Consider the following 63,980-nt stretch of genomic DNA (forward strand, 5'->3'; position numbering starts at 1 on the left):
TTAAAGAGGTAATTTTAGAGAACATTTGCACTTAATGGGCCAATGAAAAATTCTATTTTTCAGAACATTTAAAGAGGTAATCCTAGAGAACTTTAAAACTTTAAAACAAAATAACCATCAGGAAATAACAATTAGTACTGTTGTTAAGTTGGCCAGTATGCCCTCGGTGGTTAGACTTTAATTCGCGTAATTAGCCAAACATCAATATGTCCTTTAATTTTTGTCGACTAAAGCTACAATTATAGAAGTTAACCACATTACTTTACTATAAATAATTCTATAATATATCTGGTTTGAGCTTGAATTACTCACTCTTATCAAATTTAAATTTAAAAAAAAAATCATCATTGTGTCTTTTCGCTCTGCCATTAACTCTAGTATTACACAAACCCAAACACATGTATCCACTAAAACGATCTACATTTGTACATAACCTACTCAGTGTTTCTTCCAGACTTTTTTCTCCGGGGGGGGGGGGGGCACTTGAAATTTTCGGGGGGGGGGGGGGGGGGCGGTAGACTTTCTTCGGGGGGGGGGGGGGGGGGGACACTGTTAAAAGTATATATTTTCTACATAAATTATACAAATTTCATTTCGTTCGGGAGGGGGGGGGGGGGTGGGGCGGTAAAAAATTTCTGGGGGTCTAAGCCCCCCCGAAGAGATGCCTGAAAGAAACTCTGAACCTACTCCTCTGATCTAAAACGCGTCCTAACTTTTCGATGCTCCCTTCATCAGACCGGATCTACCAATCTCCGCAACCATTCATATAACCGGTGACTCTGAGTTTCGCGTCATTGTAGAATTCTTACACGACTCCAATGCTGGAGATCGCATGACGGCTCTGCCTGTTTTATCGTTCGGCAGGAAGTATGTCGTTTGCTATGAAAAGTGAGTATAAGTTGTATGTTACAGCAATAATGATGGATGGTACGGACAGTGGCGTAGCGAGGTCGGGTGTCACCCGGTGCGGCTCTTAATGGTGTCACCCCCCCCCCCCCAGAGGCGTTGCGACCCTTCCCGGGGACAAACTTTCAAGTTTTCGATTTGCACCCCCCCTCAAACTTTCGATTTGCACCCCCCTCAAGTTTTTCTCTCTATATTTTGCTATTTTTTGCCTTGGTGTCACCCCCCTAAATGGTGTTACCCGGTGCGGTCCGCACCCCCCGCCCCCCCCCCCCCTCGCTACGCCCCTGGGTACGGAATGGGCAGGCGGTTGTGAATGTTATCATGAAAGTCTCGAGAATGTAAGAGTCCATCCACTTATCGTGGGTACCTGACTCACGTTAGGGAGGTAAAATCAGCGAGGTAAAAAATAAACAACATTTTCCATGTTTATTCCGTGTTCACCGAAACAGGTGAGCTTGATTTCACATGCTAATTGACCGCCTATTTTGAAATGGTATTCACCTTTTTTTGTTATAAAAAAATCAGCCACAACATTCTTTGATATAAGTACATTCATTATCGTAACTACCCTCTTTGGTGTTAAGTTATTAAAACACATTAAATCATTTTTAGCCATTTTATAAAATAAAACACCACTGGTTTTATCTGAATAAATGTACGTATTTTTGTTTTAAAGACAATCGACATGGATTTGTGGATACATGTATATTAATTATTGAAACCACAAATTTTAATATTAAATTATTACAAAATTTTAAATCATGTTTATAATTAAGTCATCTTATAAAAACATAAAAACACCATTGATTATCTAAATAAATCACTCGATCTTTGATAATCGGTTTCATATGTAGGTAGTAAGTATCCTCAATGTTTAAGTCAAGAATTTAGTTACTAAATCTAGATGCATTCGGTTTGTGAAAAACAAGCAACACTTTTTAAGAACGTAACTCAGTTTCTTGTTATGCAGAACACTATTCTTACAACAATATTCTTTAGTTTCAATATCCTGATCTACTGTTGTTATTGATGTATAGATGCTATTCGCATATAAGACGAAACTCACTGAACCATATAGAACAGTTTACATTTACCTGTACACTACAATCACTATTATTTCGTATGTAGGCTATTGTTACCCACACTTTAGCACTAACTGTAGTCCTATTCATATCTCTAACTTATTCCTAATTATGTCCAAGGTTATATCAACAAACAAACCCCTAACTATAACTATAATTCAAACTCTGACCGCTAAAAAGGTTTCAAAATCTTAACTACAATTATATACTAATCTTCCCCAAATAAAGTTAGACTCAACTGTGTGTTTATCTAATTTTATTTCCCAGAAAAAGGAGCTACCTGATGATTGTAACGAACAGTCCAGAGGCTAATGTCGAGTTAGCCTTGACAAATCTAGTCGGGAGTAACGCAAATAACATAATCCATCACACCATCAGTAGGTAAATACTATATGGTGTATATCACAGTCAAGAGCCACCCCACTACCCCCATCGAAAATATGCTTGAAAGGAACTCTGACTTAAAGACACAATGATAAAAACATTTACTTATTTCTGTTTTACTTCCCTAGCCTCTACATTTTTTGAGGACTTTGTAAAACATAAATAGTCGTTACCTTATCATGTTTTCAAGACATTATGTTAGGGCGAATGCTACGCATAAATTGTGAATACACATTAATTCACTCGTTCACTATTATACTCAGCCAATTATGTTTTAACATCACGTGGAGAGCGCTAATAATTTCCGATTGTAATTTGTAGATTACTGTCGAGTAATCATAATAATAAACTATTTAAAATACAATCCCAACTCTTTGAAGAACTTATGCATCATGTTACTCAGACCAAAGACATTTTAAAAAAATATTTTTAGTAATACAATATTTAATTTCCTATTTAAACAACCCGTGTTTTTATTTTACATTTTCTCAGATACCAGTCTTTTTTCTACGGCGATCAAAATTGTGACCAGTCAAGCACAGACACTGTGACTAAAAGTTTGTTATTTGTATCTGTCTGCTACTTTATCTGTATTATAGAATATATGTTTCAATTCTTGTCTCGCTAATCTGTTAATGAATTATTTTTTTTCTTGAGCCAGACGGCTTTTTGAAAAACATGCAATTTTTAGTTGCAATGAGTTTTTTTTCGTCCATATCAAGCCTATGTTAAAAATAAATGTTGAGTTAAATTTTAGTTTATTGTTGGGCTGTAGAGTGAGAAGGCAGATGAAGTAGAGTATATATATATGTGTGGCATTAGTGTATATTCCCAGCTAACTAGACCTAGAGCTAGGAAACTGTATAAGGTTTATTAGAAAAATTCATTTCTTTCCTAATTAGAATTATAAATAATTGTAAACATTATCAGCATATTTTCCCTTTTCGTGCCTAAGACACATGGGCAGCTGAAGCAGAGTTCACCTTCTTTCATAGAAAACTGCTTATGAAACGACAATGTAGTCATCACTCAACCTTGCTTGCCCTGTGTGATTCAGGTGCTAATCAGAGCTGGGTGGACTCAGGGACGTCCTAAAGTCAGCAATCCGAACCGAGATCCGAACTCGAGACTTTTGGACTACCAGTCAAACGAGTTAAATATGTATTTCACATTATTTTACGTTAAAACTAAAAGAGTTAATACCCCGCAGGTGTCACTATAACTAGCACAGAAACTATCGGTGTGATTGTGGCGTATTGCGGGTTTAGTGTGAAGAATAAAGAAATGTGGAGTGTAGGTAAGAATAGAATAATATTGTACGTTGTAGATATATACGGTAATTAATGGTATATGGAAATTGTGTATGTCTAAATTAACATAAAAAATGTGCCTATGACAGAGCGGTAAATATAACTTGATCTAGGACATTTTAATTAACTTTTTAAAAATTAATTAAAGTATCCAAATAAATGTGATGTCAGATTGCATTGTCATCGGGCCTTGCCTCACGTGCCAAGTTTGAAACGAATCAGTCTGTTAGAAGTGGTCAAAATTTCGCTCGCCCGTGCCGATCCCTGACGGATGAAGCAAGAGCAACTGACAAAATACAGAAGAAGCAAGCAAATTAAAAGCTTGTATAAATTTGTTTGCCGACACAAATATTTGTTTATATCTGTAGCAGAATGAGAACTCGACCCCCACAACATTTTTTTTAAACTAGAAAAGAAAATAATAAATTAATTTAAAATTGTTATAAAATTTAGAAAATTAAACGCATACCACCAGAGTTTATTCCAGGCATCTCTTCGGGCGGAGCGCCCCCCCCCCAAGAAAGTCTACCGCCCCCCCCCCCCCGAACGAAATAAATTGTATATAAAAAAACATACTTTTACCAGTGTCCGCCCCCTCCCCCCTCAAAAATGTTCCCCCCCCCCCCCGAAAATATCAAGTGCCCTCCCCCGGAGAAAAAAGTCTGGAAGAAACACTGCATATCACTGTTTAAAGAAAATGCCCAATAGAGCCCCCCCCCCTCTCTCACGAGAAAGGCGTTAGCCCTAGCTTCTTTAACATCTACGTAAATCAAGCACCGTTACTACCATTCCTTTTTTCATGTTTAGTACGATCGCACCCTTATATTTCAATATACACACTGGGATAAAAACAATGCCTTTCATATTTTTTCTCACAGAGATGCCATTTCCTGCCGAATCCTTCGGTAAAAAATTCATCAACATAGCCAGAGCTGGCACTGACCCGATCACGTACCTGGGTGAGCAAGATTTTATTCGTATCGTGTGCGTGGAGGACGGCACCACGGTTACAGTGACGACGTTAGAGAACGGTCTAGTGGCGGATATCACGCTACACAACGCTGGTGATTTGAGAGACGTGAGTCTGGGGTGGGCATGTGGGGGGGGGGGGGGGGAAAGGGGGGGGGGGGAATCATTACGAGTTTGTACTAAAGTAATTTTGGTAAAATAAAATTTCAATACGAGGTAATATTTGGTGGGCTGAGATGAGGTCGGGCATAGTTTGTAAAAAAAAAATGATATCACACATCTGAGACGATTTTTACGTCATCACTCTCTCCCCTCATTCGCCTATTGATCTTAAGACGTTTGTCACAGAATATTATATCTATTGAAAGACATCGAAATTCCGAATCCCTCCTATCACAAAAACACCACCCCCCCCCCCCCAGCAACAAATCAAACAAAAAAAAATGTCTTTTAAAGAATATCTTGATTTCGAATCAAGAAATTAAATGTGCTATGTATTATTCTGAAGCTCCCTCTTGCTTAAAGTAGGACACCATCATGAAAATCAGTACACCCTATTTAGCTGGCTTGCAACCCCCTATTTGAACACCCCCATTACCATGGCGCTGTACCTTTATGGCTACGGCCTGAGAAAAAAAAAGTAAATAACGTTTTCAAACCTTGGGTCAGGTGAAGTAGAGTTTACCTGTTTCAGTGTGGTCAGCACAATGCCCGGCCGCCTTTGCTTTCCCTATCAGGGATTGTTGGACTTGAGCCGGAATCCGAACTCAAGACTTTCGGGTTGGCAGTCCAAGGCACACTCGGCTTGATAGAGTAGCTTCGACGTTTTGCATAAGGGCAGAGCTTGACAGACTGCTGATTCATCTGGATCTACTTCGGATGCTCAATTTTAAGACACAAAAGACAGTGGGTTACGTGTCACCCGTAAACTTTGAACTATTGATCACCTGAATACAATAGTAGACTTGGAAAAAAATGTCTTGTTTTTTTTTTGTTTAACGGGTGATTTACTTTTTTCATGATGTTTACATCATGGAAGAAGTATTAAAGTTTTTTAACAGGTCAAAAACACACAATACCTGTTATAGATCAATTTTTTTTTTTTGCATTATATTTGACAGGTCTAATTCACACAATACTCGTAGTTTTTTCACAAAAGTTAAATGGACACAGATTTGCATACGATAATTATTTAAAGTGTGCTTTATTCACCAGATACCCTGCCACCTTATATTTTACTCACCAGATACCCTGTCAACCTTATATTTCACTCACCAGATACCCTGTCAGTCTGTTGTATTTCACTCACCAGATATTCAGCCACCTTATATTTTACTCACCAGATACCCTGCCTACCTGTTATATTTTACTCACCAGATTCCCTGCCACCTTATCTTTTACTCACCAGATACCCTGCCACCTTATCTTTTACTCACCAGATACCCTGCCACCTTATATTTTACTCACCAGATACCCTGTCAAGCTTGTATTTCACTTACCAGATACCCTGCCACCTTATATTTTACTCACCAGATACCCTGCCTACCTGTTATATTTTACTCACCAGATACACTGCCACCTTATCTTTTACTCACCAGATACCCTGTTAACCTTGTATTTCACTCACCAGATACCCTGCCACCTTATATTTTACTCACCAGATACCCTGCCTACCTGTTATATTTTACTCACCAGATACCCTGCCACCTTATCTTTTACTCACCAGATACCCTGTCAACCTTGTATTGCACTTACCAGATACCCTGCCACCTTATATTTTACTCACCAGATACCCTGTCAACCTTGTATTTCACTCACCAGATACCCTGCCACGTTATAATTTACTCACCAGATACCCTGCCTACCTGTTATATTTTACTCACCAGATACCCTGTCAACCTTGTATTGCACTTACTAGATACCCTGCCACCTTATATTTTACTCACCAGATACCCTGTCAACCGTGTATTTCACTTACCAGATACCCTGCCACCTTATATTTTACTCACCAGATACCCTGCCAACTTATATTTCACTCACCAGATACCCTGCCTACCTGTTGTATTTCACTCACCAGATACCCTGCCACCTTATAATTCACTCACCAGATACCCTGTCAACCTTGTATTTCACTCACCAGATACCCTGCCACCTTATATTTTACTCACCAGATACCCTGCCTACCTGTTATAGTTTACTCACCAGATACCCTGCCACCTTATCTTTTAATCACCAGATACCCTGTCAACCTTGTATTTCACTTACCAGATACCCTGCCACCTTATATTTTACTCACCAGATACCCTGCCACCTTATCTTTTACTCACCAGATACCCTGCCTACCTGTTATATTTTACTCACCAGATACCCTGCCACCTTATATTGTACTCACTAGATACCCTGCCACCTGATATTTTACTCAACAGATACCCTGCCTACGTGTTGTATTTTACTCACCAGATACCCTGCCACCTTATCTTTTACTCACCAGATACCCTGCCACCTTATATTTTACTCACCAGATACCCTGCCACCTTATCTTTTACTCACCAGATACCCTGCCACCTTATCTTTTACTCACCAGATACCCTGCCACCTTATATTTTACTCACCAGATACCCTGCCAACTTATATTTTACTCACCAGATACCCTGTCAACCTTGTATTTCACTCACCAGATACCCTGCCACCTTATATTTTACTCAACAGATACCCTGCCTACCTGTTATATTTTACTCACCAGATACCCTGCCTACCTGTTATATTTTACTCACCAGATACCCTGCCACCTTATCTTTTACTCACCAGATACCCTGCCACCTTATATTTTACTCACCAGATACCCTGCCACCTTATATTTTACTCACAGATACCCTGTCAACCTTGTATTTCACTCACCAGATACCCTGCCACCTTATATTTTACTCACCAGATACCCTGCCAACCTTGTATTTCACTCACCAGATACCCTGCCACCTTATATTTTACTCACCAGATACCCTGTCAACCTTGTATTTCACTCACCAGATACCCTGCCACCTTATATTTTACTCACCAGATACCCTGCCACCTTATCTTTTACTCAACAGATACCCTGCCACCTTATATTTCACTCAACAGATACCCTGCCACCTTATATTTCACTCACCAGATACCCTACCTACCTGTTGTATTTTACTCAACCGATACCCTGCCACCTTATATTTCACTCACCAGATACCCTGCCACCTTATATTTTACTCAACAGATACCCTGCCACCTTATATTTTACTCAACAGATACCCTGCCACCTTATATTTCACTCAACAGATACCCTGCCACCCTATATTTTACTCAACAGATACCCTGCCACCTTATATTTTACTCAACAGATACCCTGCCACCTTATATTTCACTCACCAGATACCCTACCTACCTGTTGTATTTTACTCAACAGATACCCTGCCACCTTATATTTTACTCAACAGATACCCTGCCACCTTATATTTCACTCACCAGATACCCTACCTACCTGTTGTATTTTACTCAACAGATACCCTGCCACCTTATATTTTACTCACCAGATACCCTGCCACCTTATATTTTACTCACCAGATACCTTGTCACGCAGAAGCATTTCATCAGCTGAAGGCCACCAAACCGATATCCTGTACGTTTCATCACGTGGTTTCCGGGGTCAACTACGTCTGCAGCTGGACCCTGCTGGTACCTGTGGAGCTGTTCTTTCACTACTATTATTGGAGGTAGTTACAATGTGGTCGAATGGTAGAGCTTTCGACTGCTAATTTGAAAGTCTCGAGTTCGAATCTGGGGCTCGAGTCTGTAGTGTGTCCCTGAGTCAACACAGTTCTGATGGGTACCTGATTCACCTTAGGGAAGATAAAGGCGACTTTATATTTCAGTTGCTAAAACAGATTAACTTTTTGCGGTATAAACTTGCAGTCAATACACTTATATCAGCTTATCTAATTTAATTACCAACACACAAGCTGGTCTAGTGTTAGCAGTGGCGCAGCGAGGTCGGGTGTTACCCGGTGCGGCACTTAATGGTGTCACCCCCCCCCCCAGAGGCATAGAGACCCTTCCAATGGACAAACTTTCAAATTTTCGATTTGCACCCCCCCCCCTCCTCAAACTTTTGATTTGCACCCCCCCCCCCTCAAACTTTCGATTTGCACCCCCCCTCTCAAGTTTTCGATTTGCACCACCCCTCAAACTTTCGATTTGCACCCCCCCTCGAGTTTTTCTCTATATATTTTGCTATTTTTTGCCTTGGTGTCACCCCCCTAAATGGTGTCACCCGGTGCGGTCCGCACCCCCCGCACCCCCCTCGCTACGCCCCTGAGTGTTAGAGCGAACTTTTCATGACTTCGGTACCATGGTTCAAACCTTCATTTCCTCAACCGAAAGATCTCGACCTTTTCGTCTTTTTCTCGTCCATTTCCCTACCCCACCCAACCCTTAAATTTACTCTATTGTCGACAACGTTGTCAAGATAGCGAAAATAGCCTCTAGATCTAGCTTTTGGTAACATGGGTGCCGGAAATGTTCAATTCCATTTCGTCTTTTTCCGATCAGTTTGGATAAAAACATTTTTTTCCAGATTTTGTTTCTCTGTGATAACAAAGCATAGATGATTATAAACAGTACGCTCCTCATTTTTAAATTATGACACGGAATAGAAATAAAACAACGAAAAGTTATGTTAAATTACATACTTTTTAGTTAATTTATATTCAGAATCCATTAAAATCCAGTTACAAAAAAGTGCGTAGATGTTGCTTAATGTTGTTTTAAAAGTTAAGATAAGGCATCTCTCCGAGAAAGCACGACCGCCCCCACCCCTCCCCCATCCCATTTTTCCGCTCTCACTGGACAAAATTTTTAAAAAAATTAAATAGAAAATATTTACTGCAACTATTATCTGCTACCCCTCCATGGAAGTTTTAAGTGACGTCAATTCCGGCGTATTTCCCCGCCACTCCTCTACCCAGCTGCAAAATGTTCTAATACAAACCCGTGTTGTTTCAGCTCCTCACTTGAAGGATACCGGTCAAAGGTCCTGCATGAAAACACCACAACTTCCGTCATGAAGGTGTTGTGTGTCGTACGTCAGAATCAGCTGTCGCATCTTGTGATGGACGGACGTCGGGTGGAGACTCCGACAAGGTGAGGAGGTCATGTGATGGACTAAGTCATGGCTGGAGGGGTTGTGTGAGGAAATGTCTTACAGATACCATTTGCCTATATTTTCTCATCATGAAAGTGCTGATTGTTATCTCTTCTACACATGTGCTGTCTTTATTGTGACACCAATGAGATACTATAAGCTACTTTTGTTTCCGTGACTTGATTTAACATTTAATTAAACATTAGAGATTTTTGGAGATTAAACAGTTCTCTACCGGACCTGATGGTCCATGAAGCAGGTGAAGTAGAGCTCAACTGCTTCAGTTACCTCGGCATATAAAGGTTAGCTCTATGCCAAGCAGCCTTTACTTTCCCTAACGTGAGTCAGGTACCCATCAGAGCTGAGTGGACTCATGAATCTTCTGAAGAATTTAACCCGGAATCAAAACTCGAAACTTTCGGGTTAACATTTGTATGCTCTACCATCCAAGTGTCGTCTCATGGAATAAGGCGAACTCACGAACTAAAATCCGGGAACCGAACTCGAGACTTTCGGGTTACCATTTGCAGTTCTCCAAGAAAAGACGCACGAAAGCAACAACGTATACCATTGTGTGGGTTTAGATAAAGTAACCTTTAATATATGGGCTTGCACTTAAAAATAAGACGCAACAGTACGCACCATTGCATGGATTTTAAATAAAGTAACCTCTTCCACTATGTCTCAAATTTCTCCAACAAAAAACAAATCCGGGCATCAAGGTGCCCCATGTGAATAGACTAACCCGAGATAAAGTAACCTCTATTGTAATGTATTGCAGTTTAGAAAAAAGACGCACCAGTGCACATCATGTAATTAGACTAGCCTTAGATAAAGTAACCTCTACTGTAATGTCTTTCAGTTCCCCAACCAAAGCCCCACCCGGACACCAATGGCAGGTGCACGCCATCCATCTACAGCAGCCTACAACAGACGCCATCCACCACCTCTACACGGACGATGGGACAACATTTGGACTGTACGTCTACCATCGTGCAGACGACAGATCAGCCATGTATCCTGGTTTATATAACTCTGTCAACTTAACCGGTGTAAGTTAGATTTGTGTTCAAAATCTGGAATTTAATAATTTAAAACCTGTTTGAATTTTTTTTTTTAACTACAAACAAAAATAGGCCTACTCCATATTAACGTTATCATTTTGTAGATATATAATCCCTTTATTTACAATGTAACAATTTTTATTTAATTTTTCACGAAGCGAAATGAATAATTTATTATTATTTACGCCACCTATTTTTGTTTACAGATGTTAAATTATTATATTAAAATGTTATTTATATATTGTCTATTGATATTTTGACCTCTGTCAAATTTAAGTGGCCCGTATTGTGTTGTACTACTAGTTGTTTTCACCTAACTTACATAAAGCCAATTTAAAATCAAATGAGAATTATCGCTTGTCTTAAATGTATGTTGTTTCCAAAAAATGGTAATATTTAACCATTGTGGTTTAGACAATGATAAACACAAACAAATCCCTTTTTGAACCTGAGTTTACCTTTTTGTGTTACTTCAGCTTAGGAACTAATAGTGTGGTCGGCAATATGCCCAGTCGCTCTTTACTTTCCTTAGAGTGAGTTAGGGTGGGCTCAGGGACGTTATACTGATTTGAACCCTTTCGGATTAGCAGTCTTATGCTCTGCCGTTCAACTATTCCTTCCCTAAATATCAGATTCCTTCGAGGGGTATCTTTGGGCTGTACACCCCATCCCCCTCATCAACCCGTCCACTCCATTTCCACCCCCACTCACTTCCTAAAACTCAACTACAAAGTATAATTGATTAGGAAGATTAAGCGCTCCCCCCCCCCGTAATAAATTTTCTTTTCACACACACACCCACTTCTGGGAGAATATTGTCTTTAAAAAAACACTAAAAACAATTGGTCTATCCTGTTATAAATGTTTGACCATCACAGACTTGCAGGCCGACAAGCATGGTGCCAGGAGACCAGGTGGACAACGACTGTGACGGACAGGTCGATGAGGACTCTCTCCCTGGTCAATGCCAGACAACCAAATTAGATTCGCCTTGTGAGAAGTATTTGCATGCATTAAGTACTTCAATGATATCACTGAAATAGTTTCGCTTTTTGAGAACATATTGCTGTGGTTTTATTAACTATATATTTAATATTATTACTGCAACAATTGCGCTTTGTGAGGACATATTGCATTAGTTTTATACACTTAGTATTACACGATATGCTTACTTTAGCTATTTTGTTGTGTGAGGACATATTCCAGTAGTTTTATGAACTAAATATTACATTTTATTTAAATGATATCATTATTTTAACAATTACAGGCTTTTAGTCAATTTTAATGGTTTTGATAGTTTTACGTTTGAAGTCAGTTTAATAAATTAAGTATTTAACTACAACAATTAATTAAAGACGATGTAGTAATTATATAATTATCATTACTGTGGTATTAAATTTGGTTTGACAGCAGCCACTGATGACGATGGGGATGGCAGTGTTGATGAGGATGTCGGCTGCGCCAGCTCAGGTGAGTTGTGGGATGAGGATGTGTGGATGTGCAGGTGAGCAACGTCGTTATGTAAGTGAGAGACGTCGCTCTGTGAGAGACGTCGTTATATAGGGAAGCAACGTCGTTATGCAGGTGGGCGATGTCGCTATCTAGGGGAGAAACGTCGTTATGTAGGGGAGCAACGTTGTTATGTAAATGAGAGGCGTCGTTATATAGGGGAGCAACGCCGTTATGTAGGGGAACAACATCGTTATGTAGGTGGGTAACGTCGTTATATAGGTGAGCAGCGTCGTTATGTATGTAAACAACGTCATTATGTAGGTAAGCAACGTCGTTACGAAGGGTAACAACGTCATTATGTAGACGGGAAACGTCGTTGTGCAGGGAGCAACATTGTTATGTATTTGAACAACAGATCTGCGTGATAAGGTTTACCTGAAGGTGAGCGTAAAATACCTGGATTTCGATAGCACAAATCTCAAGTGAACCTATTCCCGATTCCCGTGTGCATGTTATAAAACACCCTGAGTAGGCGGTTGGGCAAATTTCTTTCACTATTTCTTCATATGCCGAGATCCCTGAAAAAGGTAACCCCTATTTCACCTACTCTATAGACAGCGGGTTCTAATAACTTTTATTACTACAGTTCTAATCACGATTACCCTAGGGGTCGGCGTGGTCGAGTCGGTAAAGCTCACGGTCAGATGAGGCTCGACAGTTGGGGACAGCCACTCATTAAAGAGTTCTCTCAGTCGGCCATGTGCTATGGAAGCAAATCCAATAAAATACTTAAAAAAAACTTAAAAAAAAACCACGTTTTTCTTGTGGACTAAAAAGTAGAAAATAAAATTTTCTTTTGTGCTTCCTCGAGCTGTGCAGGTTCTTGTGATGACTGACAAAAAACGTGGGTACGTTCACCATCAAATTTCCCGACCCATCTGCCCGACCCACGTTTTTTGTCAGTCATCACAAGAACCTGCACAGCTCGAGGAAGCACAAAAGAAAATTTTATTTTCTACTTTTTAGTCCACAAGAAAAACGTGGTTTTTTAAAAAGTTTTTTTTAAGTATTTTATTTTCTCCTTTTTAGTCCGTTGCTACACATGAAAAACGTGGTTTTTAAAAAAGTGTTTATAAATACACGGACTAAAAACTTGAGCGACCAGGATTCGAACCTGGGTTGTCGCGGCCACAACGCGAAGTACTAACCACTATACGATCACGGCCAGCGCGCTCACATCGATTGGGGCCGAAGTAACTGGGTCAATAGGCCTCCAGTCTTGTCGGTATCTTTAGAAATCATGTCCTCAATTTTATGGTCCTTGGGGCGTAATTAAATTAAGCTAATTACGGTCACTAATTGCTAGTTTTTATGATTGCATCTGAAATTGTTAGGCAAAAGTAGCATGCATGCCAAATTTCAGGTCTATAGAGCAATCAGAAGTGGGCTAATTTTCGATGTCAATTTTAACAACAAACATCCAAACAAACAAACAAACGCGAAGCTGAGTTAAGAAAAACGTGTTAAAAAGAAAAGCAGACTGAAATCGGACTTTAATGCGCATAACAAGTTGGAGGGAATATCTTCCAACACTAAAATTTAAGAACGCAGATGAAGAAAGACGATTACCCTTAGTTGTTTATACTGGCTTGTGTTTGTCTTACATTAGCAATGTTTGCTAATAGAAACTATGGTATTGTTTATGTTATCAAACTAAGGCCAGTTTTATGTTGTCCGTGATTTTACCTTCCAGAAGATTTACAGTGGGCTCAGTGGCAGGAGTTTTACATTAGTCCTACCTTAGCAATGTTTGCTAATAGAAACTATAGTATTGCTTTGTTATCAAATTAAGGCCAGTTATATGTAGTCCGTGATTTTATCTTCCAGAAGATCTACAGTGGGCTCAGTGGGAGGAGTGGGAGTGTTTGGGGAATGGCGACAAAACGATGACCAGAAGGAAGTAAGTGGACTCGACGTACTTACATTAACCTGTACATAGTGGGGTCATTGGCCTGGCGTGTTCGTTGTTTGGGTATTACTTATCTCAACTAGCAATTGAAATCTTCATATTCAGACATCTTTTTGTTATAGATATACTGATAGAATAGTCGTTCGTACCTAGTGTTGAGAGCCATTAGACTTTTTTGGGGGAATTTTTATACCAGTGCCCGATAATAGAATATTCTTTAAAAAGGGGGTGTTAGGTTACTGGTAGTTAACTAAATACACAGATTGCTGGCTAATGTCAATGCTAACCCTGTCCCTAACTGTCACAGGCCTTTTCCCTACCTTATATAATACACACACAAAAACCACAAGTCAAGCCTTGTTCCCGTTGTTTTTCATATTTTATTTTGGTTCATACAGGCATCGTGTTCATTGTCAGACTACGCCATCTTCTTTCGCGCCTATATCTCTCTTCCCTTCCTCTCGCGCATGCACACAAATCATTGTCTCCCTGATCCAATTCGCCTTTTTCAACACACACACTCCCAACATACATTCATATACATTAACTGTTATACTAACCCTAACCCCAACCATAGTCCTACCATATGCCTAACCCTAATTCCTAACCATAAAATTAGTCGAGACTACAATATTTTTTTTAATTCTACTAACGACCCAACACACCTATTTTATGGAAGAGTATATTGTCAGACATCTGATTCTAAAATCTTTCGACTTTTTTCTACGCACAAATTTGCAACTACAATTTAAATCAAATTTTGTCTATAAGAAAAACGCCATATTAGAAACAAAAAGTTAGACTTTCATTGTTTTTTACACTTCGATTAGTAACAAATTTTCAGTCGTATCTAAAAATCCGTAGCACTTTATTTCAAGAACCGCATTAGTCTCATCTAGAGACAAATTTAGCAGGGCACTGTACTGGCTTTGGTATACTAAGCAAATTACTAGAGTAGTATCCAGCATTAATCAATCTAGCATTGTGTTTACTTATATAATTCTATTTTCGCCACTAAAACTGTCATTTATAGAAAATCGTGTTTACATTTCTTAAGCATTGCTCTGTCGTAACACGATTTTAAGAATTCCACTTTTTAACAAACAATTTCCTTGCAGTCGGAATTGTTCCGATCCGCCAGTTCCGTGGTACGGAAAACCTTGTCTAGGTACGTCTGTAGAGCTCAGCAGCAGATGGTGTTTGGTGAAGGGAGCAAAGGGTGAGTACACAGAAGTGTTTCTTGTATTCAGATCAAGATGTTAGTGAATGCTTGCTATTTACGGGAAGTGCTTGTCAACACAGAGGTGTAGCGAGGGGGTGGGGGCGGGAAGGGGGACATATGTCCCCGGGCGCCGACACCGACATTGGGGGGGGGGGCGCCAAATTGAAATTTTGAGAGGGGGGATGCAAATGAAAAGTTCGATGGGGGGGTGCAAATCGAAAGCTTGAGGGGGGGGGTGGGGAAGGGCAAATCGAAAGTTTGTCCCCGGGCGCCGGGAAGGGTCGCTACGCCTCTGTGTTAACATCAGTATTCTAACAGTGTGGAATCTTAAGACAAGAACAATTTTGTTAACGAAGCTGCTATTTTATAATTAGAACTCAACTAAAAATACGCCATTTTTTAAAAGGCGTTCTCAAACTCACGTAGTTTTTATTACGCTTGTTGTTGTTTTTTTTTACGGGAAAACTACGACCTAAATGAATTTTCATAGCGATGCGGGAACATCAACAAATGCATTATATTCATTATACGTTTTAATTTTAAACGTATATTTTTAATTAACAAAGTAAATCTTGCCAGAGTTATTATGGTGAATGGTGTTCCGACTGTATATTAAACTCGATAAACAATGCATCATTTTGTCAGCTTATTACTAGTGAAATAGCTAACACAAGACTAGACAAATACAGTAGAATACATAGCATTGACTATGTCAAGTAAAGTTGAATAGGTAGCATTGACTATGTCAAGTAAAGTGGAATAGGTAGCATTGACTATGTCAAGTAAAGTTGAATAGGTAGCATTGACTATGTCAAGTAAAGTTGAATATGTAGCATTGACTATGTCAAGTAAAGTTGGATATGTAGCACTGAATAGGTCAACTAAGGATAGCACTATCTAGGTCAAGTAAAGTGAAATAGGTAGCACTGACCATGTCAACTAAACTTGAATAAGTAGCACTGACTCAACCAAGGGTAGCAATGACTAGGTCAACCAAGGGTAGCACTGACTATGTGAAAATCACTGACAACGTCAACGAAAGTTGTAATAGGTAGCACTGACTAGGTAAGTTAAAACGGTAGCAATATCAACTATTTTAATGTAATTTTGTTGTTGTTGCAGACTGCATCTACCGCAACTGCGATTGTCAGAACTGTATGAAGAAAAAGATCAAGGGACAGCTGTTCTGCTGTCCATACTGTCAATATGGCTGGAGGGGGCCTCTGTGTACTGAACGTAAGGAAATCCATTGCCAACTTGTATGTGTTCGTTTGAAACGGATCATTGATTTTAGAACGGATTATCCCAATAGCTGGGGAAAGCAACTCTTCAAGGTGATACAACTCCAAAATCAAACAACTGCTGCCTTGTAGTTTTTTCTTGGTTGGACAAAGGCTATGGAAGCAAATTTAAAAAGAAAAGCAGTCTACAATCGGAGTAAATGAGAAGAAGAACGGGTTTAGTACTGCAATCAGAAATCAACAATACAAGAGTTTCTAAATTTAGACGTAGTTAAAAATAATTACAGACTTTTATGCCATCATCTCTTTCCATTCATTCCATCGATACATAGCCCAGATGCTAATGCGAGCGGGGTAGACACTACTGACTTGAACCCGCATTCGAAGTCGAGAAATTCGGGTTTCCAGTCTAGCTCACTACCTCTAGGCCACGCCGTCACATAGACTCCTCGTTCCCCGAAAAGACCTTATATGAATAGCCCCCTTTTACAACCTCTATTTGCTATATGTGGGCTTGTGGCAAATCTTGTAATTCAATTTTGACTCACTTATAATGCAGCGATTTCGTTCATACTTTCTAGGTACTTTCTCTTTCAATAACAATGTATGAATATTAATTTTTTATCTAATTATATAGAACATTTATCCAAATTAAAAAATTCAAAATTTAGTTACAAATCTCAAGCCTGTTTACAACAGTGAACCGTCATGGCTGGTTGATTTCTATTCAACCGTGACTCTTTTTTTATCTTTTTGATCCGTTGATTTAATTCAACGTAGGCCTACAATATTGTACATTTTTTAGCGCAATTTCCATACTGACAAATGCGATTATTAACTCGTCAAGGATGGATATGTGTCCGATGTGTGTCCGCAGCGTTAAGTCGTATCTCCTCCTCAACGAAGCAATATCGAGGACTAGTTCCAAAGCAAATATGTTAACCAAGTTACGAGGATGATTGTGGGCCAAAAAATTCCCGGAATTCCTTCCTGGATTTCCCAGAAAAGCCAAAAAACCTCGAAAAACTGCAGTTTTAGCCCATATCTCGGCAACCAGACCACTTAGCGACTTGAAAGATTTACCAATCGATTTCTGCCATAATTTAGAACAATATTGCCGAAGAAAGTTTTCAAAAATATCCTTTCGTTCGGTCACAAAAAATTAATTGAGGAAATTGCGCTTAAATTGTCACTAGACTTTTTATTAACTTGTTTTATCCCCTAGCCTGTCCGAACATGACCTATGGAAGGAATTGCGAGTTTGATTGCGCTAAGAAATGCCAGGGCAGCGATTGTGTTGAGAGGACAACTGGCATATGCCCGCCGTGTAAGTATTTTGTGCTATTATGTACCGCGAGGTGGGCAGAAGACATAAGAATTTTTTTTTTTTAATCTAAACACATTTCCCTCCCCTTTCTGTAATTCTTCATGACTTGTTCTGTGTTCGGGATTATTTCGGTTGTTCCCCTTTACCAACTCGAGTTATATTCAAATTGGTTATTACATCTCCTCCACCACCACCTCCCGCTTCCCTTTTAATGGTAACTCTTTAATAGGTCAAGGGGATGGTAGATAAATATAAAAGTAAGTAAAGTTCCCCTTCCAAACCTGACGGTCTATGGTGCAAGCGAAGTAGAGTTCACCTGTTTCTGTGACCGCGAATGGATAGTGTGGTCAGCACTATGCCCAGCCGCCTTTACTTACCCGGTCATGAGTTATGTACCCATCAGAGCTGGGTGGACTGACTTGATCCCGGATTCTAACTTGAGACATATGGGTTAACAGTCTTGCTCTCTACCGCTAGGCCACTCCGTCCACCATATGAATATATAGGTGTCTAATTTTTCTGGTTGGATGTGGGAAAGAGTACGAAGGGGGGTGTAATGAAATTGGGTAATATCCAACTTCAATTATTTTTTTACTGGAATACGTGATAAAATAGAAAGTGCGATTCATCAATGTGGTGTTGACAGTGTGTAATTAACTGGGATGGTAATGTCCTGTTCCCATTCATTACATGTAAGTTATACGAAATAAACAAACAATTACACAATGTAATCGCTTACATGTCTGAATTCTTAATTTCTCCCCAGTTATTGCCGTGGATTACATTTTGTTGGCATTGTTTGGTTACCTGAGTATATCAATAACTGTGATTTTGGTGTATAGCACTTATTTCATGTAAGTATTTTGTTAGGCTTTATTAAATGTAGGTCTTTTGTTATATTCTATTCTATTTATTTCTGTGTACATTCGCTGTTATATACGTATGTTGTTATACCGTGGTTACTACTGTGTAAACCTGTATTCCTGTCCTTGTTACTTTAATTAGGTCTGTTCTTACATTCTTGAGACTTTAATCTTTGATTTTTGTTCAATTTTCTTGTAAGTCTTTTGGTGTATTCTTGTTAGGTCACGCGTGACTGGTTTTAAACCCCTAAAGGCTGCTGTTTATGTTTCTTAAGAGACGTCTACTGTTTTACTCTTGCTACTTTAATAAAGTCTATAGTTTTTTGCTACCTACTTCAGTATAATTGTAGCCACGACTCAAAAAAAAAATAATTAGATCAGTGGTTTTTAACCTGGGTTCAGTCGAACCCCATGGGTTTGATGAGTCACTCTTAATGATTCGGTGAAGGTCAAGACGCACACCCGACTCATTCACGATTCACGATCGGATTTTGTCAGTGCGGCCAATCGAATTATTGAGATAGGTTCGGTGAGTGCGCATATAAAACCGGTGAGGTTCGGTACCTCCAAAAAGTTTAGAACCACTGTATAAAAATATTAGACTTCTTCTCTCTTGGGATCACACCGTCATTACCGGCTTCAGTTTTGTAGTCTGGCGCTGTTTGACATATGTGTTCCCACCAAGGCTTTGCATCAACTGGTAGGGACATGAGGGGCAGTTCGGTTTCGATCCAGGTTTTCATGACAATTGGGTTAGCTAAACCTGCTTTCTACCGCTAGACCACGTCGTCCCTGCACACTGCGGGGAGGGGGGTGTCTTTTGAACGTCCTGTAGACTCGAGCGTGGATCCGAATTCGAAACGTGCGTGTTAGCAGTCGTAAACTCTAAAGTCCGGCCACACTATATCATACATAAATAGAAATATTGATCCATTGGGCAGATAGAGTTCTTACGTTTCTTTACCTCCGCTTTTGAAAGGAAGGCGTGGTCAGCACTTTGCCCAGCCGCCTTTACTTTCCCTAACATGAGTTAGGTACCCATCAGAGCTGGGTGAACTCAGGGATGTGCTACTGACTTGGGACCGGATTCGAACTGAGTTAGCAGCCTAGCGCTCTACCGCTTAGACCACGCCGTCCCATAGATATCATGTATATCACATTTAAAATGTAACATGTAATACACGCCGTGGCGTCGCTAGATCGGGTGTCACCCGGTGCAGTGGCGTAGTGAGGTCGGGTGTCACCTGGTGCGGAACTTAATAGTGTCACCTCCCAGAGGCGTAGCGACCCTTCCCAGGGACAAATTTTCATATTTTCGATTTGCACCCCCCCCCCCTCTCAAACTTTCGATTTGCACCCCCCCCCCCCCTCAAGTTTTTCTCTATATATTTTGCTAATGTTTGCCTTGGTGTCACCCCCCTAAATGGTGTCACCCGGTGCGGTCCGCACCCCCCGCACACCCCACCCCCTCGCTACGCCTCTGACCCGGTGCAGCAGCTCATGGTGTCACCCTCTGCCTCCTTTTTTCCTCTGTAAAGTTTGCAGATGTTGTCACTTCCCCCCCCCCCCCCCGGTAAAAAGTTTTCAAGTGTTCACATTTAATACTAATTATGTTTATCTGTAGTCGGGTGTTAATACAGCTGGTTGTAGCATTGTTTTCTCTATAGTTTGCATGTTTACGTCATGGTGTCACCCCCTCCCCCCCCCCCCACCTTCCTTATGGGTATCGTCATTATGTACTTCAAATGCTGTTTAGCGCTAATTAACCATACCCATTCATTGAACTAGCAAAAAAAAACATATTAATTCTATTTATCTTGCATTTTTTTCTTTGTGTCACCCCCCCCCCTGAATCGTGTTTCCCGGTGCGGTCCGTCCGTCCCGTCCCCCCCCGTCCCCGACGTCCCCCCCCCCCTCCCAGTCCCCGCCTCGCGACGCCTCTGAATACACCCATCCCATATAGACCATACATTTTTATCTCTTCACACAGATCAACTGCGGACACAGGTAAACAAGAGACTTCAAGCACCTCTAGCGACGACACACACCACTCTAGCGCTCCTAGTAAACCACCAGACATAAGCAGCAGCACTGAGGTCTAACTACCTTAAGACAAGACAAACATTTTTTTTTATATCCGTGGCTGGTCATTGTTTTATAAACCCATGGATGTATGGTATAACGCCAGTCAAGCGAGACCAACTTGGATGTGAGCCATGTGGATGTAAGACTATTCAAACGTAGCAAGATTTTTTTTTTATCCATTAGCTGAGCATTTTTTTTAAATTCATGTCTGTGGTATAACACAAGTCAAGCGAGACCAACTTCGATGTAAGACTAGTGGGGGGTATACTAGTCAAGCGAGGCAAGAATTTTTGTTTTAATCCACTGTTTTTTTTTAAATCCATGGCTAAGTGGTATAACGCCAGTCAAGCGAGACCAACTTGGATGTGAGCCATGTGGATATAAGACTATTCAAACGTGGCAAGAATTTGTTTTTATCCATTAGCTGGGCTTGTTTTTTAAAAATCATGACTGAGTGGTATAACACAAGTCAAGCAAGACCAGCTTTTGCTGTAAGTCATGCGGGGGGGGGGGGGTATAAAACTAGTCACGCGTGGCAAGAATTTTTGTTTTGATCCACTATTGTTTTTTTTTTTAAATTCATGACTGAGTGGTATAACACAAGTCAAGCAAGACCAGCTTTAGCTGTAAGTCATGTGAGAGGTATAAGACTAGTCAAGCGAGGCAAGAATTTTTGTTTTGATCCACTGTTTTTTTTTAATCCATGAATAAGTGGTATTACACAAGTCAAGCGAGACCAACTTCGATGTTAGACTAGTGGATATAAGACTAGTCAAGCGTGGCAAGAATTTTTGTTTAAATCCACTGGTTTTTTTTAAAATCCATGGCTAGGTGGTATAACACAAGTCAAGCGAGACTAACTTCGATGTTAGACTAGTGGATATAAGACTAGTCAAGCGTGGCAAGAAATATTTTTTTTTTAATTCCATGGCTGAGCATTATTTTTTTTTCAAATCTATCGATGAGTGGTATAAAACTAGTCAAGCGAGGCCAACTTTGATGTAAGTCATTTGGGAGGTTTGAGACCAGTCAAGCGTGGCAAGTATTTGTTCTAAGTCCCTATGCTTGATTAAACATGACCTTTAGCCAACTGCCTGTAAGGTAACACATGTGTAGCAAGACTGGTCTTTAAGGGTTTAAAACCAGTCACGCGTGACCAAACTTTGCTCTGAACCATGTAAGGTTACTAGGAGGTTACTGCAGTACAACCTTACCGTGTTGCTATTTTAACTGCCGTACATCAAAATGCTATGAAGGACGGATGTTTGAAGCTAAGGATGTTATTTGTTGTCCCAAAATATACGTGAAATTGTACCAATTGTTTTGAGTAAAATATTTTCCAATATAACCTTTAACTGGACTTTATTCTTTTTTTTTATAATGTTGATTGTATATTATTAACCGATACTTCAGTGTGAAAGACAATATGGGTTCACTCAAATATCATTGGACAGTTTATTATTAAGGGTAGGGTTCGGTAAAAAAATATTATTTATAACTCGTTAGAAAACAATTATTTCTCCATAGATTTTTAAAGATAAATCTGCATTTGTGTTTTCTTTTTTAAAAATGTTGGGAAAATTTTGGTAACTATAACTATGGCGGCCATCTTGAAAAATTAACCTCTTCGTAGGATTTTCACCCTTCATAAAGTAATCTATTTTAAGCCCAATAAACAAATCATAACCTTCTACCATATGTTGGGGTACTCAGCTAAAAATTTTAAGTGCATATCTTCACAATTGATTTATTATTAATTCTCAAATTTTTTTGTCCGTTAAAAACACGACATTTTGGGGGATTTTGAAGCAATATATTGATAACATGACCTAAATGCCTTAGCAGGTAGTGAGGGTCGATTGATAGAACAACTTAGACAGTAGGCCTAGATCAGCAGCGTACGGCACGGCATTCAACAACCCTAATGGTAAAAGGCAAATACAATGGTAAATGAACAAATATAAGAAGATCCATTGTTTTAAATACATAAGCGCCATCTAATCAGACAAGGGAAGTAAGCAAACAGTAGCAGCAAGAGTTGCCCAACAATCACAGTGCTCTCTAAACTCTAATCTAAGGAGATTTGGCGTGACACTAAGACTTTTCTTGCCATAAAAATCAAAAGTATGCGGTCACTATCATGTCCGTATCCTTAAACGTTTGAGAGGTATGGACACTAAATATATATATCTAGAGACAGAGACGTTCTAGCCTTGTATATTAGAAGACAGAACATACTCATAAGGATATATATATATATATATATATATATATATATATATATATATATATATATATATACGTATATATATATATATATACATATATATATATACATATATATACGTATATATATATATATATATATATATATATATATATATATATATATATACACGGGTTGCATAACGATGCGAAACAAATCGCCACTGTGATTGGTCATTTTGAGATCTAGCGAAGTATCGCCAACGCAAATCAAACTCATTTGGTATGAACATGTGACAGTATCCTATGTTCCCTAGAAGACATTGTAGAAAAAAAAACGTCACAGGAAATTGAATGTTCAAAGAGATACTTCAAACTTCAATTTATATGTAGTGAATTGTAAAATAGTTCACTTTATTAAATATAGGTAAACTCGACTCATAAACTATACAAGCTCTTCTAAACTATTCTGTATTATCATCAAAAGTATCAAATAACAGAACTTTATTCTAAAATAATAAATAACTATCATCGAGTTTTGGCTACACAAACGTTTATTCATATTCATTCTATGTTCAATGTTTAGAACTGTAGTATGCTGCACTAATGCTTCTGTGGAGCGCTTGTTGACAGCGTGTTACCCTACGCACAGTGTTTCTTTCAGACTTTTTTCTCAAAGCGGGTGTGGGGAGGGGGAGGTACTTTAAAATTTCTGGTAGGGGGCGGAATACATTTTTCGAGGGTTCTATTATATTCTCTATTTACATTCTATTTCGTTCTGGGGTGTGGGGGTGGTGTTGAGGTAGAGCGGATTCGTCACTGCCCCCTCCCCACCCCGAGGAGATGCCTAAAAAAAACTCTAATGTCACTACCATCTCGCCAACCGTTTAACACTGCTGATTATGTGTGCTGGCACTTATGCTACACATCCTCAAACTTTGGTCTAACTTTATTGCTAAGTGGTTTTTAACTCAGAAAATGGGTTGCAGTTGATGTGCTAAGTGGATACAATCAACGTAATGTGTAACGTACCGTGTCACCATAAACAGAGGCGTAGGCATTAATTTAGCATGGAAAACGAAGCTATAACCCCCCCCCTCTTCCCTCCTAAGCTACATCTCCGTGCACAAATAAACAAGCAGCATACATTATATACAATTGGATGCTAACATTGCTTGGTCTTTACATCAAATAGATAGGCAAGTCTCGTTGTTATGGACGACACCAATCCAGAGTTCTTTCCAGCCTCCCCCCCCCCCGGGGTGGGGGGCACTTGAAATTATCGGTGGGAGGAGGGGTTTGCGGACTAAAATTTCTGGGGGGGGGGGGTGGCGGACGCTGTTAGAAGTATATACTTTCTATATAAATTCCATTTCGTTTTGGGGGGGGGCGGTAAACTTTTTCGGGGAGTGGGAGGGAGGTTATGCCACACTCCCCCCACCCCCCCCCCACCCCGAAGAGATGCCTGGAAGAAACTATGTACCAATCTTCAAGTCAAAAAGTTGAATTTAAATAGACTACCTTGTAGGAGGGGTGGGGGTCGTTCATACATCACTTCATGTCGAATCGTTTACACCACCTCACATACCTATCGTCAATCGATATAAAAAAAATTATTCATATTTCCAAGAGGCTTGGGAGCTTTTAAAAAGGGTTCCCCAATCGTAGAGTCAAATTTTTATTGAACAGTTTTTTTCCTCTCAAAGCCAGATTATCAACTTCCACTTGATGGGAATTTCGCGCGAAAAAAAAAATAATTTAAAAATAAATAATCAAAGCACTAAAAGGTCTAGTACAGAACCCGCCATGAGAGCCCACTGGAATTTTTTTTTTAATCTAAGGGCCACCCCGCCTAAAACAACCCCCGACCCACCCCGCCTAAAACAACCCCCGACCCACCCCGCCTAAAACAACCCCCTCCCCACCCCGCCTAAAACAACCCCCTCCCCACCCCGCCTAAAACAACCCCCTCCCCACCCCGCCTAAAACAACCCCCTCCCACCCCGCCTAAAACAACCCCCTCCCCACCCCGCCTAAAACAACCACCTCCCCACCCCGCCTAAAACAACCCCCTCCCCACCCCGCCTAAAACAACCCCCTCCCCACCGATCCTCCTCCGCCGTACGACGCTACTTCCTCTACTAGATCTAGCGCAACATTTAAAACTCGACCTGATGCCAAAATTAGATCGGAATATCCCACTTTCTTTCTTTTTTTCTTCCTACCAGAGACGGAAATGTCTTGTCTAGGCATGTTTGCTTTCTTTTATTTCTATCTATGTTGGAATGTATGTTCCTGGACCTAGATTTCTTAATTTGGATACTTAATTTATGTAGGTCTATATACTCGCATGCAATGTCATTGGTTGCACGTAGATTGGTTGACCCAATATGTTTTTAGCCGACGAGATATCCTATGTTGCTGGTATTTTTAAATACCCACTCGATAGCTAGGACTAAGAGAGCAAACCTTGGTCTAGATTTCTAAGTCAGGAGAAAAGGCTTGCTTAAGATTAGCCAAGTCGTACATTATAATATGGAACAGGCATTTTCATACTGATTCTGATTCTTGTTTACGTGAATTTATTTATATTTTACTGTTGTGATTTTACATCAACACTCGCACAAGTAATCATTTAAACTTTAACTGTAGAATGAATTATAACAGTTAATGGTAGTTACTTTAACAGCTTTTTGTTCAGTTACAATCGTTGTTATAAATCTAAATATGCCTATAGTAACCTATACGTTTTCTTGAAAACATTCTAAATACAAAAAATAAATAATATATTCAATATATATATATATATATATATATATATATATAAATCATATATATATATATATATATATATATATATATATATATATATATATATATATATATATATATATATATATATATATACTCAAAGCATCAGTGGTATAATTAACATGACGGCTACTAGTTTCGTTTGAATTAATCTCAATGTTATGAAGATTATAATGTTTATATTATTGATATTGATTGTAGGTTTTATAATCGATGTAATTATTGTTATCAATGTTATCATGACATTCAAATGATGGCGATAACTGAAGTGTGTGTGTGTGGGGGGGGGGGTAAGACAGATCGAAATCCGATTTTTTCATTCAAATAGAGTTACTGATTTTTAGAAATATATCAACCATTTTGTTAATTTGATTTTGACGAATTTTAATAAGAATTGATCAATACACATAATTTTAACACACATACGATCAATACACTTAATCTTCACACAAATACTATCAATGTACATAAACTTAATAATACGATAAATATACATAATCTTAACATTAAAACGATCAATATATATAATCTTAACACATATAAGCTGAGCTTACCAGAATTAAAGTGTAACATCTGCGTTTTTATTTCATTCAGAAGTTCAATAACTATTCATCTCTTTGTACTGTAATTCTTTTCTTCATTCAGCTTTTGTCAAACCAATCCAACATTTCTTTTTTCTTAATAGAAACGAGCTTTGAAAAGATATCGGTCGGAATATCGAGTTGTGCCTTGGTTTTCGCTGCGATTTGCCTCATCTATGTTGTACATCATGATTATGAGGTATGTTATGGAGGCTGTGTGGTCGAGTGGTAGAGCTTGTGCGATAAAATGTATGTGTTGTCAGTGGCTTCGCTAGGTCGGGTGTCACCTGATGACACACACACACACACACACACACACACACACACACATATATATATATATATATATATATATATATATATATATATATATATATATATATATATATATATATAGTTGTAATCGCGACACCTCTGCGTGTTGTATACCCAGGTTAGTGGGATGTTTAGACACGTATATGATTTTGTTACAGAAGCGAAAGAAATATTTAACATATTCTTGGTGCTTTTAGGTTAAGCACTGCCATTTCAGCGTATCAAAGGTTACTGTAAAGTTAGACAATTTTAAACTCGTTGGTATATATGGAGCAGGGTTCGGGGTGAGTACATACATAGCTTATGACCTAAACGCTGTTAATGTGACTTTGTAACAACACGATTTAAAAAGTAAACTTCCGCTCTTATAAAAAAAATAATTAAATAAAAAAATTTTGTGTGTGCAGTTTTCATAGAATTTGTTAACTCATCGTATGCATATTATTATTATGTTCATGTTATCATCGGTTTTATTATAGTTTATACTAAAACCCATTTTGAAATCTCATTACAATAATGACCTCAGTGAAGTTCGCTGATGTTTAGTATAATTGTAAAAAAATAGCAAAAAACTTGAGGGGGGTGCAAATCGAAAGTTTGAGGGGGGTGCAAATGGAAAGTTTGAGGGGGGGGGGGTGGGGGTGCAAATCGAAAGTTTGAGGGGGGTGCAGATCGAAAGTTTGAGGGGGGTTGCAAATCAAAAATTTTAAAGTTTGTCCCCAGGAAGGGTCACTACGCCTCTTGGGGGGGGGTGTGACACCATTAAGTGCCGCACCGGGTGACACCCGACCTCGCTACGCCACTGGCCTAATCTAAAAAAATTTTCTGTATAGTATTGATGCACAATATATTTTATAATAATATATTTTTAATGCACTAAAAAGATAAAAGTTTCAGCATTTATCTCTTATGAATAATGTCTCCAGATCAATCCTGATGAAGAGGAAAATGTTAGAAGCTGTTCTCTGGTGGGCCCGTCTTTGGCCAGCGCTGTTGTAGAATGTTTGGAGGGGAAAACAGGAGTTTGTTGTGAGGAATACTGTAAAGGTCTCTCTCAAGTACTCAACCGGGTATGTAAGCTGATTATGTAATTAACCAGGTATGTAGTGTGATTATGTAATAAACATGGTATGTAATCTGTGTATGTAATGAAAGAGATGTGTAATGCAATCATGTAATGAACTGTAATATGATTATGTAATCAGCCAGGTATGTAATACGATTATGTAATAAACCATGTATGTAATGGTATGTATGTAATGAACTAGATTTGTAATGGGATTATGCAATGAACTAGATATCTAATTAAAATAGGTAATGAACCTGGTATGTAACATAATGAGGTAATCAACGAGGTATGATGTAATATAACGAGGTAATGAACCAAAAATCTAATGTGACCAGGTAATTAACCACGTATGTAATATTACCAAGTAACTAATCAGGTATGTAATGTAATGAGGTTATGAATCACGTATGTAATTTGACGAGGTAATTAATCAGGTATGTAATGTAACTATGTAATGAACCGGGTGTCTGATATAACCAGGTAGCTAACAACATATGTAATACGACATTGTAGTAAACCATGCATGCCAATGTGATCATCTTAATGTGGGTATTATTTCGACAAGCTATTTAACATGATAATTTATAATAACAACTGTTCTATTGGTCTAATTATGAATTCATAGACAAAACGTTTTCATGTTTTTTAAGTCGTGCCCCACGATTTATTAAAGGAGTTTATAGAAATTCGAAAACTAAATCAATCATTTTGTTGTCTAAAAAAATTGTGTAGATGAATACATTAAAATTAATAAAGACACACTAAGCTCGATTTATTTTATGGTCGTAATAAATTTACCTCTAATTTCTTCTCACAGACTCTTTCAGTGATGGAGCTTAGAGGTAAGGAATTATATTTGCATACATATTTTAAGAACCAACAATGTAATATTAGAGTTCGCCTTTGCCATTAAGAGCTATTCAATAAATTCGCCAATGTTGATCATTAGCATGGCTCCATAGTCTAATAGACCATGGGATGATTTCCCTTTGGAAATCTTAACACAAAGTCTGGGCCCTGGGTTGAGAAGAGCCAGATGTTGCTCATGTATCAGGGCCCCCTATCCCCACACAGCTGATGGACCCGAGGGATTGTAATTACATTTTTGCAGGCGGACATTGTCAAGGATGATTTTTTTAAAAGCTCTTGAATATTACATTGTGAATGTGTTTTGTGTAACGATCAGAGGCGTAGCGACCCTTCCGGGCGCCCGGGGACAAACTTTTCGATTTGCACCCCCCCCCTCGAGATTTCGATTTGCACCCCCCTTCAAACTTTCGATTTGCACCCCCCCCCCCCCCTCGAGATTTTGATGTGCACCCCCCCCCCCCCTCAAACTTTCAATTTGCAACCCCCTCAACCTTTCAATTTATTTTTCCAACCCATTTTGGCGCCCCCTAAGCTCGGCGCCCGGGGACATATGTCCCCCCCGCCCCCCCCCCCCTCGCTACGTTACTGGTAACGATCACATTTTGTGGTGCTTTATTACAGTCACTACGCAAATCTTCATTCGTTATGGCACTTGGGTACATTAGATCTGTAGGTCTGTAGGCCTACATTCCGTAACTATGGCAACTTTAATCTTGTAGGTTCCCCCATTAGATCTGTACATTCCATGACTCTCAAAACTTTAATCTTTTAGGTTCCCCCATTAGATCTGTACATTTCGTGACTATGGCAACTTTAATCTTGTAGGTTCCCCCATTAGATCTGTACATTCCATGACTCTCAAAACTTTAATCTTTTAGGTTCCCCCATTAGATCTGTACATTCCGTAACTATGGCAACTTTAATCTTGTAGGTTCCCCCATTAGATCTGTACATTCCGTAACTATGGCAACTTTAATCTTTTAGGTTCCCCCATTAGATCTGTACATTCCGTAACTATGGCAACTTTAATCTTGTAGGTTCCCCCATTAGATCTGTACATTCCGTAACTATGGCAACTTTAATCTTTTATGTTCCCCCATTAGATGTGTACATTCCGTGACTATGGCAACTTTAATCTTTAAGGTTCCCCCATTAGATCTGTACATTCCATGACTATAAAAACTTTAATCTTTTAGGTTCCCCCATTAGATGTGTACATTCCGTGACTATGGCAACTTTAATCTTTTAGGTTCCCCCATTAGATCTGTACATTCTATGACTATGACAATTTTAATCTTTTAGGTTCCCCCGTTAGATCTGTACATTCTATGACTATCAAAACTTTAATCTTTAAGGTTCCCCGTTTAGATCTGTACATTCCATGACTATCAAAACTTTAATCTTTTAGGTTCCCCCATTAGATCTGTACATTCTATGACTATCAAAACTTTAATCTTTTATGTTCCCCCATTAGAGCTGTACATTCCGTGACTATCAAAACTTTAATCTTTTAGGTTCCCCAATTAGATCTGTACATTCCATGACTATGGCAACTTTAATCTTTTATGTTCCCCCATTAGATCTGTACATTCCAAGACTATGGCAACTGTAATCTTTTATGTTCCCCCATTAGATCTGTAAATTCCGTGACTATCAAAACTTTAATCTTTAAGGTTCCCCAATTAGATCTGTACATTCCATGACTATCAAAACTTTAATCTTTTAGGTTCCCCCATTAGATCTGTACATTCTATGACTATCAAAACTTTAATCTTTTATGTTCCCCCATTAGAGCTGTACATTCCGTGACTATCAAAACTTTAATCTTTTAGGTTCCCCAATTAGATCTGTACATTCCATGACTATGGCAACTTTAATCTTTTATGTTCCCCCATTAGATCTGTACATTCCAAGACTATGGCAACTTTAATCTTTTATGTTCCCCCATTAGATCTGTACATTCCAAGACTATGGCAACTGTAATCTTTTATGTTCCCCCATTAGATCTGTACATTCCGTGACTATCAAAACTTTAATCTTTTAGGTTCCCCAATTAGATCTGTACATTCCATGACTATCAAAACTTTAATCTTTTAGGTTCCCCCATTAGATCTGTAGGCAAACATTCCGTAACTATGGCAAATTTAATCTTTTAGGTTCCCCCATTAGATCTGTACATTCCGTGACTATAGCAACTTTAATCTTTTAGGTTCCCCCATTAGATCTGTACATTCCGTGACTATAGCAACTTTAATCTATTAGGTTCCCCCATTAGAACTGTACATTCCATGACTATCAAAACTTTAATCCACTAGGTTCCCCTGTGGTACCGCTGGAGTACACAAGCCCATCAGCTCACATAGCCTACAATGTAGGAGACAATGCCAAAGGTCGGTAAACTATCTTTGTCATTGTTCTTTTTTTTTCCCGTCTGTCTGTCTTTGAGCGGAGGTGTTTGAGATAAATCGTAATTGTAAATTTGTATTTCAAACTTAAATTTAATAACATTGTTAAAATACGTTTTTGTATTTAAATTCATACCTTAAATCTACATATTGAAAATGCTATTGAAGTGTGTTGCTGTTAAACCTGTTTTTTTTAAACGAAATTCATACCTTAAATCTACACATTGAAAATGCCATTGAAGTGTGTTACTGTTATACGTGTTTGTTTTTTAAACGAACAGAAAAGAAATCGTAATTGTAAATTTGTATTTCAAACTTAAATTTAATACCATAGTTAAAATACGTTTTTGTATTTAAATTCATACCTTGAATCTACACATTGAAAATGCCATTGAAGTGTGTTACTGTTATACGTGTTTGTTTTTTAAACGAACAGAAAAGAAAATATTAGAAAATATTTTTAAAAAACTAACGTTATTAAAATACAAGAAAAAAGTCGGCATTTCCCATACTTATATACAATTATGATTATGATAACTTTATTTCAACTATGCATGTTACAACCTGTTTAAATTTTAAAACATAGGCCTACACAACATATAACTTTTGATCCACTGTTTTCGCTTGTGTTTAACCTAACGGTATGTTGTATCAACATAGGGGACGGAGTGGTCTAGCGGTAGAGAGCTGGACTGCTAACCCGTTAGTCTCGAGTTCGAATCCGGGTTCAAGTCAGTAGACCGTCCCTGAGTCCACCCAACTCTGATGGGTACCCAACTAATGTTAGGGAAAGTAAAGGCGGCTGGGCATAGTGCTGACCACACTATCTCTTCATATGCCGAGGTCACAGAAACAAGTGAACTCTACTTTACTTGCCCCATAGACCGTCAGGTTTGAAAGGGAAACTTTTACTTTTACTTTTATGTTGTATCAATAGTTAACTTTCTTACTTGACTTTTCGTGTGTGGCCCATGTGGAACAAAAGGCTGCAGTCCCACCTCTCCATCAGACTTCATATTGAGCAGCTCTCTTTATCTGTCCCCTTGTAAGCCCGCAGCCCTTGTCTCGTATGCTACTGTCCTCTTCAAGGATTTCATTGGCCGGCCTCGCTTTCTCTTCCCTTGTTAAGTTGTATAGCGCTTGCTTGCGACACCGCCCTCTTCCTTGTCAGCTTATGCCGTATCCATCCCTATTCGCGGGCTTTAATATCCCTGTCTATTGGTTGTCATACCGTGTTAGCCTACTCTGTATAGAAAGTATCTACTAGTAACACACATTGAATTTTCTATCCACAGAGCCAGACTTCTCTAACGAGGATTATATCCACCACTATATCAATACATCCACAAATCCGTGTGAGTCTAATCCATACGGGGTGGAGCTTCAACAGGGGGGATTAAGGATAAATTACACAGGTAAATGATACATAACTGCACAGGTTAATAATACATTAATACACTTGTAAATAATACATTGAAATACACATATAGATGATATATTTAATACACAGATAAATGATACATTTATTACAAAAGTAAATGATACATTGATTACAAAGTTAAATAATATATTTAACACACACGTAAATGATACATTATTTACGCTTCTATATAACAACTAGGCATGCTGCCCAGCTTCGCTTAGGCTTTCGAAAACATTGAGAATTTGAATGCTTAATTAATTCGCCCATATAAGGCGCCGGTCAGTTGAGGTCAGTTTTGACCCCCTCATCGTAGACTTTTCGGCCAACCGGCCCCCGTGTTCTGTCGCCCCAAGGCAAGATCCTGCCAATTTGAAGCGCCTGCGGCGCCGGGAAGTGCCCTATCGGGCACCCGACAACTTAGCTTTATAGATCATCTAGATCTAGATCTAGAATCTCTAGATCTAGATGATCTAGAACATCTAGATCTAGATCAATATCTAGATCTAGAATCTCTAGATCTAGAATCCAAATAGATAAAATATTTTTTTTTTAAGTTTAGGCCGAGAAAATCGTATTGTATACATTTCATAGCGTACATAGCTCTAAATCATAGTTGAATGAAATAGTTCATTTTTAAAAATTCTAATCTCGGAAGATGACGTCATCAGTTTCGTGCTCTTGTTTTAGTGTAAACAATAAGCGACGTCATTGTTAAATGTGTTCTTGTCCCAAGTTTATACACTTTTCCGGTTGCATATATAATACTGTTTCTCTATATTCGAATACGCCTTTATTTTTTATTTTTCTTCTTTAAATAAAATTGTGGTTATACATTTAAAACATTTAACATATTATTTTCAACAAAAGTCCGTAAAAAGTTCTTCATATATCGCTGCCGATTCTGACGTGATGTCCGGCGAAAATATTTTGCGGACAGACAGAGAGAGAGAGAGAGAGAGAGATGTGCGAACGTGGGGTTTTATATATTAGGATTGCATAGCTTAACAATAATAGTAATATATTAATTACGTATGCATATAATACATTTGATGCACGGGTAACTATGCAGTTAAATAATGCATTAATTAGCAGGTGCACTATACATTAGTTACGCTTGTGTAAAATACTTTAATCACTCAAGTAAACGATACACTAATTCAATTTGTGTAGCTTGTGATAATGTTGAATTATATTGTTCTTTTTTTTGTAGGCACATATTATGTGTACAGTTCTATCACATTTCATCCTAGAAGCAGTAAAACTCCATCTGAGTTTCAGTTTCAGGTTAATATCATTGCATTTTTTTGTTCTATATTATATATCAACTGTAGCTATTGATAAACATTACAACACGCAGAGGCGTAGCGAGGGGGAGGGGGCGGGGGGTGCGGACCGCAACGGGTGACACCATTTAGGGGTTGACACCAAGGCAAAAAATAGCAAAATATATAGATAAAAACTTGACGGGGGGTGCAAATCGAAAGTTTGAGGGGTGGGGGGAGTGCAAATCGAAAATTTGAAAGTTTGTCCCCGGGAAGGGTCGCTACGCCTCTGGGGAGGGGGGGGGGGTGACACCATTAAGTGCCGCACCGTGTGACACCACTGACAACACGTAGCCCTACTTTGTCATCGAGTCGATTCGATTATAATTAGCAGTTTCTAGCATATTCTAATCTGTATCTTCAGTGAGCACCAACATATTGTTTTATCTGGCGGATGTTACATCGCTATTAGTATGGCTTCTGTTTTTTATTGCTCTATCGCTATCTATACGGTGTTTAACATTTGATCTTTCTGTCTTCTAGACCTGGCTCCACTACGTTCTACGGCACCGTCACAATAGCCCGGCAAATTCTGGCATCATCATGAGAACTGTTCACACACTGTGTCCCACCTGCAAAGGTAACATGGAGACCGCTTTTATAGGTAAGCTGTCCTCAAAGTATACATCTTTTACTCAAGTAAGCTAATGCTTATCAAACTACACACCATGTTCATAGGTAAGCTAACAGTCATCAAACTAAACATCTTTAAACAGGTAAGCTATCGGCAATCAAACTACACACCATGTTCATAGGTAAACTAACAGTCATCAAACTAAACACCTATGCACAGGTAAGCTACCAACAATGAAGCTACACAAGTATTTCACAGGTAAGCTTACAGTCACACAACCTGAGTTTTTACACGGAGAGCTACAGTTCCAGCGTATCTGATTTATTTTCAGGCACCTGCTGGTCAGGTCAGCCCAATACTGGCCCAGGCCGCCGTCATGACCGTGTTGTCAGCATTCAGTAAAGGTCAACTGATCTATCGTTCTATGTTTCTCAATACCTTATTACCCAATTGGGTGGTTTGGTCTTAAGATCGAATCTCGTGGACTCGAGAATGTGACAAGACCGCTCAGCTCTATTACAACACCACACCACACCAACACCACACCATCCCGTCATCATACCAAACCACACCACACTTATCTCCCTCACCATGTCATCATCCTACCACACCACTTCCTCACCACACCACACCACCCCTCACATCACCACCCCCTCACCACACCACACCCTCACAAAACCCCTTCACCACACCACTTCCTCACCACACCACCCCTCACCACACCACCCCTCACATCACCACACCACACCACACCCTCACAAAACCCCTTCACTACACCATCACCTCACTACACTACCCCCTCACCACACCACCCCTCACCACCCCCTTACTACACCAACCCCCTCACCACACCACACCACACCCACACCACACCATCTCACCATCAACCTACCACACCATCCTTTACATACCGTCAAGAAATAAAAGAATCCCACGTCATCTACCACAATACACCTTCTTCTCTAAAAACGTAACCCTTTATCTCACAACACATTCCACCCAAAACTTTTTCTTTCTAACTTTTTCAGGCGGTGTCTTCAACCTTAGTGCCAATGACGAGATCCAGGTAGCCATGTCTGGTTCTCACCTGTTCGACTGGCACCGACACTCAACCTACCTGGGTCTGTTTTTTCTGGCATGAACTTGACGCTTGCCACCGCGGCAAAAAATAAACCAAATAAAAACACAAAATCATTTTACGTATGTCTTTTATTCCATATTTTGTGTAGATCGGCGCAGCTTATCTGTAGAGTTTCTTTCAGGCGTTTCTTTGAGACGGGGTGGGACTTAGAGGCGTCTCCCTCCATGGAACGAAATATAATTTATCTATAAAAAATATACTTTTACTAGTGTTCAACGCCCCCCCCCCCCCCAAAAAAAAAATTCATGTCGCCCCCCCCCCTCCCCACCGGGAGAAAAAAAAGTCTGAAAGAAACACTGCTTGTGTGTTCCTGAATGTAAAACCAACACTCGTGGTCCCGTGTTGAGAACCTCTGGAAGTAACCGACGCGCTGTTTCCGAACTGATTCCCCAAAACATAAGCCACAAAGCGCATTGACATTTGAGAAAACCTTCATATTCCAATTCTATACCAGCTCGGGTAGGGCCTACGTAGGACCCAGCTCACGTGAACGATATCAAAATACGCTCAAAATCGAGTCGTCCCTTTTGTGTCCACCACCGTATGAAGCGATAATCTTATCCTTGATAAATTCTGTGGACGAAAAAGTATTTACATATACAACTGTATACAAACATAAGTAATAATTAATTATACATGAGGTTGTATTTAGTCTATTGATACTCACAGGATTTATATATATATATATATATATATATATATATATATATATATATATATATATATATATATATATATATACCAGTCAGGGGGGATAATTTGCAATTTATTTAGTTGCGGCCCCTGTGGAATCGCAACTATTGATGGTCTCAGGACAAAATATCTCGGGACAATTATTGATCTCAAGGACAAAATTTCTTAGGACAAATGATATCATGGACTTATAGTCTCAAACAAAATATCTCAGACAAAATATCTGACAACAACATATGCATACAGAATATATATATATTGTTCTGAATTCTCTTCTGTCCGTAAGATCATTTGTCCTTGAGATCATTTTCCTGAGATCATTTGTCCTGAGCTAATTAGTCCGTAAGATATTTGTCTGGGATAATTTGTCGGAAATAATTTGTCCGGTCCTGTCACCACTACTACAGATTAACTTTCGACTACAGATTAACTAACGGCTACATAGTAACTTACGACAGATTAACTTACGGCCACAGATTAACTTACAACAACAGATTAACTTACGACAACAGATTAACTTACTACTACAGATTAACTTACAACTACAGATCAGATTAACTTACTACTACAGATTAACTTACGTCTACAGATTAACTTACTACTACAGATTAACTTACTACTACAGATTAACTTACTACTACAGATTAACTTACGGCTACAGATTAACTTACGGCTACAGATTAACTTACGGCTTCATATTAACTTACGGCTACAGATTAACATACGGTTACATTTTAAATTACGACTACAGAATAACTTCCGACTACAGATTAACTTGCGACTACAGATTAACTTAAGGTCACAGATTAACATACGACTACATATTAACTTACGGATACATATTAACTTACGATTACAGATTAACTTACGACTACAGATTAACTTACGGATACAGTGTCCTAAATTAAACTATGACTACTGATTAACTTACGGCTACATATAATTTCACGGCTACATATTAACTTACTACTACAGATTAACTTACGGCTACAGATTAACTAACGACCACATTGTCCTAAATTAACCAGGGCTACAGATTAACTTACGGCAACTTATTAACTTACGACTACAGTGTCTCCAGATTAAGACACCGAGGAACATTCCAGTTAGACTCATCATGGCGGTGATGATCATAACGTTATTCCTCCTAGTGAAGACAGATTCGTAATGCACTTCAGCTGTAACAATACACAAAGATTCGTAATGCACTTCAGCTGTAACAATACACACAGATTCGTAATGCACTTCAGCTGTAACAATACACAAAGATTCGTAATGCACTTCAGCTGTAACAATACACACAGATTCGTAATGCACTTCAGCTGTAACAATACACACAGATTTGTAATGCACTTCAGCTGTAACAATACACACAGATTCGTAATGCACTTCAGCTGAAACAATACACACAGATTCGTAATGCACTTCAGCTGTAACAATACACACAGATTCGTAATGCACTTCAGCTGTAACAATACACACAGATTCGTAATGCACTTCAGCTGTAACAATACACACAGATTCGTAATGCACTTCAGCTGTAACAATACACACAGATTCGTAATGCACTTCAGCTGTAACAATACACACAGATTCGTAATGCACTTCAGCTGTAACAATACACACAGATTCGTAATGCACTTCAGCTGTAACAATACACACAGATTTGTAATGCACTTCAGCTGTAACAATACACACAGATTCGTAATGCACTTCAGCTGAAACAATACACACAGATTCGTAATGCACTTCAGCTGTAACAATACACACAGATTCGTAATGCACTTCAGCTGTAACAATACACACATATTCGTAATGCACTTCAGCTGTAACAATACACACAGATTCGTAATGCACTTCAGCTGTAACAATACACACAGATTCGTAATGCACTTCAGCTGTAACAATACACACATATTTGTTATGCACTTCAGCTGTAACAATACACACAGATTCGTAATGCACTTCAGCTGTAACAATACACACATATTCGTAATGCACTTCAGCTGTAACAATACACACAGATTCGTAATGCACTTCAGCTGTAACAATACACACAGATTCGTAATGCACTTCAGCTGTAACAATACACACAGATTCGTAATGCACTTCAGCTGTAACAATACACACATATTCGTAATGCACTTCAGCTGTAACAATACACACAGATTCGTAATGCACTTCAGCTGAAACAATACACACATATTCGTAATGCACTTCAGCTGTAACAATACACACAGATTCGTAATGCACTTCAGCTGTAACAATACATACAGATTTGTAATGCACTTCAGCTGTAACAATACACACAGATTCGTAATGCACTTCAGCTGTAACAATACACACAGATTCGTAATGCACTTCAGCTGTAACAATACACACAGATTCGTAATGCAATTCAGCTGTAACAATACACACAGATTCGTAATGCACTTCAGCTGTAACAATACATACAGATTCGTAATGCACTTCAGCTGTAACAATACACACAGATTCGTAATGCACTTCAGCTGTAACAATACACACAGATTCGTAATGCACTTCAGCTGTAACAATACACACAGATTCGTAATGCACTTCAGCTGAAACAATACACGAGGGGTGAATGGACATTTGGTAATTAATGGCAGATGAGAGAGACATTTAGTAATTAGTGGCTAGTATATCGTACACAAACCAATCGATCTGACTCTGGAAAATTTCCCATCTCTGGCTCATCGACCACAAACCAATCGACTCTACAACTCACCTAAAAACAGTTGTACACTCGCGTGTACACCCTACACAAACCAATCGACCAGACTCTACAACTCACCTAAAAACGAACAGTTGTAATCTCTCGTACACTGTACACACCAATCGACCACACTCTACAACACACCTAAAAACGAACAGTTGTACACTCGCGTGTACCTTGTACACACACCAATCGACCCTACTCTACAACCCACCTGAAAACGAACAGTTGTACACTCGCGTGTACACTGTACACACACAAATCGACCAGACTCAACAACTCACCTAAAAACGAACAGTTGTACACTCGCGTATACACCGTATACAAACCAATCGACCCTACTCTACAACTCACCTAAAAACGAACAGTTGTACACTCGCGTGTACACCGTACACACACAAATCGACCAGACTCAACAACTCACCTAAAAACGAACAGTTGTACACTCGCGTGTACACCTTACACAAACCAATCGACCCTACTCTACAACTCACCTAAAAACGAACAGTTGTACACTCGCGTGTACACCGTACACACACAAATCGACCAGACTCAACAACTCACCTAAAAACGAACAGTTGTACACTCGCGTGTACACCTTACACAAACCAATCGACCCTACTCTACAACTCACCTAAAAACGAACAGTTGTACACTCTCGTGTACACCGTACACAAAGTAAAACCGACAGAGAAGATCATGCTCGACATGCCGGCGACCGACAGGTTCCCCTGCCTGAGGCAGGCGTCGTTGCTATTGGCGACGATATCTCCGTAGTGAAGCTGCAGCCGACAGGACTCCTTCGTGGGTGGACAGCAGACAGTCACCATGTTGGTGCCCTGCCCGACGTTGCCGATCAGACAGCCGTTGTTGTCCAAGTCCAGCTTTTTGTTGTTGAAGAACACGGAGCCTTTGGTTTCAGGCTGGTCGTATATGTCTAGAGAAATTGGAAGTGGTCATAGATGTAAAGATTGTAGGCTAGAGGTAAATTAGAAGTGGTCATAGATGTAGAGATTGTAGACTAGAGGAAAATTAGAAGTGGTCATAGATGTTGAGATTGTAGGCTAGAGGTAAATTAGAAGTGGTCATAGATGTAGAGATTGTAGGCTAGAGGTAAATTAGAAGTGGTCATAGATGTAGAGATTGTAGGCTAAAGATAAATTAGAAGTGGAATGTAGAGATTGTAGGCTAAAGATAAATTAGAAGTGGAATGTAGAGACTGTAGGACAAAGGTAAATTAGAAGTGGTTCTATATATAGAGATTGTAGGCTAAAGACAAATTAGAAGTGGTCATACATGTAGAGAATGTAGGCTAAAGATAACTTGGAAACGGAATGTAGAGATTGTAAGCTAAAGATAAATTAGAAGAGGTCCTATATATAGAGATTGTAGACTAAAGATAAATTAGAAGTGGAATGTAGAGATTTTAGACTAAAGATAAATTAGAAGTGGAATGTAGAGATTGTAGGCTAAAGATAAATTAGAAGTGGAATGTAGAGATTGCAGGCTAAAGATAAATTAGAAGTGGAATGTAGAGACTGTAGGACAAAGGTAAATTAGAAGTGGTTCTATATATAGAGATTGTAGGCTAAAGACAAATTAGAAGTGGTCATACATGTAGAGAATGTAGGCTAAAGATAAATAAGAAGTGGAATGTAAAGATTGTAGGCTAAAGGTAAATTAGAAGTGGAATGTAGAGATTTTAGGCTAAATATAAATTAGAAGTGGAATGTAGAGATTGTAGGCTAAAGATAAATTAGAAGTGGAATGTAGAGATTGTAGGCTAAAGATAAATTAGAAGTGGAATGTAGAGATTGTAGGCTAAAGATAAATTAGAAGTGGAATGTAGAGATTGTAGGCTAAAGGTAAATTAGAAGTGGAATGTAGAGATTGTAGGCTAAAGATAAATTAGAAGTGGAATGTAGATATTGTAGGCTAAAGATAAATTAGAAGTGGAATGTAGAGATTGTAGGCTAAAGATAAATTAGAAGTGGAATGTAGAGATTTTAGGCTAAAGATAAATTAGAAGTGGTTTTATATAGAGAGATTGTAGGCTAAAGATAAATTAGAAGTGGAAAGTAGAGACTGTACTATAAAGGTAAATTAGAAGTGGTTCTATATATAGAGATTGTAGGCTAAATACAAATTAGAAGTGGTCATACGTGTAGAGAATGTAGGCTAAAGATAAATTAGAAGTGGAATGTAGAGATTGTAGGCAAAAGGTAAATTAGAAGTGGAATGTAGAGACTGTAGGCTCAAGATAAATTAGAAGTGGAATGTAGAGATTGTAGGACAAAGGTAAATTAGAAGTGGAATGTAGAGATTGTAGGCAAAAGGTAAATTAGAAGTGGAATGTAGAGACTGTAGGCTCAAGATAAATTAGAAGTGGAATGTAGAGATTGTAGGACAAAGGTAAATTAGAAGTGGAATGTAGAGAATGTAAGCTAAAGATAAATTAGAAGTGGAATGTAGAGATTGTAGGCTAAAGATAAATTAGAAGTGGAATGTAGAGATTTTAGGCTAAAGATAAATTAGAAGGGGAATGTAGAGATTGTAGGCTAAAGATAATTTAGAAGTGGAATGTAGAGAATGTAGGCTAAAGATAAATTAGAAATGGAATGTAGAGATTTTAGGCTAAAGATAAATTAGAAGTGGAATGTAGAGATTGTAGCAGTGGCGGAACTAGAAAAAAAGGGCCACCCCGCAAAATATTTTTTGAGGCCCCCTATATATATATATATATATATATATATATATATATATATATATATATATATATATATATATACACACACACAAAATACGAACGGAGGATACTCATTTCGGGCCTAATCTAGTTTTTAAAAAACACATTATTTTAAAAAATACATAAAACTTTTAATTTTCATTTCTAACAAATTACAACAATATGTCATGTGTTTAAGTGCATTAGTCTGTGTTGCAAATCTGTGTGTCACTTTTGATGTCGGCCGTATATAGATCTATGCAAGCCGTTCAAAAGTATATGAAACATGAAAGCTTTGTATGACAGTATGAGTAATGGTTTCTCGTGTTATGTTTATTTTTATGTTTTTTTTTTAAATTAATATTAATTTTTAAAAATTCCTTTTTATACTATGGCATTCTTTAGTATGTATTTTATAACAAATTATAATTAAGAGAAGTAATTGCTTTTCAATTTGCGTAGTACAAAACTATTAAAACAAGTTTATGGGCACTTCTATTTAAAAAAGGGAAATAAGGCATGGAAGTGGTTTGACTGTTTGTTTATATTGCACACTAAAGCTTGTGTAGATTTTTTTTTCTTTTACGCAACAGCGTGTGTTAGCTACTGTAGAACATTACTACAGTAGTAGTTTTTTTTTTTTACAAAACCATAATTAAGGTGCACGAAAACGTAATTTTGGAATACAAAGTCATTGCTTTTTGGTCAGATTTTGGGCCCCTAAACGGCCTGGGCCCCCCCGCATTGCGGGGTCTGGCGGTATGGTAGTTCCGCCCCTGGATTGTAGGCTAAAGATAAATTAGAAGTGGAATGTAGAGATTGTAGGCTAAAGATAAATAAGAAGTGGAATGTAAAGATTGTAGGCTAAAGGTAAATTAGAAGTGGAATGTAGAGATTTTAGGCTAAATATAAATTAGAAGTGGAATGTAGAGATTGTAGGCTAAAGATAAATTAGAAGTGGATTGTAGAGATTGTAGGCTAAAGATAATTTAGAAGTGGTTCTATATATAGAGATTGTAGGCTAAAGATAAATTAGAAGGGGAATGTAGAGATTGTAGGCTAAAGATAATTTAGAAGTGGAATGTAGAGAATGTAGGCTAAAGATAAATTAGAAGTGGAATGTAGAGATTTTAGGCTAAAGATAAATTAGAAGTGGAATGTAGAGATTGTAGGCTAAAGATAAATTAGAAGTGGAATGTAGAGATTGTAGGCTAAAGATAAATAAGAAGTGGAATGTAGAGATTTTAGGCTAAATATAAATTAGAAGTGGAATGTAGAATTGTAGGCTAAAGATAAATTAGAAGTGGATTGTAGAGACTGTAGGATAAAGGTAAATTAAAAGTGGTTTTATATATAGAGATTTCAGGCTAAAGATAAATTAGAAGTGGAATGTAGAGATTGTAGAGATTTTAGAAACCACGAGACATTAACCACCATAGCAACCACACCCCAACACTCACTATACGAGTGCATGAGCGTCCCCCGAAGCTGTTTCGCCAGGTCCTTCTCATTCGGCGACAGCCACCGCACACGGATCCTACTGGCCCGCTGGTTGTAGTACACACGGTGCATGTACAGGACCACGAAACTGTCGCTGGCGGTGCGGTCTCTGTAGCAGGAACAGTTGCCTCCGATCTCGAAGCCGCAGTTGTAGAAAGGAACTGTGCACGCCTGTAAGAGCAGTGGTTCTTAACCTGGGTTCGATCGAACCCCAGGGGTGAGTCAGTCTCAGGGGTGGTCAAGACACACATCTGACTCATTGGATTGATGATCGGGTTTTGTTAGTGTGGATGATAGAACTATTTTAAGAAAGATTGGTTGAATCCGCGTATGAAACCGGTTTGGTTCGATAACTCCAAAACGGTTAAGGACCACTGTGCTAAAATAAGGATCTTAAGAATGGTACATGCAGAGGCGGATGGTCGAGGGAACATGAAAGTCTCGGACTCCGTGCTTAAGAGTGTAGTGCATTCGCCAGTCCTATCAGGTCTGATGGGTACCTGACTCATGGTATATAAAGAGTCTGGACATTGACATGACTACACTGTCCCTTCATATAAGTTGGATGTCTGTGAGTCAGTGGCGTAGCGAGGTCGGGTGTCACCCGGTGATGCACTTAATGGTGTCACCCCCCCCCCCCCCAGAGGCGTATCGACCATTCTCGGGGACAAACTTTCAATTTTCGATTTGCACCACCCCCCCCTTCAAACTTTCGATATGCACACCCCCCCCTCGCCCCCCCCCACTCAAACTTTCTAAAAACACTATTTAACACTCGACTTAATCACTTAATTAAGTGGAATTATCATTTTTCTCTATATATTTTGCTATTTTTTAATTGGTGTCACCCCCCTAAATGGTGTCACCCAGTGCGGTCCCACCCCCCACCCCCCCCCGCGCTATGCCTCTGCTGTGAGTAAACATTGCTCTAATGGGTACCTGACTCACGGTAGAAAAAGGGTCTGGGCATTGAGCTGACCTTACTGTGAGTAAACTGCTTACAAGACTATCCATCTAAATATACTAAACTGGCCACCTCAACAATAAAAGGCTACATTAATATATAAAACCTACTACCTCAACTTTTGCTACCTGAACAACATAAGGCTACCTCACCTGAATATATGAAACCTGCTACCTCAACTTTTGCTACCTGAACAACATAAGGCTACCTCACCTGAATATATGAAACCTGCTACCTCAACTTTTGCTACCTGAACAACATAAGGCTACCTCACCTGAATATATGAAACCTGCTACCTCAACTTTCGCTACCTGAACAACATAAGGCTACCTCACCTGAATATATGAAACCTGCTACCTCAACTTTTGCTACCTGAACAACATAAGGCTACCTCACCTGAATATATGAAACCTGCTACCTCAACTTTTGCTACCTGAACAACATAAGGCTACCTCACCTGAATATATGAAACCTGCTACCTCAACTTTTGCTACCTGAACAACATAAGGCTACCTCACCTGAATATATGAAACCTGCTACCTCAACTTTTGCTACCTGAACAACATAAGGCTACCTCACCTGAATATATGAAACCTGCTACCTCAACTTTTGCTACCTGAACAACATAAGGCTACCTCACCTGAATATATGAAACCTGCTACCTCAACTTTTGCTACCTGAACAACATAAGGCTACCTCACCTCAATATATGAAACCTGCTACCTCAACTTTTGCTACCTGAACAAAATAAGGCTACCTCACCTGAATATATAAAACTTGCTACCTCAACTTTTGCTACCTGAACAACATAAGGCTACCTCACCTGAATATATGAAACCTGCTACCTCAACTTTTGCTACCTGAACAAAATAAGGCTACCTCACCTGAATATATAAAACTTGCTACCTCAACTTTTGCTACCTGAACAACATAAGGCTACCTCACCTGAATATATGAAACCTGCTACCTCAACTTTTGCTACCTGAACAACATAAGGCTACCTCACCTGAATATATGAAACCTGCTACCTCAACTTTTGCTACCTGAACAACATAAGGCTACCTCACCTGAATATATGAAACCTGCTACCTCAACTTTTGCTACCTGAACAACATAAGGCTACCTCACCTGAATATATGAAACCTGCTACCTCAACTTTTGCTACCTGAACAACATAAGGCTACCTTGAAACCTGCTACCTCAACTTTTGCTACCTGAACAACATAAGGCTACCTCACCTGAATATATGAAACCTGCTACCTCAACTTTTGCTACCTGAACAACATAAGGCTACCTCACCTGAATATATGAAACCTGCTACCTCAACTTTTGCTACCTGAACAACATAAGGCTACCTCACCTGAATATATGAAACCTGCCACCTCAACTTTTGCTACCTGAACAACATAAGGCTACCTCACCTGAATATATGAAACCTGCCACCTCAACTTTTGCTACCTGAACAACATAAGGCTACCTCACCTGAATATATGAAACCTGCTACCTCAACTTTTGCTACCTGAACAACATAAGGCTACCTCACCTGAATATATGAAACCTGCTACCTCAACTTTTGCTACCTGAACAACATAAGGCTACCTCACCTGAATATATGAAACCTGCTACCTCAACTTTTGCTACCTGAACAACATAAGGCTACCTCACCTGAATATATGAAACCTGCTACCTCAACTTTTGCTACCTGAACAACATAAGGCTACCTCACCTGAATATATGAAACCTGCTACCTCAACTTTTGCTACCTGAACAACATAAGGCTACCTCACCTGAATATATGAAACCTGCTACCTCAACTTTTGCTACCTGAACAACATAAGGCTACCTCACCTGAATATATGAAACCTGCTACCTCAACTTTTGCTACCTGAACAACATAAGGCTACCTCACCTGAATATATGAAACCTGCCACCTCAACTTTTGCTACCTGAACAACATAAGGCTACCTCACCTGAATATATGAAACCTGCCACCTCAACTTTTGCTACCTGAACAACATAAGGCTACCTCACCTGAATATATGAAACCTGCTACCTCAACTTTTGCTACCTGAACAACATAAGGCTACCTCACCTGAATATATGAAACCTGCTACCTCAACTTTTGCTACCTGAACAACATAAGGCTACCTCACCTGAATATATGAAACCTGCCACCTCAACTTTTGCTACCTGAACAACATAAGGCTACCTCACCTGAATATATGAAACCTGCTACCTCAACTTTTGCTACCTGAACAACATAAGGCTACCTCACCTGAATATATGAAACCTGCTACCTCAACTTTTGCTACCTGAACAAAATAAGGCTACCTCACCTGAATATATAAAGCTTGCTACCTCAACTTTTGCTACCTGAACAACATAAGGCTACCTCACCTGAATATATGAAACCTGCTACCTCAACTTTTGCTACCTGAACAACATAAGGCTACCTCACCTGAATATATGAAACCTACTACCTCAACTTTTGCTACCTGAACAACATAACATAAGGCTACCTCACCTGAATATATGAAACCTACTACCTCAACTTTTGCTACCTGAACAACATAAGGCTACCTCACCTGAATATATGAAACCTGCTACCTCAACTTTTGCTACCTGAACAAAATAAGGCTACCTCACCTGAATATATAAAACTTGCTACCTCAACTTTTGCTACCTGAACAACATAAGGCTACCTCACCTGAATATATAAAACCTGCCACCTCAACTTTTGCTACCTGAACAACATAAGGCTACCTCACCTGAATATATAAAACTTGCTACCTCAACTTTTGCTACCTGAACAACATAAGGCTACCTCACCTGAATATATGAAACCTGCTACCTCAACTTTTGCTACCTGAACAACATAAGGCTACCTCACCTGAATATATGAAACCTGCTACCTCAACTTTTGCTACCTGAACAAAATAAGGCTACCTCACCTGAATATATAAAACTTGCTACCTCAACTTTTGCTACCTGAACAACATAAGGCTACCTCACCTGAATATATGAAACCTGCTACCTCAACTTTTGCTACCTGAACAAAATAAGGCTACCTCACCTGAATATATAAAACTTGCTACCTCAACTTTTGCTACCTGAACAACATAAGGCTACCTCACCTGAATATATGAAACCTGCTACCTCAACTTTTGCTACCTGAACAAAATAAGGCTACCTCACCTGAATATATAAAACTTGCTACCTCAACTTTTGCTACCTGAACAACATAAGGCTACCTCACCTGAATATATGAAACCTGCTACCTCAACTTTTGCTACCTGAACAACATAAGGCTACCTCACCTGAATATATGAAACCTGCTACCTCAACTTTCGCTAACGTACCGACCTATAGGCTACATCACCTGTTATCATGGATGAATGACTCTCGCTACCTGAACAGCATAAGGCTACATCACCTGTTATCATGGATGAATGACTCTCGCTACCTGAACAACACCTGCTCTCACCTGCTCAAATTGATTCTGCTGATTGGCTGTCTCAAAGAAAAACATGGACAGCAGGACGTCCTCAACGTTCTTCACCCTGACATGGACCCGGACTGTCAGGTTCTCGTCTTTGGTATCGATACCACAGGAGCCTTTTCGGGCTGGGATCTCCAGAGTCATTTTGTTTGGTTGGCACCAAGTCGTCAGCGCCAGTGCTGAGAGAAACCATAGGGGTGAATATGAGAGTACGACAGGATATAGAATGGGTCGTCATGAAGATTAAGTGTTGCGTGGTCGACTCGATACTGTAACTCCGATACAAATGCTAGATTGTTAAATATTGAAGATTATGTGTTGCGAAGTATCGATACTGACAAATCATAGATTGTTAAATAGAGGTTATGTGTTGTGAGGTATCGATACTGACAAATCATAGATTGTTAAATAGAGAAGAGTATGTGTTGTGAGGTATCGATACTGACAAATCATAGATTGTTAAATATCAAAGATTATGTGTTACGTGGTATCGATACTGTAACCCCGGTACTTGTCCTAGATTGTTAAATATCGAAGATTCTGTGTGGTGTGGTATCGATACTTAAACCCCGGTACAAATCCTAGAATGTCATATTTCGAAGATTGTGTATTGCGTGGTATCTATAATGTAACCCCTGAACAAATCCTAGATTTTTTATATCGAAGATTATGTGTTGGATGGTATCGATACTATTACATTACTAATCATATATTATTAAGTAACCAAATCACAAAACGCCAGACCACTAAAATGACGTCATTCCTCATCCTACTTCATCTCAATACTATTTTAGCAAAACTGTGTTTGAAAACATGGACTTCTTTAAAAACAAATGCTGACTAAACTCAGTCAACGGTGACCAAGTTGATCATCTATTATTTCAAAATACAATAAGTCGCTTACAGACCGAAATTTCAGTTTGCGACGTTACTTTTTCAATATCAAAGAAAGCCTTAAAACCTTTAAAACACACCCCCCCCCTCTCGTTCCACATCGTCTAAATCCCAACGCCTCACTCTAAAAGAACTACCCATTAAAACACAAGAAAACATCTTACCTGAAAACACTATAACATACAATATGTAGCTTGTGGGACTGTATAGGCCGCGGCTTCCTTGACAACCAGACACCATATTGTTTGTCTTGTGTGTAATATAGCTCAATGCTATTCAAATGGTGTCCTAAATATAAATGCGGGATGAATGAACGGTGGGGCGGATAGGATAAATAGAGTGAGTGAAGCTAATGTGGGAGGGGAGAGAAATGAGTGGGGAGGTGTGTGTGTGTGGGGGGGGGGGGAGGTAAACAACTTTTAAAAAATTCGTGGAGCGTTAGCAGATGCCTTCGCCGAATATTGAACATCAGATGGCCTTAAAATTACCATTGCCGAACAATGGATAACATTTTGGCTAAACCATACTGGCAAAGAAATACAAAAGCGCAAATGGGGAAACCGTCTAGCAAAAACACTAGACAGACTGTAGGTTGGAATCCAAAAGAAAGTGGAACGTAGGTATGCCAAAAACAAAAGTGGAAAAGGTCTGTTACCACTGAAAAAGAAGCAGATGCTATAATGTGGACACACCTTGGAGGAATTGCCTAAAAACCGAGTACGATGGAAAGATAAGGTTGTGTCCTTATGCTTCATAAAGAGTCAACAAGGATGATGATGATGATGATGATGATGATGATGATGGTGATGATGATGATGATGATGACGATGATAATGATGATAATAATGATGATGATGATGATGATGATGACGATGATAATGATGATAATAATAATGATAATGATAATGATAATGATAATGATAATGATAATGATAATGATAATGATAATGATAATGATAATGATAATGATAATGATAATGATAATGATAATGATAATGATAATGATAATGATAATGATAATGATAATGATAATGATAATGATAATGATAATGATAATGATAATGATAATGATAATGATAATGATAATGATAATGATAATGATAATGATAATGATAATGATAATGATAATGATAATGATAATGATAATGATAATGATAATGATAATGATAATGATAATGATAATGATAATGATAATGATAATGATAATGATAATGATAATGATAATGATAATGATAATGATAATGATAATGATAATGATAATGATAATGATAATGATAATGATAATGATAATGATAATGATAATGATAATGATAATGATAATGATAATGATAATGATAATGATAATGATAATGATAATGATAATGATAATGATAATGATAATGATAATGATAATGATAATGATAATGATAATGATAATGATAATGATAATGATAATGATAATGATAATGATAATGATAATGATAATGATAATGATAATGATAATGATAATGATAATGATAATGATAATGATAATGATAATGATAATGATAATGATAATGATAATGATAATGATAATGATAATGATAATGATAATGATAATGATAATGATAATGATAATGATAATGATAATGATAATGATAATGATAATGATAATGATAATGATAATGATAATGATAATGATAATGATAATGATAATGATAATGATAATGATAATGATAATGATAATGATAATGATAATGATAATGATAATGATAATGATAATGATAATGATAATGATAATGATAATGATAATGATAATGATAATGATAATGATAATGATAATGATAATGATAATGATAATGATAATGATAATGATAATGATAATGATAATGATAATGATAATGATAATGATAATGATAATGATAATGATAATGATAATGATAATGATAATGATAATGATAATGATAATGATAATGATAATGATAATGATAATGATAATGATAATGATAATGATAATGATAATGATAATGATAATGATAATGATAATGATAATGATAATGATAATGATAATGATAATGATAATGATAATGATAATGATAATGATAATGATAATGATAATGATAATGATAATGATAATGATAATGATAATGATAATGATAATGATAATGATAATGATAATGATAATGATAATGATAATGATAATGATAATGATAATGATAATGATAATGATAATGATAATGATAATGATAATGATAATGATAATGATAATGATAATGATAATGATAATGATAATGATAATGATAATGATAATGATAATGATAATGATAATGATAATGATAATGATAATGATAATGATAATGATAATGATAATGATAATGATAATGATAATGATAATGATAATGATAATGATAATGATAATGATAATGATAATGATAATGATAATGATAATGATAATGATAATGATAATGATAATGATAATGATAATGATAATGATAATGATAATGATAATGATAATGATAATGATAATGATAATGATAATGATAATGATAATGATAATGATAATGATAATGATGTTTCTCAACCGCCATTAGTTTTCCTAACGTAAGTAAAGTACTCATCTTACGGACTCAAGCACAGATCCAAACTTAATACCTTATGGTTAACAGTCGTACTTTTTACCTTCCAACCACACCGTCCCAAACCAGTCACAACGTATCACATTCACTTTTCCCTTGCCATTAATAAGCCCTTTATTGTCAACCATATTCTTTATTTACTTTTTAATATAAATTACCTAAAGTAAAACGAACACAGGAAAATGGCGCATACAATGATGAATTACGTGTAACATATGTTAGGTACATAAAGTACAAACTAACATATGTGCTGGATACTTACCTTACCTTCAGAACCCGACCCTAGTGAAATGGATAGCACGTACTTTAGGACCTTACTGTGGTAAACATTGATGATTGTTGATCTTGTTACAATAATGTTTTGATATTCCGTGTCGATCATATCCTGTAACTAGCACTAATCGGCACCAAACTTAATCACACACAAGCTACAAAGTGTGAAAGAGATGCGTCCACCGCACTCGTTGCTTGTTGCGCACCAAAACAAATCAAAGAGAAGTGTTCACTTGTTCATAGAGACGTTAACTCATTCTCAACATATCTAACATTTTCTTCGGGGTGTTTCATTTATTTTTTCAAACGTGTTTGTTTTTGTTTATTTATTTATCGTTAATTTCTTGATTCAATAATTGAGTTATTTTGTGTAGTTTCATTTGTGTAGGTTCATTTGTGTAGGTTCATTTGTTTAGGGCAGAATGTGATTTTAATGCCTATTATTTTGCTTGTCTTTAGTTTGGCAAAACTGTATGCACTTTCTAAATTTTATATTTTGATTTATTTGATAATTATTTTGTAAAAAATTATATAATAAACAAAAAGAATAATAAAGCATCGCAAAATGTTCACTACTTTGCTAAAAATAATCTACGTATTTTATTTCACTTTCATTAGTTCTTCCGTCAATAAAGTGTCAGTTACTTCATTCATTATTAAATGCTTCATAATTAACATAAAAAACAAAAAGAAAAATAAAGCATCGGAAAATGTTCAATACTTTACCAAAAAATCTACATTAAAAGAAAAAAAAAACTTAATGTAATCCATTCTCAGCCACAGTTAAACATCATAATTGACATAAGGTTTAAATGAAATATATAAATTAAATATTTCTTTCCATAACACTTTTCAGTAGTACAGTTACTGCGACTGTTGAGCTATTTTTGTCTACCCATGTAACCACTCGTACAGCAAACATTCCTCAATTAAATTTTTACTAATAGTATTCGGGTTAGCTCAGAGAAATTAATGTAAATTGTGTTGTGCCGTGGTAATTATAATGAGTCCTGGTATTCTTCTATAGATTAAAACTAAAACAAACATAAAATTAAAAAATGAATGTAACCAATACAATTTAAAATAATTAATACACATGTTAACTCGTTTATAAAAACGAACAATGAACAGCGGTATTCAGCTGTGTTATAAGATGTTTATTTATTTTTTATATTCATTCTTGAAATAAAATAGACTTTAACTCTTTTAAAGATAATTTCCAGAATTATATTATTATTCCGGACAAGATGATGACACTTGAAAATTAGAAATTTCTTGGACTAAAATAATATCCTTTTTTTTATAATTCAGAACTTGGCTTGTTTTTTCCTCAGCTTATCTGGCAAGACGAAAGGCTCACGCAAGCTGGCAGCGATCTAACCTTAGGGTCTTCGAACAAAATTGTTTAACCACCAGATCTTTGCTTGACTTTTATCCTTTCCTGTAGACGTTCACAAATAATAAACGATTTTTTATGTACATGTCTAATAATAGCTGAATATCTAAACGTATAAGGTATAGAGTTGTTAAGTTTTAGGAAAGAGATGATGCAGAGGCGTCGCAGGGGGAGGGGGTACCGATCGCACAGGGTGACACCATTTAGGTGGTGACACTAAGCCAAAAATAATAAAATATACAGAGAAAAAAAAAACGATCATTCCAATTAAATAAATGATTAGAGTTAAAAAGTCTTTTCATTAAGAGCAAAACTGACAAATCCCGACAAGGGTGGAGGGTTGGGGGTGACACCATGACGTAAACCTGCGAACGATATAGAAAACTATACTACATCCAGCTATATTTATAACCAACTAAAGATGAACATCGTAAGCATTATTTGTGCTCAGTTTAAAGCTATCATAGAGTGGAGAATGGGGTTTGAAGCTAACTAAACGTTGAAAATTTGCCTGAAGAAAAATATTTTCTTGAGAATTGTAATAACTGACACATCAATCCTCGTCTGGGGTGGGGATGGGGGGGGTGTATACAAATATGTGACACCGTTAGTTGCCGCACCGTGTGACACCCACCCAGCGACGCCACTGAGATGATGTAGGTTAATTAAACGGTTTCTAAAACTACTATACGTACTACAACTATTAATGTCTTTCACACGTTTTGTTTGTAAGAATTTCTTTTTAAAAAATTATAACTATAAAATAAATTTTAAAGTGAATTTACTCTTTTACAACATGTTCGACAAAACAGACACAAAACTTACTCTTACATAGACAAAATCATTACAGCATACAGACACTCGTACTACTGCGAACTCGAAATTCTCAAGTTCGGATTCTTGAGTCCACCCAGCCCTTATTTGTATCTAACAAGAATTGGGTAAACTAAAGTGGACAGGCATCCTGCTAACCACATTATCACCCTGTTCAATGGAGCAGATGAACTCTACTTCATCTGCTCGATGTGTGTTGGGTACGAACGGTAAAATTTCATGACGGGATCAAAACACATGAATGACATAGAGACACTCGACTGACTGACTGACATATAGACACACAACTGACCATCATGCAGAAACAGACGGACAAACTGATGAATGTCTGACTGAAGCCAGGACATGACTGACAGATACAGGGAAACAGACTGGCATACAATGTTTCTTACAGGCATCTCTTCGCGCCCCCCCCCCCCCGAAGTAAGTCTACCGCTCCCCCCCCCCCCGAACGAAATTGAATTTATATAGAAAATATATACTTTTACCAGTGTCCGCCCCCAACCCACCGAAAATTCCAAGTGCCCCCCCCCCCCTCTGGAGATAAACGTCTGGAAGAGATATTGCTGGCATATAAACACACGACTGTCGCACATAGAGACACTCGACTGACTTACTCACATAGAGACATACGACTGACTGACTGACATAGAGACACATGACTGACGCACATAGAGACTCACGACTGACTGACATAGAGACACACGAATGACTGACATAGAGACACTCGACTGACTGACTGACATAGAGACACTCCACTGACTGACTGACATAGAGACACTCGACTGACTGACTGACATAGAGACACTCCACTGACTGACTGACATAGAGACACATGACTGACTGACATATAGACACACGACTGACTGACATAAAGACTTACGACTGACTGACATAGAGACACACGACTGACTGACTGACATAGAGACACATGACTGACTGACTGACATAGAGACACACGACTGACTGACTGACATAGAGACATACGACTAACTGACATAGAGGCACTCGACTGACTGACTGAAATAGAGACACATGACTGACTGACATAGAGACACATGACTGACTGACATAGAGACACACGACTGACTGAATGACATAGAGACATACGACTGACTGACATAGAGACACTCAACTGACTGACTGACAAAGAGACACACGAATGACTGACTGACATAGAGACACTTGACTGACTGACTGACATAGAGACACTCCACTGACTGACTGACATAGAGACACTCAACTGACTGACTGACAAAGAGACACACGACTGACATAGAGACACACGAATGACTGACTGACATAGAGACACTCGACTGACTGACATAGAGACACTCCACTGACTGACTGACATAGAGACACTCGACTGACTGACTGACATAGAGACACTTCACTGACTGACTGACATAGAGACACATGACTGACTGACGTAGCGACACAGGATTGACTGTCTGACATAGAGACACACGACTGACTGACTGACATAGAGACATACGACTGACTGACATAGAGACACTCGACTGACTGACTGACATAGAGACACTCGACTGACTGACTGACATAGAGACACACGACTTACTGAATGACAGAGACACACGACTGACTGACATAGAGACACACGACTGACTGACACAGAGAGACACACGAACGACTGACATTCAGACCCCACGAATATCAGAGCGACACACGACTGCTTAACCAGAACACACACGACTGACAAACACATAGACACACACACACCTTGTAGTAGAGTGTCACCGCCACCACCAAACAGATGATGATGATCCCCACCATGGTAAACATCAGCACAGACTGGGTGTTGTCTGTTGTCAGATCCTCCACAAAACCTTGCAAATTCATCACTGAAAATATAAGGGGCAGTAATCGAAATTACAATAGAAGGGAAGTAATTGAATTTATTAAATAGAGGTAGTGATCGAGCTTCCAATAAAGGGATAAAAATCACACGGGCTGCCCACCCCACTCAGGGAAAAATTATATGGGGCACCTGCCAAACTGGAGACCACAGTCCGGTTTGTCCACGAAGTTGGACTTGTTGTCTGAATCCTCCACCATATTCACAATTAAGAACGAAGAAGAAGAAGAAGACACATAAATTTAAAAAAATAGGGGTATAATGTAACTTATAATTAAAAGGGAAATAACTAGGGGCAACAATAGCACAAACTATAAAAAGGGCAATACTTGAATAGACAATATATGAGCAATAATCGAACTAACAAGTTAGGACAATATTAAAACTTAAAAAAAAAATATTTGCGGAAATTATAGAATAGATCAATATTGAATGAAACAAATTCATCCAGTACAATTATTCACGATAATCGTGCTAGCTTTTTTTTTTACTCTACTTAAAAACCCAAACCCAAATTCCAACCCCCCCCCCCCCCTTCCCCTCAGCCCACCACGCACGCCGAGAAAAACAAAATCCCTTGAATCATCATTTTATTACACATTTGCATTTTCAGTTTCAGGTTGGTTTTTAATTTTTTTTTTCTTTATATTTAGACGTTTTGTATTAGATCTATGTATAAGTAAACCATCTTAAATGAATGAAAGCAGGCTACAAGTAAGAAATAAATATTACTATTGTAAATCTTTATCAGTCCTCACAAGCCGATGATGAAAACTGTAATACTAAAGCGAACACACAACTGAAGCTATAAATTACGTGTCTGAGGCGGAAAAAAAAAATCCTGATTGAAAATAGAAATTAATATCAGTCCTCGCAAACAGATAAAAAAAAACTGTATTTCTGTATTACTAAAGCGAACATGGCAAGGCAAATTGACGCTGTACATTTCTGTATGATGCAAGCAAAAAGAAAAAAAAAAGAAAAAAAAAGAAAACAAATAGAGATTAGTACAAATAATTGATAAAGACGGATTTAATAAAATTGGGTAATAGCAAAAACATAATTTTATTAACTATAAAAAAAAAATTTACCTGGGAATTCATAGCAATGAAAAATCTTTCTATAGTAGTTGCAAATGAAGAACTCCAGCTTGAAATAGCTTTTCAACTCCTCCTTGCTCACGTCCGTGATCATCACGCAGTGCTCCCTGGCCACGTTCTGATCGCCGTACGTGATCTCCACGTGACAGGGGCTGACCTTCGAGGGGCAGCAGGCGTAGAAGGTGTTCTTGTCCATGAGGTACTGGCCGAAGGTGCACTCGCTGCTCAAGTCCAGTTCTCCGCCGTTGAGAGTGATGTTTCCGTTCATTCCTGGCACTTCCTTGATGTCTGTGGAAAATTTGATGGATGGTGGTGTGAGATGTTATACTACATAATAAGCAAAATGGCATTTTTGCAAAACGTCAAGATTATGAAACACTTTGAGTACACAAAAAAAAACATCACAAAAATCGTATTAGTACAAAAAGTAAAAGACTAAATATATCACTTTTAAAAAAGTTTGTATTTAAACTTAACACGGTATGAAAAGGAAATCAAATGTTAAGGATTAAAAAAAAAAGCCTTGGAAAGATATTACGAATGGGTAACACAAAGATGCCACATACAAACCACACACGATAATGATACACACAATTTACTTTAAGAATGGGCAACGCAATAATGACACAAAAAACCACTTACCATAAGAAAGGAAACACAGTAATGCTACAAACAATCCACTAACTACACGAAAGGACAGCACAAACCACACACAATCCACTAACTACACAAAAGGACAGCACAATAAAACACACAAACCACTTACCAAATGACATGGGCGACACAATGATTACACACGGAACACTAACTACACGAATGGGCAACACAATACAACACAACTCAACAAACAAACCACTCACTATACAAGCGGGAAACACAATACAACATCCAAACCACTCACTATACGAATGGGCAACATTCCCCTCCTGTGGATCCAACAGCTTCTTCCCTGTCACCGACAACCAGGAGAGCCTGACCCAGGTCTTCTGCTCATTGAGCCCAGCCTTATGGACGTAGACCACGTCGTAGTTGACTTTATCCAGGGAGAAACAGTAGCACTGTCTGCCTCTTTCATGCGTACAGTTGGCGAAGGCTATGTGACACGTCTGCATTGGAAATATCTATAAATATATAGAATTCTCTTCATGGGGACCATACGAGGCACCACGCAGCAACCCCCCTCATCGTCACCTGTCAGGTGAGCTGTGGTTCACCCCGAATGTTTACAATATTAGATGCGGTTCGAATGAGTGACGCCAATTAGGGGCAGATAATTTAGTTTTTAAACGATTTGAAACTAAGGGGAAATAATAAGTTCTGCTTGATATTTTCATTGTCGTCTGTAAACGGCTGCTTTCACTGGGCGGAGTGGGGTGGGGGTGGTTAAGGCCTACCCCCCGCCTCCCTCGAGACAATCCATCCCCCCTGTAGACAATCTATTCTCACCCCCGAGACAATCCAGCCTACACCCCCCCAGAGATAATCCACCCTACATCACCCCCCCCCCGAGACAATCCAGCCTACACCCCTCCCCCCCCCCCGAGACAATCCAACCTACACCCCTCCCTACATCACCCCCCCCGAGACAATCCAACCTACACCCCCCACCCCGAAACAATCCAGATTACACCCCCCCCCCCCCCCCCGAGACAATCCACCCTACACCCCCCTCCCCGAGACAATCCAGCCTGCACCCCTTCTCCACGAGACAATCAAGCCTGCACCTCCCCCCCCCCCCCCTCTCCACGAGACAATCGAGCCTACCTCCATGTACGGGCTGCCTGGTTGAGAGACCTCAAACACGAAATACGAGTGGGGGTTGTGTTTGATCAGTTCCTTCGACCTGATCGTCAGCTGACCGGTGACGGGGATCTCCTCGATCTGGGACAGCTTGTTGCAGGAGGTGTCCTGTGGGGGGATGGACAGCTCCAAGTCGTTCCCCTGGGTGGCGGCGACATGCAGGTACGCTGGGAGGGGGGGGGGGGGGGTACAAGAAGTAAAATTTATATGATGTGTCAAAAATGTCATGTGGGGAATACGAGTAGTATCATTAACTACATTTCCAGTACGGAAACAGTAGCCATAACTACATTTGAACTATAGGAACAGTAGCTATAACTATATTTGAACTATAGGAACAGTAGCTATAAAAATATTTGAACTATAGGAACAGCAGCTATAAATATATTTGAAGTATAGGAACAGTAGCTACAAATATATTTGAAATATATTTGAAGTATAGGGACAGTACCTATAACTATATTTCCATGTAGGAACAGTAGCTATAACTATATTTGAAGTATAGGAACAGTATATATTACTACTTTTCCATAAATGAACAGTAGCTATAACTATATTTGAAGTGTAGGAATAGTAGCTATAAAAATATTTGAACTATAGGAACAGCAGCTATAAATATATTTGAAGTATAGGAACAGTAGCTACAAATATATTTGAAATATATTTGAAGTATAGGGACAGTACCTATAACTATATTTCCATGTAGGAACAGTAGCTATAACTATATTTGAAGTATAGGAACAGTATATATTACTACTTTTCCATAAATGAACAGTAGCTATAACTATATTTGAAGTGTAGGAATAGTAGCTATGACTATAAATGAAGTATAGGAAAAGCAGCTATAACTATATTTGAAGTATAGGGACAATGGCTACAAATATATTTGAAATATATTTGAAGTATAGGGACAGTAGCTCTAACTATATTTCCATGTAGGAACAGTAGCTATAACTATATTTGAAGTAGATTTGAAGTATAGGAATAGTAGCTATGACTATATATGAAGTATATAAACAGCAGCTATTACTATATTTGAAGTTTAGGAACAGTATCTAAAACTATATTTGAACTATAAATTCTTTTTTTTAAAACATGTTTCATAGTGCTTCGTAAATTCATATGATAATAGTTAGTTGTTAGCCTGTAGACAAAAATCATATATAGCTGGCTAAAGTAGTTCTGGTTGCCATGGAAACCACGTAAAAGGTGCAAAATTAACACTTTTTCAAACCTCTATAACTTTGTTCCTCAAAAAAAGATTTTACAAATCTGCTGAAAGATTTAGATTTCGCAAATCGAACTATACATTTCTATTATTTGTTTAATTTTTAATACAAATTTTAACGTACAACTATGTGCAAAAAATTAGGGGTGGTATTACATGAGTATCAAAATTACGTGACAGAAGAATCATTAAACATACCTGAGAGGAAACAGAAGGCGAAGTATATCGAGGAAGGCATTCTCTTTATATATGACCTTGTAGAGGAAATCTACGCAAGTCAACTTCCTACACTGAAACGTCCAAGTTATCGATAATAAAATGTATTTTAATTTTAAAGTAAACTTTAGAGCTAAATGAGCTGAAAAGAAATGAACAATTTATTGAATCTATATTAGTATATTAGAATAGATCTAGATCTAGACTAGACTATAAATAAATAAGCGTCAAATTGGCATATTCAAGTATGTATATAGTTTATTTTGCTTAGGTAATCATGATCATTACCCTAACTAAAAAAACGTGTGTTTTAAATATGCTTACTTATATAGTGCGCAAATCAAGGCGTTAAACTAAAAATTAAATAATCAAAAAACCTTCTTCAAGGACCTTCATTTTCTCGTTCACCCATTCCTCTGCGCACAAGATTTGATGCGCTTCCGGTGCTGAACAGTTCCTGAAAATATCACTGCGAGATGTGCAATGTATGTATGATTAATACTATGTTATCTTTATATATAAAGCAGGCGCGTCCAATTTGGCACGATGATGCCTTGGGGCGATAGAACACGAGGGCCGGTGATGGTTGGCCGAAAAGTCCACGGAGAGGGGGTCAAAACTGACCTCGACTGACCTGCGCCTTATATGGGCTATTTTACGAAAAAAACTTTTGCCGAACGGCCCCCCTTGATATTTTGTGGGGTGGTAGGTGATCGCCTCGGGGTGTCAAAAAATTCTGCATATCCGGGAAAAATCTGCAAGTGGGTCGAAACTGACCAGTTGTATCTCCCCATATAATCTTTGTATTTTATGGGAAAAACAGAGGGTAATTTAAACAAAGATTTCAGGGCACTTACCATTTGTACATCTAGCTAATTTTTTGCATTCTCCTAGGTAAATGGATTGGCCTTTCAGGAAAGCTGTCGGTTTGACTCAAAGCCCTCGCCGAGTGCTAAAACATGAGAGTGAAAATCTCATTATTTGAGCTATATAAGGAAATAAAATTCTTGCCGAACGTCCCCCCTTGATATTTTGTGAGGTGGTAGGAGAACACCAAGGGATGTCACTAAAAACTCGTCATATCTGGGAAAACTTCGTAAAGTGGTCAAAACTGACCAGTTGTATTTCCCTATATAATCTTTGTACTTTATGTGAAAAACAGAGGGTAATTTTAAATAAGATTTTAGGGCACTTACGGTCTGCACATCTGGCTAATTTTTTGCAAGCTCCTAGATATATGGCTAGGCCGTATGGAAAAACTGTCGGTTCGACTCACAGCCCTCGACGAGGGCTAAAAGATGACCGCGAGTGAAATTATCCTAATTTGAGCTATATAAGGGAAAAAAATCTGTCGAACGATCCCCTTGATAGTTTGTGAGGTGGTAGGAGAACTCTATTACGAAAACATTTTTTTGCCCAACGACCCCCGTTGATATTTTGACTGGTGGTAGAAGAACGCCTAGGGGTATCAGAAAAGCTCGACATATCCGGGAAGAATCTTGAAATGGATCAAAACTGACAAATCGTTATTCCTTTTATAATCTTTGTATTTTATGGGATGTTTTGGGATTTTAGGGTACTTAAACTCAGTATATTAGGCTAATTTTTTGCATGCTTTTAGGTAAATGGCTTGGCCTTTAGCAAAAACTGTCGCTTTGACTCAAAGCCCTCGAAGAGGGCTAAAACATAACCGCGAGTGAAAATCTCCTTATTTGAGCTATATAACGAAATAATTTATTGCCCTACGACCCCCCTGATATTTTGTGAGGTGGTAGGAGAACACCTAGAGATATAGAAAAAACTCGGCATATGCGGGAAAAATTTGCAAATGGGTCAAAACTGACCAGTTGTATTTCTGTATATAATCTTTGTATTTTATGGGAAAAACAGATTGTCATTTCAACGTGGATTTTAGGGTACTTAAACTCAGTATATCTGGCTACTATTTTGCATGCTTCTAGGTAAATGGCTTGGCCTTTAGGTAAAAATGTCAGTTTGACTCAAAGCCTTCGACGAGGGCTAAAAGATGACCGCGAGTGAAAATATCCTTGAGCTATATAACAAAAAAAATTCTTTCCGAATGACACCCTTGATATTTTGTGTGGTGGTAAGAGAACAAGAAGGGATGTCATAAAAAACTCGTCACAGCCGGAAAAAATCTGCAAATGGATCAAAACTGACCAGTTATATTTCCCTATATAATCTTTGAATTTTATGGGAAAAACAGAGGGTCATTTCATCAAAGAATTTTGGAAACTTACCTTTTGTATGTCTGGCTAATTTTTTGCATGCACCTGTGGAAATGGCTTGGCCTTTTAGTAAACTGTCGGTTTGATTCAAAGCCCTCGACGAGGGCTAAAAGATGACCGCGAGTGAAATTCTCCTTTTATAAGATTTTTAAATAAATTGACGAACGAACCCCCCCCCCCCTAATATTTTGTGAGGTCGTAGACCCACCCTGGATGGTAACAAAACACTTTATTCCCGTAGTAAAAAAAAATTCTTAACGGTCGTTAGATTTGTCCAGATATGGTATTTTCTTATATAAACAATTGTTTGTGAAAACGTAAACAAAAACTACGTCATTTGGTCTTTGTACAGGGGAGGTAACTTATTAAAGTAATATTTTAAAAATAATTTTCATAATATTTTAAAGTAAAACAAATATTTAAAAGTATATCATTCGTTTAAGTAAATATTTCGTTATCAATTAAGTTATGAATTGTACCGAAATTTATGAAAATACTCCACTCGTGTTGGCATGGTGTGAAATTACTCAAGATTCTTTAAACTTAGGCCCTAAGCACTCCACATAATAGCCAATCACGAATTAATTAATTATTGGAATTCTCAATTTCTTTATTCTAAAACCTAAGCAAAGCTAGGCAGTGTGCCTAGTAGAGAACATAAAGTCACGTTATAAGAAAAACTCCTACAATAAAGGAAGTATTTAGCTTTTACTTTTTTGTGTGATAAAATATTATGTGCAATAAAATAGGATGTTAAATTCGAGCAAAAAAATTAAAAGTCATTTTAAAAAATTTTGACCTTTTTTTTATCTCCCTTAGTCGGAAAATTTTCTGTTGAAATCTTGTCTGTATGTGAGAGTGATAGAGAGAGAGAGTGTGTGTGTGTGTTTGTGTGCGTGCGTGCGTATGTGTGTGTATACATGTGTGTGTACATCCGTACGTGCGTGCGCGCGCATGTAATGTTGGAAGGGATTTTCTCTAGCCAATTTAAGAATTACTTCTCAAACTGTTACGCGACCTACAATGACTTCATTCCAATTTCAGCCTGATTTCCGTTTTAGATATGATTCCATAGCCTTTGAGCAACCTTTCTTCTTCTTCTTCTTCTTCTTCGTTCTTAATTTAGTATATGATGGAGGATTTACACAAAACAAGCCCAACTTCGTGTATAAACTGGTCTCCAGATCAGCGGGTGCCCCAAGAACAAACAACAAGGCAGCAGATGTATATTACGAGGTTACTTTTCCTAGACGTGATGCAGTCACCAGTAACATCCTCATATGCCCAAGGATTCGAACTCGGGACTTTTCAGGCTTTGTTTTAGCCCTTGTATTCATGTGTGTATTTGTGTGTGTGAATATTTACGCGAGTCTCCGTGTATGTATTGTAACAATTTCGTCTCCCCCCCCCCTCAAACAATGAAAAAACACACATCCAATACACTTCTAATGACTAAACAAACACTATTTTGGGGTCATCCATAAATGGTGTCAAGCTTTTTTTCTTGTACGATTTTTATCTCCCCCACTCCTCTCCGTCAAACATCGTCACAAAAAGCCATACCCCCTCCCCCTAAAATGACGCCACACCTAGGCTTACAAGCCCCTCAAAGCTGCAGTTCAATTTTTCTTAAAATACGATA

At 38.2% G+C, this 63,980-nt stretch overlaps 3 protein-coding genes and 3 long non-coding RNA genes across 10 annotated transcripts in view; 4 read left to right on the forward strand and 2 right to left on the reverse strand.

Annotated features, from left to right (window-relative positions):
- Positions 1-2, forward strand: part of LOC131954293 (uncharacterized) — a 2,946-nt gene extending 2,944 nt beyond the window's left edge. The window contains exon 3 of the long non-coding RNA XR_009388752.1: positions 1-2. This exon is cut by the window's left edge and continues 176 nt beyond it. This is a non-coding gene — a long non-coding RNA (uncharacterized LOC131954293).
- Positions 3-2,289: 2,287 nt separating this feature from the next.
- LOC131954296 (uncharacterized) lies at positions 2,290-3,669 on the forward strand. Its single transcript, XR_009388753.1, has 3 exons — positions 2,290-2,369; positions 2,865-2,929; positions 3,583-3,669. It is a non-coding gene; the product is annotated as an uncharacterized LOC131954296 (long non-coding RNA).
- An 8,626-nt stretch (positions 3,670-12,295) lies between these two features.
- LOC131954269 (uncharacterized) lies at positions 12,296-16,764 on the forward strand. The gene is made up of 4 exons (XR_009388749.1): positions 12,296-12,355; positions 14,225-14,297; positions 15,425-15,525; positions 16,651-16,764. It is a non-coding gene; the product is annotated as an uncharacterized LOC131954269 (long non-coding RNA).
- Positions 16,765-25,460: 8,696 nt separating this feature from the next.
- On the forward strand, positions 25,461-35,798 carry LOC131954308 (tumor necrosis factor ligand superfamily member 6-like). The gene is made up of 9 exons (XM_059317890.1): positions 25,461-25,498; positions 26,746-26,840; positions 27,883-28,026; positions 28,843-28,867; positions 31,211-31,285; positions 32,596-32,715; positions 33,934-34,007; positions 34,529-34,649; positions 35,648-35,798. The coding sequence occupies exons 1-9, from the start codon at positions 25,486-25,488 to the stop codon at positions 35,758-35,760; spliced, it is 780 nt and encodes a 259-aa protein (XP_059173873.1). The 5' UTR covers positions 25,461-25,485; the 3' UTR covers positions 35,761-35,798.
- A 243-nt stretch (positions 35,799-36,041) lies between these two features.
- LOC131954320 (uncharacterized) lies at positions 36,042-51,737 on the reverse strand. 2 transcript variants are annotated; one of them, XM_059317914.1, is made up of 8 exons: positions 51,629-51,737; positions 48,937-49,060; positions 47,864-48,057; positions 43,376-43,586; positions 39,859-40,127; positions 39,615-39,648; positions 37,518-37,631; positions 36,042-36,333 (listed from the first exon to the last, which is right to left on the reverse strand). In XM_059317914.1, exons 2-8 carry the CDS (start codon positions 49,010-49,012, stop codon positions 36,257-36,259), a joined length of 975 nt encoding a protein of 324 aa, XP_059173897.1. In that variant the 5' UTR covers positions 49,013-49,060; positions 51,629-51,737; the 3' UTR covers positions 36,042-36,256. The 2 variants fall into 2 exon arrangements, with proteins under 2 accessions (XP_059173897.1, XP_059173899.1); XM_059317916.1 differs by lacking the exon at positions 39,615-39,648 and having other exon boundaries at positions 39,825-40,127.
- Positions 51,738-52,783: 1,046 nt separating this feature from the next.
- On the reverse strand, positions 52,784-60,522 carry LOC131954317 (uncharacterized). 4 transcript variants are annotated; one of them, XM_059317910.1, is made up of 7 exons: positions 60,467-60,522; positions 60,072-60,163; positions 58,610-58,812; positions 57,747-57,951; positions 56,837-57,133; positions 55,610-55,731; positions 52,784-53,080 (listed from the first exon to the last, which is right to left on the reverse strand). In XM_059317910.1, exons 2-7 carry the CDS (start codon positions 60,109-60,111, stop codon positions 53,045-53,047), a joined length of 903 nt encoding a protein of 300 aa, XP_059173893.1. In that variant the 5' UTR covers positions 60,112-60,163; positions 60,467-60,522; the 3' UTR covers positions 52,784-53,044. The 4 variants fall into 4 exon arrangements, with proteins under 4 accessions (XP_059173893.1, XP_059173892.1, XP_059173895.1 ...); XM_059317909.1 differs by having other exon boundaries at positions 60,414-60,522; XM_059317912.1 differs by having other exon boundaries at positions 60,072-60,158; positions 60,480-60,496.
- Positions 60,523-63,980: the final 3,458 nt, after the last annotated feature.

The sequence above is a fragment of the Physella acuta genome, unplaced genomic scaffold (genome assembly GCF_028476545.2).
Source record: "Physella acuta isolate Inbredline_101_S28 unplaced genomic scaffold, ASM2847654v3 ptg000988l, whole genome shotgun sequence".
In the NCBI taxonomy this organism is placed as follows: Eukaryota; Metazoa; Mollusca; class Gastropoda; family Physidae; genus Physella; species Physella acuta.

What these genes read in the sequence shown, in the direction of transcription:
- LOC131954308 (XM_059317890.1), top strand. An exon ending in TTCAGTGATGGAGCTTAGAG is followed by an intron (nt 28,868 to 31,210) that starts GTAAGGAATTAT and finishes TTAATCCACTAG; the next exon opens with GTTCCCCTGTGGTACCGCTG. An exon ending in TGTAGGAGACAATGCCAAAG is followed by an intron (nt 31,286 to 32,595) that starts GTCGGTAAACTA and finishes TTCTATCCACAG; the next exon opens with AGCCAGACTTCTCTAACGAG.
- LOC131954320 (XM_059317914.1), bottom strand. Translation starts at nt 49,012, where the DNA reads ATGGTGTCTGGTTGTCAAGGAAGCCGCGGCCTATACAGTCCCACAAGC. An exon ending in GTATGTTATAGTGTTTTCAG is followed by an intron (nt 48,058 to 48,936) that starts GTAAGATGTTTT and finishes GGTTTCTCTCAG; the next exon opens with CACTGGCGCTGACGACTTGG. An exon ending in TCGGTTTTACTTTGTGTACG is followed by an intron (nt 39,649 to 39,858) that starts GTGTACACGAGA and finishes GGTTTGTGTAAG; the next exon opens with GTGTACACGCGAGTGTACAA.
- LOC131954317 (XM_059317910.1), bottom strand. Translation starts at nt 60,111, where the DNA reads ATGCCTTCCTCGATATACTTCGCCTTCTGTTTCCTCTCAG. An exon ending in CGCCTTCTGTTTCCTCTCAG is followed by an intron (nt 58,813 to 60,071) that starts GTATGTTTAATG and finishes CCCCCCTCCCAG; the next exon opens with CGTACCTGCATGTCGCCGCC. An exon ending in CGGTGACACTCTACTACAAG is followed by an intron (nt 53,081 to 55,609) that starts GTGTGTGTGTGT and finishes GAACGTCTACAG; the next exon opens with GAAAGGATAAAAGTCAAGCA.